The 67,993-nt window shown below is 50.1% G+C and overlaps 1 protein-coding gene across 1 annotated transcript; it reads right to left on the bottom strand.

Annotated features, from left to right (window-relative positions):
• Window positions 1-17,947: 17,947 nt before the first annotated feature.
• On the bottom strand, window positions 17,948-59,813 carry LOC139266102 (uncharacterized protein CXorf65 homolog). Its single transcript, XM_070883950.1, has 4 exons — window positions 59,789-59,813; window positions 55,245-55,331; window positions 27,980-28,102; window positions 17,948-18,039 (listed from the first exon to the last, which is right to left on the bottom strand). The coding sequence occupies exons 1-4, from the start codon at window positions 59,811-59,813 to the stop codon at window positions 17,948-17,950; spliced, it is 327 nt and encodes a 108-aa protein (XP_070740051.1).
• Window positions 59,814-67,993: the final 8,180 nt, after the last annotated feature.

A 67,993-nucleotide genomic window follows, 5' to 3' on the forward strand; every position in this document is an offset into this window, starting at 1 on the left:
TAACATGCAGTAATAATGTTATCATTTTTAATTTTCTTGCATGAATGCTGCAATGAATCTAAACCATGGACTGCACAAAGGCACAGTTATAAAATAGCTGCTTAGGTAGTCACTGCTAGCCTCACAAAACCAAACCAAAGTATGAACTCCCACCCCTTAAAATTATACACACACATGCACACACACGGATGCATATGGTCACCAGATATTAAACTTTAAGCATAGTGGGACACAATTTAACTTTGAGATAACCAGGAATTATGTTATCACTATCTGTGACCTGATTCACTGCCAGATGGTACAACTGGCAAAATCTGTGACCAACCACTTCAGGCAAATCATAGGGAGCTGAACATGGATTTACCTTTTTGTTGACATACTGCCTGTACTGCCTGCCTGTAGGTTGGTATTACTGTGAAAGAACTGCTTAACTATGGATTGGATTTCATGTGAAGTAGATGGCTGAGCATGGATTCGTATTAGTGTAGGAAGTTGCTTGGATCTAGATGGACTTTGGCTGGATTGATTTAGCACTAACTTGGGAGAAATCTGTATTTTGTGGATTGGAATTAGGATAAAGAAGAAGGTTGAACACAGATTGGCATTGGTGTGATATGAATTAATAATGGTTTGAGAGAACAGCTGTAGTTGGCTGACCTGACAAGCTGCAGTGGTGTTGGTTTAGTGTGGACAGGCAAGGCAATGGAGAATTTGACTGAGAGTAGATTGTTATTGATGTAGAATAAGAAAACAGTTGAGAGCATTTGTAATGGTTGGAAATTGCATGGGAGCATGGATTAATACTAACGTGTAGGAGTTGATTGATTGTAGATTAGCACTGGGGTGAATGAGTGTGGATTAGCATTAGTATAGACAAGACCTTGGGTTTATTTACAAACCCTCTGAGTTGAAAAACTTGATAAATTGTTTTTATCGGGACAGAAGAGATACAGAGTGATTTGATAAGTGTTTAAAGTTATGAAGGAATGGATCACAGAAGATAAAATCAAACTGTTCCACAACACCCCCCGCCCTCCCCCCCCCCCCCCATCCTCTCCCTCGAGATGCCTGTGCCCCTCTAATTCTGCCCTCGAGCATCCCTGATTATAATCGCTCAACCATTGGTGGCAGTGCCTTCAGCTGCCTGGGCCCCAAGCTCTGGAACTCCCTCCCTAAACCTTTCCACCTCTCTTTCCTCCTTCAAGATGCTCCTTAAAACCTACCTCTTTGACCAAGCTTTTGGTCACCTGCCCTATTTTCTCCTTATGCGGCTCGGTGTTAAATTCTTTATCTCATAATACTCCTGTGAAGCGCCTTGGGGCATTTCACTACATTAAAGGCACTATTTAAATACAAGTTGTTGTTGTTGATTGCAGGGTCTAGAACAATGGACATATATAAAAACCATGGACTGTAATTGGTGTAGAGAAGATGGTTAAGTATGTCTTCATTAGTGTGGGAATTGGTTGCGTGTGGATGGACTTTCACAGGAGTGATGCAGCACTCACTACTTTGAAGAAATCTGCACGCTTTGAATTGGTATCAAGATTCCAAAGTTGGTTGCCGTAGATTAGTATTGGTGTGAAGAAGTCACAAATATGGCTTTGAGATCATATGAAAGACAGAGAAGAATATCAAGAAGGAATCATGGAAGAAAAGCATATTAAAATAGCTAAGACCGATTTTGCAAAACTGCTTTCCGAGTCACCCATCGCGACCACACATTGGGAATTCAGGCAGCTGGTCCCTGCGGTTTTCCATCCATTAGGGCCAAGGTAATGAAATCGTGCTTCCAGGTGATGAGACTTGCTGCAAAGAGTACAATTAGATTTTCTGGGTTAGGATAGAAAAATCAGCCGGGTTCAGGCCTCTGATCATGATCCGGGGAACGCTGCTGTAAAGTGCGAGTAGAGACACGAGTTGAGGGTATGATTGGGCTTGTTTTCGTGGTACTGCAGCTTGCCAACACACACTATCAGGGCTCACACATACAGAATGGCCGCTTGGTTGCATAGTGAAGGATGGGCAGTGCCTGTGGTACTACACCCCAACATAACTAAGCACCTTCAGGAGAGGACAGAGAGAGAAAAAAAAACAATAAAATAGATTAGAAAAACTCCATATTACAGAAGGGTTCAGAGAGACGGTCTTTTTTGGGTGGTCTACAGCGTAGCATTGATTCTGAAGAGACTCTGTAAATAAAGGATAATACACAGTTAAAGAACGATCATCCAACATGGCACAGACATCAATCAAAGTTACCATGACCCCTTACAATTATCTGGTTGAACTGGCAATGGGCAAATATATTGCCTCACTGCATGTACACCTCTACCAATAACTCAATGCTGAAAACAACAGAAAAAAACAAGGTTTCTAAAATATGTGTATATGTGCTTAAAAATCTGATTTCTTTTTAGATAAAGAGCTTTGGATTCAATTGCATATAAAAATAGGGTGATTCCTCTTTAAGATCAATTTTTATGCTAAACAAATGTGCCCATGAACTGCCATAAGGACTCAAGTTATAATTGAACTCTCCAGCAGGAAACTGAACTATGGAGAATGAAGGTAACAGATTTAAATCCTGCTCTGTGCTGAGTGCACTGATCTCACTCAAGCCGCAATGGTGATGCCACAATTGCCCTCAGTACATCTGAGTGAGGGAGTGGGAGAAAGAAACCAGCTAGGATTCCTTCTCTTGGTCGCCATTCAATGAGTCCTGCTGGAAAGAGCTTTTTGCAAAAGCATCAGGTGAGAACTGGGCCAGGTTTGGCTGTGATGTCTCCTTATTAGTTAACATCCTGCTAACCTACAGTGTCTATGTTCGCACAAAAGGGTGACCACTTTAGTGAGGGTACGAGAGGGGTGATTAACACTTGTGGATCTGCATTCCAGCACATGTCATGAGAGAAAAGAGGGTGAGAAATATTTTTAAAACTAAGTAGGACTTTGATGGGCCATTGGAAATTAAGAAAAAAAAGCTAAAGTTGAACCTATGGCTTACAACTTGATGTTGCTAGGTTAATTAAAAAAAAAGGGGCAAGTGAAATTCGATGCCATAAAATGTGAGATGGTACATTCTGGTAAAAAAAACATAATTGTACTTTGAATGTGAGAAGACTGGGTGCTGTGAAAGAGCAGCAAGATTTGTGGGTTCAGGGTCACAAGGCATTAAAAGCAACTCCTCAGATGGGTAAGGCTACCAAAAAGCTCATGGATACTGGGTTTTATGGCAAGTAGTACAGAATACAAAAGTCCAGATGCAAGGGTGAATTTATATAAAACATATTAAGACCACAGTTGGAGTAGTGTCTGCAGTTTTGGGCTCTACACTATAGGGAGGATGTTGAGGCAATAGAGAGGGCACAGTGCAGATGTACTAGGATGCTGCCTGTACAAATACGAAGAAAGACTTGAAAAATCGGGGTTGCTTTTGTTAGACTCGAGGAGATTAAAGAGTGATTAGATAGTGGTGTTTACAATTATGAAGGGATACGACAGCATAAATAGAAACAGACTATTTGCAGTAATTCAGGAGTCTAGATCAAGGGGACATAGATACCAGCTTAAATGTAAGACAGGTAGGACCATGGTCCTGAACTTAAAGAAGGGTAACTTTGAAGGTATGAGGCGTGAATTGGCTAGGATAGATTGGCGAATGATACTTAAGGGATTGACTGTGGATGGGCAATCACAGACATTTAGAGACCGCATGGATGAACTACAACAATTGTACATCCCTGTCTGGCATAAAAATAAAAAAGGGAAGGTGGCTCAACCGTGGCTATCAAGGGAAATCAGAGATAGCATTAAAGCCAAGGAAGTGGCATACAAATTGGCCAGAAATAGCAGTGAACCCGGGGACTGGGAGAAATTTAGAACTCAGTAGAGGAGGACAAAGGGCTTGATTAGGGCAGGGAAAATAGAGTACGAGAGGAAGCTTGCAGGGAACATTAAGATGGACTGCAAAAGTTTCTATAGATATGTAAAGAGAAAAAGGTTAGTAAAGACAAACGTAGGTCCCCTGCAGTCAGAATCAGGGGAAGCCATAACGGGGAACAAAGAAATGGCAGACCAATTGAACAAGTACTTTGGTTCGGTATTCACTAAGGAGGACAGAAACAACCTTCCAGATATAAAAGGGGTCAGAGGGTCTAGTAAGAAGGAGGAACTGAGGGAAATCCTTATTAGTCGGGAAATTGTGTTGGGGAAATTGATGGGATTGAAGGCTGATAAATCCCCAGGGCCTGATGGACTGCATCCCAGAGTACTTAAGGAGGTGGCCTTGGAAATAGCGGATGCATTGACAGTCATTTTCCAACATTCCATAGACTCTAGATCAGTGTAACCAATGTAACCCCACTTTTTAAAAAAGGAGGGAGAGAGAAAACAGGGAATTATAGACCGGTCAGCCTGACATCAGTAGTGGGTAAAATGATGGAATCAATTATTAAGGATGTCATAGCAACGCATTTGGAAAGAGGTGACATGATAGGTCCAAGTCAGCATGGATTTGTGAAAGGGAAATCATGCTTGACAAATCTTCTGGAATTTTTTGAGGATGTTTCCAGTAGAGTGGACAAGGGGGAACCAGTTGATGTGGTATATTTGGACTTTCAGAAGGCTTTCGACAAGGTCCCACACAAGAGATTAATGTGCAAAGTTAAAGCACATGGGATTGGGGGTAGTGTGCTGACATGGATTGAGAACTGGTTGGCAGACAGGAAGCAAAGAGTAGGAGTAAATGGGTACTTTTCAGAATGGCAGGCAGTGACTAGTGGGGTACCGCAAGGTTCTGTGCTGGGGCTCCAGCTGTTTACATTGTACATTAATGATTTAGACGAGGGGATTAAATGTAGTATCTCCAAATTTGCAGATGACACTAAGTTGGGTGGCAGTGTGAGCTACGAGGAGGATGCTATGAGGCTGCAGAGTGACTTGGACAGGTTAGGTGAGTGGGCAAATGCACGGCAGATGAAGTATAATGTGGATAAATGTGAGGTTATCCACTTTGGTGGTAAAAACAGAGAGACAGACTATTATCTGAATGGTGACTGATTAGGAAAAGGGGGAGGTGCAACGAGACCTGGGTGTCATGGTACATCAGTCATTGAAAGTTGGCATGCAGGTACAGCAGGCGGTTAAGAAAGCAAATGGCATGTTGGCCTTCATAGCGAGGGGATTTGAGTACATAGGCAGGAAGGTGTTGCTACAGTTGTACAGGGCCTTGGTGAGGCCACACCTGGAGTATTGTGTACAGTTTTGGTCTTCTAACTTGAGGAAAGACATCCTTTCTATTGAGGGAGTGCAGCGAAGGTTCACCAGACTGATTCCCGGGATGGCGGGACTGACATATCAAGAAAGATTGGATCAACTGGGCTGTATTCACTGGAGTTCAGAAGAATGAGAGGGGACCTCATAGAAACGTTTAACATTCTGATGGGTTTAGACAGGTTAGATGCAGGAAGAATGTTCCCAATGTTGGGGAAGTCCAGAACCAGGGGTCACAGTCTAAGGATAAGGGGTAAGCCATTTAGGACCGAGATGAGGAGAAACTTCTTCACCCAGAGAGTGGTGAACCTGTGGAATTCTCTACCACAGAAAGTTGTTGAGGCCAATTCACTAAATATATTCAAAAAGGAGTTAGATGTAGTCCTTACTACTAGGGGGATCAAGGAGTATGGTGAGAAAGCAGGAATGGGGTACTGAAGTTGCATGTTCAGCCATGAACTCACTGAATGGCGGTGTAGGCTCGAAGGGCCGAATGGCCTACTCCTGCACCTATTTTCTATGTTTCTATGTTTCTATGTCTATGTTTCTATGACAGGGAACAGAAGAAACGTTTCGCACAGCGGGTTGTGAGGCTGTAGAATTTATTTTCAAGAGTTTGTGATTGAAGCAGAGACCAGGGTAACACTTATGCATAGGTTTGGTAGATGTTTGAAGGAAAGGTGGAATAAAGTGATAAGGGAACAGATGGGGTACCTGGGATTAGGACTACTGTAGGGTGATTATATTTTCTAAACCAAATCCGGGGGCACACAGGGTGCGAGCACGGAAAGTAGCCAGGATGGAAAATGGGGGTTGCACAATGTGGTGAGGCAAAATGTTTTAGCAGCCTATATTTTAACAGTTGCACATGTTCACTATAAATGCAAAACAAATGTGCGTATAATTAACGTGGAAGTGATGCCACACGAGTTGTTGTGTTCCGAACACAGATGACACTGCACACGGAGGTTAAAGTAACAGTGACCTCAGTCTTTATTAAGACACTCCGGAGTGAGTAACAGGCCTTAGGGGCCGGTTTATATACAGTGCTCCCAAGGGATACTGGAATCCCTTGGGACATCAGGGGATGCGCTCCCTGGTGGCGGAACATGGGAGTGCATGCTTTACAGATACACAACATCACTCCCCCGCAAAGTCAAAGTGAAAACTATTTACAAGGTGAGGCGGGCGGGAGCCTTTCTTTCCCTGGTGGACCGCCTCAGTACAAATGTCTGTTCTGGTGTGTTGGCTGTGCCCTCGCTGGGCTGGCATGTTGTTGGCCCTGCAGGGCTGCTGGGTGAGCCTGGCCTTGCTGGGCTGTTGGGCGTGATGGGTTCAAGTTCCTGGTCCGGCGTGGTATCGTTGATCCTTTGGGTGTGTGTTGTGGGCTCGAAAAAGGTGGTGTCTGCTGTGGGTTGTTCAGGGCTGTCTGTGAACCGCAGCCTCGTTTGGTCCAGGTGCTTTCTGCAAATTTGTCCATTGTCTAGTTTGACTACAAACACCCTACGACCTTCTTTAGCTATCACCGTGCCCGCGATCCACTTGGGACCATGTCCGTAGCACATACACAGGGTCATTCCGATCAATTTCCCGTGACACAGTGGCGCGACCATCGTTTACATTTTGTTGCTGCCGTCTGCTCTCTACCTGATCTTGCAGGTTGGGGTGAACCAGCGAGAGTCTGGTTTTAAGTGCCCTTTTCATGAGTAGCTCAGCTGGGGACACCCCTGTGAGCGAGTGGGGTCTCGTGTGGTAGCTGAGCAGTACTCGGGACAGGTGGGTTTGGAGCGAGCCTTCTGTGACTCGTTTGAGGCTCTGTTTGATTGTTTGTACTGCCCGCTCTGCCTGCCCATTTGAGGCTGGTTTAAACGGGGCTGAGGTGACATGTTTGATCCCATTGCGGGTCCTGAATTCTTTAAATTTGGCACTGGTGAAACATAGCCCATTGTCACTGACCAGTATGTCAGGCAGGCCGTGGGTGGCAAACATGGCCCTCAGGCTTTCAATGGTGGTGGTGGCGGTGCTTCCCAACAATATTTCACATTCAATGGATTTTGAAAAAGCATCCACTACCACCAGGAACATTTTATCGAGAAACGGGCCCGCATAGTCGACATGGATCCTTGACCATGGTCTGGAGGGCCAGGACCACAAACTTAGTGGTGCCTCTCTGGGCACATTGCTCAATTGAGCACACACGCTGCATTGCCGTACACAGAACTCTAAGTCAGAGTCGATACCGGGCCACCACACGTGGGATCTGGCTATCGCTTTCATCATTACTATACCTGGGTGTGTGTTGTGGAGATTCGAGATGAACATCTTCCTGTCCTTTTTGGGTAGCACTACGCGGTTACCCCACAACAGGCAGTCTGCCTGAATGGACAGCTCGTCCTTTCACCGCTGGGACGGCTTGATTAACTTTTGCATTTCAACGGAGGATGCTGGCCTAGCTCCCATACAGTACACAGTTTTTTACTTGGGACAGCAGAGGATCTTGGCTGGTCCAAGTCCTAATCTGGCGGGCCGTGACAGGTGGTTTATCATTTTCAAACGCATCCATGACCATCAACAAGTTTGCAGGCTGCGCCATTTCCACTCCCGTGGTGGGCAATGGTCGCCGACTGAGAGCATCCGCACAGTTCTCGGTGCCTGGCCTGTGGCAGATGGTCTAGTTATACGCTGATAGCACGAGTGCCCACCTTGCGGGCTGAGGCATTAGTATTTATCCCCTTGTTTTCAGTGAACAGGGATATGAGGGGCTTGTGATCAGTTTCCAGCTCAAATTTGAGGCCAAACAGGTACTGATGCATTTTCTTTACCCCGAACACACACAATGCCTCTTTCTCAATCATGCTGTAGGCATTCTCGGCCTTAGACAAGCTCCTGGAGGCATAGGCAACAGGTTGCAACTTCCCCGCAACTTTGGCTTGTAATACACACCCGACTCCGTACGACGACGCATCACATGCTAACACAAGTCTTTTACACGGGTTATACAATACAAGCAGCTTGTTGGAGCATAAGATGTTTCTGGATTTCTCAAAAGCAATTACTTGTTTTTTTCCCCATACCCAGTTCTCACCTTTACGCAATAATACATGTAGGGGTTCTAAGAGGGTGCTTAACCCCGGTAGGAAGTTACCAAAATAGTTGAGGAGTCCCAGGAAAGACCGCAGCTCCATGACGTTCTGTGGCCTGGGCGCGTTCCTGATCACCTCTGTCTTGGCATCTGTGGGCCGAATGCTGTCCGCCGCGATCTTTCGCCCCAAAAACTCCACTTCTGTTGCCATGAAGACACATTTCGACCTCTTCAGCCGCAGCCCTACACGATCCAGTCGCTGGAGGACCTCCGCCAGGTTTTGTCGGTGCTCAACGGTGTCCCGACCCATGACCAATATGTCGTCCTGAAAAACCATCGTGCGTTGTACTGACTTGAGTAGACTCTCCATGTTTCTCTGGAAGATCGCTGCAGCCGACCGAATTCCAAACGGGCATCTGTTGTAGATGAACAGTCCCTTGTGCGTGTTGATGCAGGTGAGGCCCTTCGAAGACTCCTCCAGCTGCTGCGTCATGTAGGCCGAAGTCAGGTCGAGCTTGGTGAACGTCTTGCCTCCTGCCAGCGTCGTAAGTAGGTCGTCTGCCTTAGGTAGCGGGTATTGGTCCTGTAGCGAGAAACGATTAATAGTTACTTTATAATTGCCGTAAATCCTGACCATGCCATCACTTTTGAGTACTGGAACAATCAGGCTGGCCCACTCGCTGAATTCCACTGGGGAGATGATGTCCTTGCGTAGCAGCCTGTCCAACTCGATTTCCACTCTCTCCCTCATCATGTAAGGTACCGCTCGCGCCTTGTGGTGAATGGGTTGTGTCTCTGGGACCAAGTGGATCCGCACCTTAGCCCCGAAAAGTTTCCAATGCCTGGCTCAAAAAAGGAAGGGAATTTGTTAAAAACCTGGATACATGAGGCCTCATCGACATGTGATAGCGCTTGGATTTCATCCCAGTTCCAGCAGATTTTGCCCAGCCAGCTCCTTCCAAGCAGTGTGGGGCCATCGCCCGGGACAATCCAGAGTGGCAGTTCGTGCACCATGCCCTCGTAGGTGACCTTGACCATGGCGCTGCCCAGGACAGTGATGAGCTCTTTGGTGTATGTTCTCAGTTTCGTGTGGATGGAGCTCAGGGCTGGTCTGAGTGCCTTGTTGCACCACAGTCTCTCAAACATCTTTTTACTCATGATGCATTGACTAGCACCAGTGTCTAGTTCCATGGCTACAGCTAAGCCATTCAATTTTACATTTAGCATTATAGGTGGACATTGTGTCGGAAATGTGTGCACCCCGTGTACTTCAGCATCTGCCTCCTCTCTCTGAGGCTCAAAATTGCTTTGATCCACCATGGACCGATCTTCCTCTGCCAAGTGGTGGTTAACAGGTTTTGCAGAGCTTGCAGCTCATCTGCAAGTTCGTTGGAGGTGCCCTATTGTTCCACAACTCTTGCAAACATACCCTTTGAAGCGGCGTGAATAGGCTGAATGGAAGCCTCCACAATGCCAACAAGGTGTGAATTGCCTTGCATTCATTCTTTGTTGGGGACTCTAAGTCATCTGGGTCACCTGAGGCCTGCTGGCAGTTGCAGACTCGTGGGTTCTGCCCTGTACATTTCTGCTCGCAAAGACAGTTCCAGTTAATTTATGAACATTGCTCGCACTTGTGTGCTGAGAGATTTGTTTGGTGTTATCACTGGTGGGCATAAACTCCTGTGCTATCGCAATGACCTTACTGAGGGTCGGTGTCTCTACAGTCAAAAGTTTTCGTAGGATGGTCTCGTGGCCAATGCCCAGTGCAAAAAAGTCTCTGAGCAGTTGCTCCAGGTAGCCATCAAACTCACATTGTCCTGCAAGTCGCCTTAGCTCGGCAACGTAGCTTGCCACTTCCTGACCTTCAGATCGATTGTACGTGTTGAACCGATACCTCGCCATCAGCTCTCCCTCAGGTTAAGATGCTCCCGAACCAGTGTACACAGCTCCTCATATGACTTATCTGTGGGTTTCACCGGAGCCAGAAGATTATTCATGAGGCTGTAGGTCGGTGTCCCACAGACTGTGAGGAGGACCGCTCTCCTTTTTGCAGTGCTTCCTTCTCCGTCCAGCTCGTTGGCTACAAAGTACTGGTCTAGCCATTCGACATAGGCTTCCCAGTCCTCACCGTCCGAGAACTTCTCCAGGATGCCCACAGTTTGCTGCATCTTCGCGTTGGATTCGTATACTCATCGCCAGTTGTTATGTTCCTAACACAAATGAGACTGCACACAGGAAGATTAAAGTAACAGTGACCTCAGTCTTTATTAAGACACTCCAGAGTGAGTAACAGGCCTTAGGGGCTGGCTTATATAAAGTGCTCCCAAGGGATGCTGAGATCCCTTGGGACTTCAGGGTATGCGCTCCCTGGTGGCAGAACATTGGAGTGCATACTTTACATACACACAACACTATTTAAGTGCATAAATAATACAAAACCTGAAATTGTGATGGCGTCTGTTATGTATGCAACCCTATGTAATCAGTATTATACCGCCACCAGAGCGTACCTGTTGGAGTTCCAAGGGATCCCAGCATTCCTTGGGAGCACTGTATATAAGCAGGCCTCCCACGCTGTACCAGCACTCTGGAGTTGGAATAAAGGAACTAAGGTCACACTTACTCACGTCTACAGTACTCAGTTACATTACTTTATTATGGACGTAATAACTGGCGACGAGATAACGAATCATCACGTGGAAATGAAGAGAACTGTTGGTATCCTGGAGAAATTCTTAGAAGGGGACGATTGGGAGGCCTTCCTGGAGAGACTCAGCCAATACTTTGTGGCCAACGAGCTGGAAGGGGACGAGAACGCTGCGAAATGAAGGGCATTCCTCCTCACCGTCTGAGGGGCAACATCCTATGGTCTCATGAAGAATCTTCTTGCTCCGGTGAAACCAACAACCAAATCGTATGAAGAACTATGTATGCTGGTCCGGGAGCACCTAAATCCGAAGGAGAGCTTTCTGATGGCAAGGTATTGATTTTACATATGTCAACGGTCTGAAGGCCAGGAAGTGGTGAGCTACGTCGCTGAACTAAGGCACCTTCCAGAACATTGCGAGTTCGATGGATTCCTGGAGCAAATGCTAAGACACTTTTTTGTGCTTGGCATTGGCCATGAGGTTATTCTTCGCAAACTATTGACTGTTGAAACACCGAACCTGAGCAAAGCCATAAAAATAGCCCAGGCATTTATGTCCACCAGTGATAACACCAAACAAATTTTGCAGCATAAGGAGGTTTCAGCAAGTACTGTGCACAAAGTAACATCGTTTTCAGGCAGGAATGCATGTGGCAGAATGTAGCACAACCTCAGATGACCCAGAGTCTGCCATCAAACGTTAATGCGAGGCAGTTAACACCTTGTTGGCGCTGCGGAGGTGATCATCGAGCCCCTCAATGTCACTTCAAACACTATGCGTGCAAAGACTGTGGAACAAAGGGACACCTCCAGCAAATGTGCAGATGAGCTGCAAACCCTGCAAACCACCACGTTGCAGAGGAAGATCGATCCATGGCGGATAAAACTGAACTAGAGACTCGAACCGAGGAGGCAGAAGTGTACAGGGTACACACCTTCACCACGAAATGTCCACCAATCATGTTAAAAGTCGAACTGGACGGAATTCCAGTATCCATGGAACTGGACACGGGTGCGAGTCAGTCTATCAAAAGCAAAAAGTCCTTCGACAGGCTGTGGTGCAACAAGACACACAGGCCCAAGCTTAGCCCCATTCATATCAAGCTGAAAACTTACACTCAACAGCTGATCCCTGTAATTGGCAGTGCAGCAGTAAAACTCTCCTATGATGGAGCAGTGCACGAACTCCCACTATGGATTGTACCAGGAGATGGCCACACACTGTTCGGCAGAAGCTGGCTGGGGAAAATCCGCTGGAACTGGGACGACATCCGAGTGTTCTCATCCGTCGATGACACCACATGTGTCCAGTTTCTGAGCAAGTTTGCGTTGTTGTTTGAGCCAGGCATCGGAAGTTTCTCGGGGGCGAGGGTGCAGATCCATTTAGTTCCCAGTACACAACCCATCCACCACAAGGCACGGGCAGTGCCATATATGATGTGAGAGAAAGCGGAGATCGAGCTGGACAGGCTGCAGTGAGAAGGCATCATCGCGCCGGGGGAGTTCAACGAGTTGGCCAGTCCAATTGTTCTGGTCCTCAAGGGCAATGGCACGGTCAGAATTTGTGGGGACTATAAAGTAACGATTAACTGTTTTTCGCTGCAGGACCAGTACCCGCTACCCAAGGCAGATGACCTATTTGCGACCCTGGCAGGAGGAAAGACGTTCACCAAGTTGGACCTGACCTCGGCCTACATGACGCAGGAGCTGGTGGAATCTTCGAAAGGCCTCACCTGCATTAACATGCACAAAGGTCTGTTCATCTACAATAGATGCCCGTCTGGGATTCAATCGGCCGCGGCTATTTTTTAAAGGAACATGGAGAATCTGCTAAAGTTGGTTCCGCGCACAATGGTTTTCCAGGACAACATATTGATCACAGGTCGGGACATCATCGAACACTTGAAGAACCTGGAAAAGGTTCTAATTCGGCTAGATCGTGTGGGACTCAGGTTGAAACGCTCGAAGTATGTTTTCCTGGCGCCAGAGGTCGAGTTCTTAGGGAGAAGAATTGCGGCAGACGGCATCAGACCCACTGACGCCAAGACGTAGGCCATCAAGAACGCGCCGAGACCACAGAACGTGACGGAGCTGCGGTCGTTCCTGGGACTCCTCAATTATTTTGGTAATTTCCTACCCGGGTTGAGCACCTTGGTAGGACCTCTACATGTGTTGCTACGCAAGGAAGATGATTGGGTATGGGGGAAATCACAAGAGGCTGCTTTTGAGAAAGCCAGAAATCTATTATATTCCAACAAACTGCTTGTTTTTATGACCCATGTAAACGTTTAGTGCTAGCTTGTGATGCGTCTTCGTATGGGGTCGGGTGTGTGTTACAACAAGCAAATGAATCGGGAAAAGTGCAACCGGTCGCATATGCATCTAGGAGTTTGTCCAAGGCCGAAAGGGCCTACAGCATGATTGAAAAAGAAGCTCTGGCATGCGTTTACGGGGTAAAAAAAATGCACAAGTATCTGTTTGGGCTTAAGTTCGAGTTAGAAACTGACCACAAGCCACTCATATCGCTATTGTCAGAGAGCAATGGTATTAATACCAATGCCTCTGCTTGCATCCAAAGATAGGTGCACACGCTGTCTGCATATAGCTATGTAATCCGCCACAGACCAGGCACAGAGAACTGCGCTGATGCTCTCAGTCGGCTACCACTGTCCACCATCGAGGTGGAAATGGCATAGCCTGCAGACTTGCTCTTGGTGATGGATGTATTTGAAAACGAAAAGTCACCCGTTACAGCCTGCCAGATCAGGATCTGGACCAGCCAGGATCCTTTACTGTCCCTTGTAAAAAATTGTGTCCTCCATGGAAACTGGTCCAGTGTCCCAGCGGAGATGCATGAAGGGATCAAGCCGTTCCAGTGGCGCAAAGATGAAATGTCCATACAGACGGACTGTCTTTTGTGGGGTAATTGCGTGGTTTTGCCTAAGAAAGCCAGGGATACATTCATACGCGATCTACACAGTACCCACCCAGGCATAGTAATGATGAAAGCTATAGCCAGATCCCATGTGTGGTGGCCTGGCATCAACTCAGATTTGGAGTCTTGCGTGCGCCAATGCAACACTTGCTCTCAACTGAGCAATGCACCCAGGGAGGCACCGTGAGGTTTGTGGTCTTGGCCCTCCAAACCGTGGTTTAGGATCCACATTGCCTTTGCTGGCCTGTTTCTAGGCAAAATGTTCTTGGTTGTTGTGGATGCTCATTCAAAATGGATTGAGTGTGCAATAATGTCTGTAAGCACGTCCACTGCCACCATCGAAAGCCTACGAGCCATGTTTGCCATGCACGGCCTGCCTGATGTCCTTGTCAGCGACAATGAGCCATGCTTCACCTGTGCTGAATTCAAGGAATTCATGACCAGCAATGGGATCAAGCACGTCACATCTGCCCCATTCAAGCCCGCATCCAGCGGCCAGGCAGAATGGGCAGTCCAAACCATCAACTAAAGCTTGAAACGCTTGTCAGAAAGCTCCCTGCAGATCCACTTGTCCCGAGTCCTGCTCAGCTACTGCACCAGACCCCACTCACTCACCGGGGACCCCCAGCCGAGCTGCTCATGAAAAGGGCGCTCAAAACAAGACTCTCTCTTGTGCACCCTGATCTCCATGATCACGTCGAGGACAGGCGGCAAGAATAAAGCATGTGCCATGATCGCGCAAACTTGTCACGCGATATTAAAGTCAATGACCCTGTATTTGTACTCAACTATGGACATGGTTCCAAATGGCTTGCTGGCACGGTCACAGCCAAAGAAGGGAGAAGGGTGTTTCAGGTCAAACTCGCAAATGGACTAACTTACAGAAAGCATTTGGACCAAACCAAACTGCGATTCACAGTCAGCCACGAGCAACCCGAAGAGGACCCTCCAACTTCGACCCTTCGACACACACACAAAATGGCAACTGACATCACGGTTGACCACGAAGCTGAACTCACCATCCCCAGCAGCCCAGCAAGGCCAGCTGCACAGCAGCCCAACGAAGAACTAACCCACTCACCTACACCTGCATTTGTACCGAGACGATCGAGCAGGGAGCGAAAGGTCCCAGATCATCTCACCCTGTAAATAAGTGTTCTATTGACTTTGGGAGGGAGTGATGTTATGTATGGTAGAATTCTTTATTAAGATGGAGAGTGACACAGTTCATTCAGAGACTAGGGTCCTGAACTTGGGAAAAGGTAACTTAGATGGTATGAGATATGAATTGGCTAGAATAGACTGGCAAATGATACTTAAAGGGTTAATGGTGGATAGGCAATGGCAAACATTTAAAGAACACATGGATGAACTTCAACAATTGTACATCCATGCCTGGAGTAAAAATAAAACAGGGAAGGTGGCTCAACCGTGGCTAACAAGGGAATTTAAGGATAGTGTTAAATCCAAGGAAGAGGCAAACCTGAGGACTGGGAGAATTTTGTAATAGAGCAGAGGTGGACAAAAGGTTTAATTAGGAGGGGGGAAATATGAAAGGAAGATGGGGAGAGTATGAAAGGAAGCTTGCTGGGAACATAAAAACTGACTGCAAAAGCTTCTATAGATATGTGAAGAGAAAAAGATTAGTGAAAACAAACATAGGTCCCTTGCAGTCAGATTCAGGTGAATTTATAATGGGGAACAAAGAAATGACAGACCAGTTAAACAAATACTTTGGTTCTGTTTTCACGAAGGAAGACACAAATAACCTTCCGGAAATACTAGGGGACCGAGGGTCTAGTGAGAAGGAGGAACTGAAGGAAATCCTTATAAAGAGGGAAATTGTGTTGGGGAAATTGATGGGATTGAAGGCCGATAAATCCCCAGGGCCTGATAATCTGCATCCCAGAGTACTTAAGGAAGTGGCCATAGAAATAATGGATGCATTGGTGATCATTTTCCAACAGTCTATCGACTCTGGATCAGTTTCTATGGACTGGAGGGTAGCTAATGTAACACCACTGTTTAAAAAAGGAGGGAGAGAGAGAACGGGTAATTATAGACTGGTTAGCCTGACATCAGTAGTGGGGAAAATGTTGGAATCAATTATTAAAGATGAAATAGCAGCGCATTGGGAAAGCAGTGACAGGATCGGTCCAAGTCAGCTTAGATTTGTGAAAGGGAAATCATGCTTGACAAATCTTCTGGAATTTTTTGAGGATGTAACGAGTAGAGGGGACAAGGGAGAACCAGTGGATGTGGTGTACTTGGACTTTCAAAAGGCTTTTGACAAGGCCCCACACAAGAGACTGGTGTGCAAAATCAAAGCACATGGTATTGGGGGTAATGTACTGACGTGGATAGAGAACTGGTTGGCGGACAGGAAGCAGAGAGTCGGGATAAATGGATCCTTTTCAGAATGGCAGGCAGTGACTAGTGGAGTGCCGCAGGGCTCAGTGCTGGGAACCCAGCTCTTTACAATATACATTAATGATTTAGATGAAGGAATTGAGTGTAATATCTCCAAGTTTGCAGATGACACTAAGCTGGGTGGCGGTGTGAGCTGTGAGGAGGACGCTAAAAGGCTGCAGGGTGACTTGGACAGGTGAGGGGAGTGGGCAAATTCATGGCAGATGCAGTATAATGTGGATAAATGTGAGGCTATCCACTTTGGGGGCAAAAAACACGAAGGCAGAATATTATTTGAATGGCAGCAGATTAGGAAAGGGGGAGGTGCAACGAGACCTGGGTGTCATGGTTCATCATTCATTGAAAGTTGGCATGCAGGTACAGCAGGCGGTGAAGAGGCAAATGGTATGTTGGCCTTCATAGCTAGGGGATTTGAGTATAGGAGCAGGGAGGTCTTACTGCAGTTGTACAGGGCCTTGGTGAGGCTTCACCTGGAATATTGTGTTCAGTTTTGGTCTCCTAATCTGAGGAAGGATGTTCTTGCTACTGAGGGAGTGCAGCGAAGATTCACCAGACTGATTCCCGGGCTGGCGGGACTGACATATGAGGAGAGACTGGATCAACTGGGCCGTTATACACTGGAGTTTAGAAGGATGAGAGGGGATCTCATAGAAACTTACAAGATTCTGACGGGACTGGACAGATTCGATGCGGGAAGAATGTTTCCGATGATGGGGAAGTTCAGAACCAGGGGACACAGTCTTAGGATAAGGGGTAGGCCATTTAGGACTGAGATGAGGAGAAACTTCTTCAATTAGAGAGTGGTTAACCTGTGGAATTCCCTGCCATAGAGAGTTGTTGATGCCAGTTCATTGGATATATTCAAGAAAGAGTTAGATATGGCCCTTACGGCTAAAGGGATCAAGGAGTATGGAGAGAAAGCAAGAAAGGGGTACTGAGCGAATGAGCAGCCATGATCTTATTGAATGGTGGTGCAGGCTCGAAGGGCCGAATGGCCTACTCCTGCACCTATTTTCTATGTTTCTATGTTTCTATATAACCCTATGTAACCAGTATTATACCACCACCAGAGGGCGTATCTGTTGGTGTCCCAAGGGATCCCAGCATGGTTTGGGAGCACTGTACATAAGCAGGCCTCCCATGCTGTACCAGCAGTCTGGAATTGGAGTAAAGGAACTAAGGTCACACTTACTCACGTCTACAGTACTCAGTTACATTACTTTATTATGGATGTAACAGCGTCTAACGGTATGATATGCATTTATTGCAATGAATATTGCTCCAGTATATTTGGGGGCGAGTTTCATGAACCAGGAACTCTTCCGGGATCCCTGTTTGCCCGGGGACACAGTACCTCATCCAGGGACTGTCCCCGGAAAACGGGGACATATGGTCACCATAGATTAAACACCAACACAGACTGGTTGGGCCAAACAGCCTGTTTCTGTGTTGTACTTTGTATGTAATTCTAAAAAAACAACCAAGACAACAGTGAGTCTTGGAGTAGAGAGCTTCCACACCTGGGCCTATTCAAAAAGGCTCGCTATATGTGTCAAGGGCCTGTGCTTTCTATCCTCTATTAGTAGTTAGTTGTGACTGTACCTAGCAATTCTTCGGATGGATTGTCTTCAAGTGGAAAGATCGATTTAAAGGAATTGTCTGATTGTTTTCCTGTAAAAAGACAGATAAAATTCAATTCTTTTGCTAATTTATTCTCCCAGTTTCTCCTCTCCTGAAGATGCTGAATTCCATTGAGGTACAAAACCACAAGTGCCAATATCAGTTGCAGTAATTAATTCTCCGCCCCACTCCCACTCTGACCTCTCTGTCATCGGCTTTCTACACTGTTCCAATGAATATCAACATAGCTCAAGGAACAGCACTTCATCTTTCGATTAAACACTTTACAGCCTTCTGGACTCAACATTAAGTTCAACCATTTCAAATTATAAACTCTGCCCCCATTTCTTTTCAGACGGCAGCTATTGCTGATGATTCTGCTATTCCCATTTACACCTCCTCTAGACCCATCTTTTGTTTCTTTACTTGTCCCATTACCCTCATTTCGCCTTGCACCATCATCCCTTTTGTCATTTCCACCATCTACAAGACACAAATTGTCATGTTTGTAACTACAATGTAACACCACTGTATTACTGTATACACTCAACTCAGATGCACACCTTGACCACTGGGGGTGAACTTGTGAGAGACACTCCTTACCTGATCACACAGGTATATAAAGGGAGGTCCCATGCAGGGTCATCACTTCTGGAGTCCTGTAATAAAGAGTTAAGGTCACAGAGTGGCCTTGTCCCTGGAATATGCCTCGTGTGATTTCATGCTGTAGAGTAAGGACTTTACTTTGGCGACAAGAAACGGGAATTCATGACCCACGAGAATGGCCACCGGTAGCACAGAGGAACGGTACTGTGTTGGGGAAGACTGGGATGATTTTGTCGAGAGGCTTCAGCAAAGCTTCATTATGAAAGACTGGCTGGGGGATGCAGCGGCTGACAAGCGACGGGCTCATCTCCTGACCAGCTGCGGGCCAAAGACTTATGCGCTCATGAAGGACTTACTGGCACCCGAAAAGCCGTCGGACAAAACCTTTGAAGAGTTTAGCAAATTAATCGGGGAGCACCTCAAACCGGCGAGCAGCATACACATGGCTCGACACAGATTCTACACCCACTGACGTCGTGAAGGACAGAGCATACTGGATTTTGTAGCGGATCTCCGGCGTTTGGCCAGCCTCTGTAAGTTCACAGATGCCTGCAGGGGGGAGATGCTCAGTGACTTCTTTATCGAGGGTATTGGTCATGTGGGAATTTTTCGCAAGTTAATTGAGACCAAGAACTTGACCTTGGAAGCGGCAGCGTTGTTAGCTCAAACTTTCATAGCGGGGGAGGAAGAGACGAAAATGATTTACGCATGCAATTCTGCCTCTAACGCGGCGATGGATCTTGGAGTCAACACCATCAATGCTACTCAGAGCCCTGCAGGCAGGCAGGGGCAGTCCGACATTTACCAGGCAGCAATAGACCCCAGAGCAGGACCTTAACAGAGACAATGGCAGGCTGAACGGACGTTCACGCCATCACAGTGGACAATATGGGGCCATTGACACCCACTAATAGGGTACTTAAGAGCAGTCAAAGGGACAGTCAGCGCAGAATTCATGGCCATAGTTCCTTTGTCCCCAACAATGGAAACTTTAACTCATGCTGGAGGTGTGGGGGAAAACATTCAGCCAGATCTTGCAGATTCCAACAGTTTGTCTGCAGAAACTGCAATCTCAGTGGCCATTTAGCTTGAATGTGCAGAACACCAGACTAATATATGAGGCAGATGGACCAGAAGAGGGTTCTGTGAGGTAGGATGACTTTTGGGGCAAATCAATGGATGCCGAGGTTCAGCGGGTCCATGCGGCGAATATTCATAGTTCATACACCAAAACGCCACCAATGATGATGAGGGTTTTGTTGAATGATATCCCAGTATGCATGGAGCTGGACACTGGGGCCAGCCAGTCACTCATGGGCATTCAGCAATTTGAGAAGCTATGGCCACTCAAAGCCAGTAGATCCAAATTAGAACGTATTGAGACACAATTACGGACTTACGCCAAAGAAATCTTTCCGGTGCTAGACAGTGCAATGATGGATGTCACACACAATGGGTTAGTGAACCGGCTGCCACTCTGGATTGTCCCAGGCAATGGTCCCACACTGTTGGGGAGGAGCTGGTTAGCTGAGATAAACTGGAAATGGGGGAATGTTCATGCAATGTCCTTGATGGAGCAAAGTTCGTGCTCACAAGTGCTACAACAATTCGAGTCACTATTCCAACCGGGCGTCGGGACTTTCAAAGGCACTAAAGTATTGATACACATCACCCCCAGACACCAGGCCAGTGCACCACAAAGCCAGAGTGGTGCCATATGTAATGCGGGAAAAAATCGAGAGCGAATTGGACCGGCTGTTGCGAGAGGGCATCATCTCGCCTGTTCAATTCAGCGACTGGGCGAGCCCCATCGTTCCTGTTCTAAAACCGAATGGCTCTGTCAGGATCTGTGGTGACTACAAGGCCACCATCAATCAGGTGTCCCTACAAAACCAATACCCGCTCCCAAGAGCGGAGGACCTCTTCGTTGCGCTGGCAGGCGGCAAGCTGTTTGCCAAGTTGGACCTCACTTCAGCCGATATGACCCAGGAACTGGCCGATTAATCCAAACTACTGACCGCCATCACCACGCACAAGGGACTGTTTGCGTATAACAGGTGCCCGTTTGGCATTCGATCAGCGACCACGATTTTTCAACGTAACATGGAAAGCCTGCTTAAATCCATTCCAGGAATGATCGTATTCCAGGACGACATCCTCATCGCGGGTCGAGACACCGAGGAACACCTCCACAACCTGGAGGAGGTGCTACGCCGACTGGACCGGGTAGCCCTGCGACTCAAGAAGTCTAAATGCATGTTCTTAGCTCCTGAGGTTGAGTTTCTGGGCAGGAGGGTTGCTACAGATGGGATTCGGCCCACCGAATCCAAAACAGAGGCGATTCGACGAGCACCCAGGCCCTGCGTTCATTCCTGGGACTGTTGAAATATTTCGGGAACTTTCTGCCGAATTTGAGCACATTGTTGGAGCTGCTACACGTGCTTCTGCGTAAGGGTTGCGATTGGTTTTGGGGGGACTGTCAGGAACGGGCTTTTAATTGGGCGTGGAACCTACTTTGTTCAAACGAGTTGTTGACCCTGTACGACCCCTGTAAATGTTTAGTTCTGACATGTGATGCATCGTCCTATGGGGTTGGGTGCGTGTTGCAGCAGGGCAATGCTGAGGGTCAGCTACAACCTGTGGCTTATGCCTCCAGGTCGCTCTCTCAAGCAGAACGGAGATATGGGATGGTCGAGAAGGAAGCGCTTGCATGTGTCTGTGGTGTAAAAAAAATGCATCAGTACCTCTTCGGTAGGAAGTTTGAATTAGAGACGGACCACAAGCCACTCACATCCCTGTTGTCAGACAGCAAGGCTGTCAATGCCAATGCATCAGCTCGTATACAGCGGTGGGCTCTCACGCTAGCTGCTTATGACTAATCTATCTGGCACCGGCCCGGCACTGAAAACTGTGCTGACGCGCTCAGCAGGCTCCCACTGGCCACCACCGAGGGGGCAGTTGATCAAAGCGCTGAGATGGTCATGGCTGTCGATGCCTTTGACAGTGCAGGCTCCCCCATCACAGCCCGCCGGATCAAAATCTGGACAAACAGAGATCCCTTCCTATCCTTGATTAAGAAATGTGTCCTGACTGGGGATTGGGCGCCCGCACACGGAGCATGCCCTGAGGAGGTCAGACCGTTCCACAGGCGGATGGATGAGCTCTCCATCCAAGCCGACTGCCGACTATGGGGCAGCCGGGTAGTTATGCCCCAGAAGGGCAGGGAGGCATTCATCAGAGAACTCCACAGCGAGCACCCAGGCATTGTGATGATGAAGGCCATTGCCCGGTCACACGTTTGGTGGCCTGGAATTGATTCAGACCTGGAACACTGTGTTCGCAGGTGCACGACCTGTGCCCAGCTGGGTAATGACCCCAGGGCAGCCCCACTCAGCCCGTGGCCCTGGCCCACCAAGCCATGGTCACGCATTCACGTTGACTACACGGGCCCGTTCATGGGGAAGATGTTCCTCATTGCAGTAGATGCGTATTCGAAATGGATCGAGTGCATCATCCCCCACCATGGAAAGCCTTCATGCGATCTTTGCAACCCATGGCCTGCCGGACATCCTGGTTAGTGACAATGGCCCATGTTTCACGAGCTATGAATTCCGGGAGTTTATGTCGGGCAATGGCATCAACCACGTCAGGACTGCGCCGTTCAAGCCAGCCTCCAATGGCCAGGCGGAACGGGCAGTCCAAATCATTAAGCAAGGTATGCTCAGGATTCAAGGACCCTCCTTACAATGGCCTATCGCGCCTCTTGCTGGCCTTTAGATCCCGCCCGCACTCACTCACGGGGGTCTCACCCGCAGAACTACTCATGAAATGGACACTCAAAACTCGGTTGTCCCTCATCCACCCAGTCCTGACCGACATAGTTGAGGGCAAGCGCAAGTCACAAAATGAGTACCATGACCGTAATTCAAGGGGGAGATGTATAGAAATAAATGATCCTGTATTCATCCTCAATCATGCCATGGGGCCCAAATGGCTTGAGGGTACTGTAATTGGCAAAGAGGGGAATAGGGTCATCGTGGTAAAACTCAACAATGGCTAGATATGCCGTAAGCATCTGGACCAAGTAAAAAAAAAGGTTCAGCATGGACATGGAGGAACCCGAAGAAGACGATGAGATGGAGCTCACACTACCACCAGCGAACGTGCAACAAGAGCAATCAGAAGAATGCACAGTCCCTGAGGTCAGCCCGGACAGGCCGGAATCACCACAGGTGACAGACACTCACGTCAGTGTCCAACAACCAGAGCCCCAACTGCGGCGCTCCACGAGGGAGCGTAGACCACCTGAAAGACTAAATCTATGATCCCAGTAAGATTTTGGGGGGGGGGGGGGAAGGTGATGTCATGTTTGTAACGACAATTTAACACCACTGAATACACTCAATTCAGATGCACACCTTGACCACTGGGGGTGAACTTGTGGGAGACACTCCTTACCTGATCACACAGGTATATAAAGGGAGGTCCCACGTAGGGTCATCACTTCTGGAGTCCTGTAATAAAGAGTTAAGGTCACAGAGTGGCCTTGTCCCTGGAATGTGCCTCGTGTGGTTTCATACTGTAGAGTAAGGACTTTACACAAATCAGGAGTGTGATGGAATCCTCCCCATTTGCCTGGATGAGTGCAGTTCCAACAACATTCAAGAAGTTCGACCTGATCCGACTCGACATCGACACCAGCATCTTCTCAAGGGCAATGAGGGATGGGCAATAAATGCTGGCCTTGCCAGGAACAACAACATTTTTTTTATTCATTCATGCGATGTGGGCGTTGCTGGCAAGGCCAGAATTAATTGCCCTCGAGAAAGTGGTGGTGAGCCACCTTAGTCCATGTGGTGAAGCTAATCCTACAGTCCTGTTAGGGAAGGAGTTCCAGGATTTTCACCCAAACGACGATGAAGGAACGGCAATATAGTTCCAAGTCAGGATGGTGTGTAACTTGAAGGAGAACTTGCAGGTGGTGGTGCTCCCACGCGCCTGCTGTCCTTGTCCTTCTAGGTGGTAGAGGTCGCAGGTTTGGGAGGTGCTGCCGAAGAAGTCTTGGCAAGCTGCTGCAGTGCATCTTATAGATGGTACACACTGCAGCCATGGTACACTGGTGGTGGTGGAAGTGAATGTTTAAGGTGGTGGATGGGGCACCAATCAAGTGGGCTGCTTTGTCCTGGATGGTGTCGAGCTTCTCGAGTGTTGTCGGAGCTGCACTCATTCCATCATACTTCTGACTTGTGCCTTGTAGATGGCGGAAAGGCTTTGGAGAGTCAGGGCATGCGACAATTGCTGCAGAATACTCAGTCTCTGACCTGCTCTTGTTGCCACTGTATTTACGTGGCTGGTCCAGTTAAGTTTTTGACCCCCAGGATCTTGATGGTGGGGGATTCGGCAGTGGTAATGCCATGGAATGTCAAGGGGCGGTGGTTAGACTGTCACTTGTTGGAGATAGTCATTGTCTGGCACTTGTGTGACGCGAATGTTACTTGCCACTTATCAGCTCAAGCCTGAATGTCGTCCAGGTCTTGATGCTTGCGGGAATGGACTGCTCCATTATCTGAGGAGTTGCGAATGGCACTGAACACTGTGCAATCATCAGTGAACATCCCCACTTCTGACCTTATGATGGAAGGAGGGTCATTGATGAAGCAGCTAAAGATGGTTGGGTCTAGGACACAACTCTGAGGAATTCCTGCAGTGATGTCCTGGGGCTGAGATGATTGACCTCCAACCACCACAACCATCTTCCTTTGTGCTAGGTATGACTCCAGCCAGTGGAGAGTTTTACCCCTAATTCCCACTGACTTCAGTTTTACTCGGGCTCCTTGATGCCACACTCGGTCAAATGCTGCCTTGATGTCAAGGGCAGTCACTCTCACCTCACCTCTGGAATTCAGCTCTTTTGCCCATGTTTGGACCAAGGCTGTAATGAGGTCTGGAGCCGAGTGGCCCTGGCGGAACCCAAAATGTGAATCTGTGAGCAGGTTATTGGTGAGTAAATGCTGCTTGATAGCACTATTGATGACACCTTCCATCATTTGCTGATGATTGAGAGTTGGGGTGGTAATTGGCCGGATTGGATCCTGCTTTTTGTGGACTGGACATACCCGGGCAGTTTTCCACATTGTCAGTGGGGCTGAAATCAGAGGCCGGGGCTCGGCATTGGTGGCCTGGGGGGTGGGGGGGGGGTGGGAATCAGAGGCCACGGGATAGAGGGGCAGAGGTCTCGTGGGGAGGTCTCCGATTGCAGTGGGTGGGTGAGGCAGGGTCCCTGAATCCAGGAGGTTGGTGTAAAGACACCTGCCTCCTTTTTGCAGCAGTCCTTCCTTGCCTTGCTGTAGCTGTCAGGTTTGACGAAGTTAATAAAACCCAACCAGCTACAGTTAAACACAAATAGACTGCCCGTCTCCTGGCAGCGGGTTGGCTGCCCGTCCCAATCCCATCTCTTTTAAAACTGGAAATGGGCAGGTTGGAAGCGGGTTCAGGTCAGGATTCACATTGTAACACTTTAACTACCCCCGCACTTGTAACCCAAGCATTCTTTTAAAGTTAAAATTCTCCCCAACATTAATTCTGTTTCTCTTGCCACAGATGCTGCCTGGCCTGCTGAGTATTCCCAGCATTCTCTGTTTTTATTCCAATATGTAGTCACTATTCTCATGTGCGAGCCGAGGAAATGTGTCACCAGGATATTTGACTTTGGGAGACAGCATAGGCAAGCACCATTTTGTCATTTTTTAAAAATTCGTTCTGGGATGTGGGCATCGCTGGCAAGGCCAGTATTTATTACCCGTCCCTAATTGCCCTTGAGAAGGAGGCGCCTTCTTGAACCATTGCAGTCACTGGACACAAATGTGCATGGCAGTACTGAATATTGAGCGGCAGTGGGAACACTGGCTGATTTTTATGTTCTCTACCACTGATTCCAATTGTAATACCATCATTCTGGGATTGAATGTGAGTCTTTCCTAATCTCTGTGGTTTCATACCACATTGAGCACTGTATCTATTTACCAAGCCATCATGGGAGCTGGATGTGTTTCAGTCTCTGTAAATTGAGACAATTTTCCAAAGAACCAAGAGAAATTAATATTTACAGTTGTTTTCAGAAGCAATGATAATAAGAACACAAAAACATAAGAAATAGGAACAGGAGTAGGCCATACGGCCCCTCGAGCCTGCCCCGCCATTTAATATGTTCATGGCTGATCCGATCATGGACTCAGGTCCACTTCCCTGCCCGCTCTCCATAACCCCTTATTCCCTTATTGTTTAAGAAACTGTCTATTTCTGTCTTAAATGTATTCAATGTCCCAGCTTCCACAGCTCTCTGGGGCAGCGAAATCCACAGATTTACAACCCTCTGAGAAGAAATTTCTCCTCATCTGTTTTAAATGGGCGGCCCCTTATTCTGAGACTGTGCCCCCTAGTTCTAGTCGCCCCTATCAGTGGAAACATCCTCTCTGCATCCACCTTGTCAAGCCCCCTCATTATCTTATATGATTCGATAAGATCACCTCTCATTCTTCACAATTCCAATGTGTATTAGCCCAACCTACTCATTCTACCCTCATAAGTCAACCTCTCAGCTCCGGAATCAACCTAGTGAACCTTCTCTGAACAGCCTTCAATGCAAGTATATCCTTCCTTAAATAATGGTTTGACATGATGGAGCAGATGTCCATTATGGCACACATTGGCCCCAAGTTTCCACACACGGCAAAACAGGTGCCCCTCCAAGCTGGGCGCCCGTTTTTCGCGCCGAAAACGGCGCCTGAAAAAAAACGCGCTATTCTCGAGCGCTTTGCAGCTCGATGTCTGCTTGGCGCGGTGCACAGGATGCGGAGCCTACCACTCGCGCCGATTTTGTAAGTAGGAGGGGGCGGTTACAATTTAAATGAGTTTTTTTCGTGCCGGCAACCCTGCGCGTGCGCGTTGGAGCGTTCGCACATGCGCAGTCTGAAGGAAACATTGGCACTCGGCCATGCAGAAAAAGTGAAAATTTGTTTATTGAACCCTTGCAAAGGCTTGTATTTTAATTTTCTTGATATTTCTGTGTGTGAGGGTGAGGGAGTGCATTCTATAATTAAAGATAGACTGTGATAAACGGGACACATGCACTTGTTTGAGACTATTCAAATTCTTTGTAGCTGTTCAATTTTTAACATTTTTTAATAAAACCACATTGCCCTTCCATGATCAGCACTGAGGCTTCTTGCAGCTTTCTCCCCCTGCCATCGGTCGGTCCCGACGGCAAACCGCTGCTTGAAAGGCCTGCCTGAAGCACTTTCACACAGGTAGGAACATGGTTTATTTAATCTTTTCTTTGCTTATAAATTTTTATTCAGGTTGGATTTATTTGTATAATATTTGTATAAGTATAACTAAGGATTTATTGTAGAATTTAATGACTTCCCTTCCCCCCCCCCCCCCCCACCTCGTTCCCGACACCTAATTTGTAACCTGCGCCTGATTTTTTAATGTGTAGACAAGGTTTTTTTCAAGCCTACAAAAATCTTCACTTGCTCCATTCTAAGTTAGTTTGGAGTACGTTTTCACTGTGGAAACTTTCAAATCAGGCGTCAGTGGCCGGACACGCCCCCTTTTGAAAAAAAAATTCTGTTCAAAAGTGAAACTGTTCTACCTGACTAGAACTGCAGAAAACATAAATGTGGAGAATTCCGATTTCTAAGATACTCCGTTCTCCACCAGTTGCTCCTAAAAATCAGGAGCAAATCATGTGGAAACTTGGGGCCATTGGGTGGGCAGTGGACAGAGAGATCATGCCTCGTGCCCGATGTCTTCGATGAGAGTCCCATAGCCATTTTGATGGTCGGGTCTCCTCAACACCTGATTGATGAGCAGCGAGTGTTGAACCAGTGCTCATGGGCATCTTGCTGTTCAGGGCGAGCTTGGGTGGGGAGGAATACAGTTGCTGGAGCCAAGCTGAAGTCAAGGCTTGAAGCGGGGGTGGGGGGGGCGGGAGGGGGAAGGTAATTGGGGTTGGGGGAACGAAGGGACCAGCAGTGGCCAGAGGATTTTTGTGGGGCCAGGAGAAGTATTCGCCAAAAATTGTTCTGAAATCTTACCTGTGCTGTTTCCAGAGTGGCCTATAGTGGTCGCTCTACACCTGATATCAATGGGCAGATGCAATGCACACTCTTCCCATTGGGGCTTGAAAGTTCCATTGGCGTCCTATGTATACCATGAGACTCTGATTTAGTGAGGTGCCCGCCTGAAACAGGCGGACACTCTGGCCGCGCATTTCTAGGACCGGTTGGAAATGGAGGCGGGCGGATCAGCAGTCATCTATCACCTCAATGAATAAAATAATTCTCTCAAAATAAAAGCAGCAATGAAATGTTGGAATGCTTACGTTTAATTTTGCACGCATAGTAGATCCCTCTTGGTTCAAATAGGTTTTCAATATTTTCAAGTGGATCTTTGATTCGGTACAAGAACTTCAGATTCATCTGCTCATCATACAAGTCTGCTGTGTCTGCAGAGAAAGAAGGTTTGCATTATGGACCTGCTTTAAACAAATCACCATGTCTGTCTCTCTCTTTTTGTCCCGAAGGTGCTGGCTCACGCAGAGGCACAGTTCCAAAGGTTCCAGCTGTTTAGGTAAGAAGAAAGACTTGTATTCATATAGCGTCTTTCATGGCCTCAGGGCTTCCGAAAGCACTTTACAGCCAATTAAGTACTTTTGAAGTGACCACTGTTGTCACTGTTGTAATGTAGGGGAATGTGGCAGTCAATCTGCTCACAGCAAGGTCCCACAAAGAGCAACGCGATAATGACCAAATAATTTGTTTTAGTCATGTTGGTTGAGGGGCAAATATTGGCCAGGACACCAGGGACAACTCTTCTGCTCTGCTTCACAAAGTGCCACGTGATCTTTTACTACCACTTGAGAGGGCAGATGGGGCCTTGGTTTAATGTCCCATCAGAAATTGGTCATTCTTTATCTGTGAGCCTTGAATGTCAGCACGCTATTAGAAAATGGGGGCATTCACAGCCAAGCCTGACCATGCCCTCAGCTGACGTCCATACATAAGCACGGTTTTTAAAAATGTGTTAATTCCTGGGATGTGAGCATTACTGGCAAGGCCAGCATTTATTGCCCATCCCTAATTGCCCTTGAGAAGGTAGTGGTGAGCTGCCTTCTTGAACCGTTGCAGTCCGTATGATGACGGTACTCCCACAGTGCTGTTAGGGAGGAAGTTCCAGGATTTTGATGGTGTGTGACTTGGAGGGTAACTTGGAGGTGATGGTGTTCCCATGCGCCTGCTACCCTTGTCCATCTTGGTGGTAGAGGTCACGGATTTGGGAGATGCTGCCAAAGAAGCCTTGGCGGGTTGCTGCAGTGCATCTTGTAGATGGTACACACTGTAGCCACAGTACGCCGGTGATGGAGGGAGTGAATGTTTAAGTTGGTGGATGGGGTGCCAATCAACCGGGCTGCTTTGTCCTAGATGGTGCCGAGCTTCTTGCCTGTTGTTGGAGCTGCATTCATCCAGGCAAGTGGAGAGTATTCCATCATGCTCCTGACTTGTGCCTTGTAGATGGTGGAAAGGCTATGGGGAGTCAAGAGGTGAGACACTCGCCGCAGAATGCTCAGCCTCTGACCTACTTTTGTAGCCACAGTATTTAAATGGCTGATCCAGTTAAGTTTCTGGTCAATGGTGACTCCCAGGATGTTGATGGTGGGCGATGGTAATGCCGTTGAATGTCAAGGGGTGGTGCATAGACTCTCGCATGTTCGAGATAGTCATTGCCTAGCACTTGTATGGTGCGAATTTTACTTGCCACTTTTCAGCCCAAGCCTGAATGTCGTCTAGGTCTTGCTGTTTTCAGGCTTAGACTGCTTCATTATCTGAGGAATTGCGAATGGAACTGAACACTGTGCAATCATCAGCGAACATCCCCACTTCTGACCTTATGATGGAGGGAAGGTCATTGATGAAGCAGCTGAAATATGGTTGGGCCTAGGACACTGCCTTAAGGAACTCCTGCAGCAATGTCCTGGGGCTGAGATGATTGTCCTCCAACAATCACAACCATCTTCCTTTGTGCTAGGTATGAATCCAGCCAGTAGAGAGTTTGCCCCTGATTCCCAATGACTTCAATTTTACTAGGGTTCCTCGATGCCACACTTGTTCAATTGCTGCTTTGATGTCAAGGGCAGTCACTCTCACCTCAGCTCTGTAATTCAGCTCTTTTATCCGTGTTTGAACCAAGGCTGTAATGAGGTCTGGAGCCAAGAGGTCCTGGCAGAACCCAAACTGGGCATCGGTGAGCAGGTTATTGGTGAGTAAGTGCTGCTTGATAGCACTGTCGACGACACCTTCCATCACTTTGCTGATGTTTGGGAGCAGACTGATGGGGCAGTAATTGGTCGGATTGGATTTGTCCTGATTTTTGTAGACAGGATATACCTGGGCAATTTTCTTCATTGTCAGAGAGATGCCAGTGTTGTAACTGTAATGGAACAGCTTTACTGGGCACGTCTAGTTCTGGAGCACAAGTCTTCAGCACGGCAGCTGGGATGTTGTCGGGGCTAATATCCTTTGTTGTATCCAGTGCGCTCAGCCACTTCTTGGTATCACGTGCAATGAATCAAATTGGTTGAAGACTGGCTTCTGTGATGGTAGTTACCTCAGGAGGTGGCTGATATGGGTCATCCACTCGGCACTTCTGGCTGGATAGTTGCAAATACTTCAGCCTTGTCTTTTACACACATGTGCTGGGTTCCACCATCAGTGAGGATGGGGATATTCATGGAGCCTCCTCCTCTTGTTAGTTGTTTAATTGTCTACCAAATTTCACGACTGGAATTGATAATCAGCAGGAGGTTTTCTGCAACAATTGTACATCCCTGTCTGGCTTAAAAATAAAAACGGGGAAGGTAGCTCAACCGTGGCTAACAAGGGAAATTAGGAATAGTGTTAAATCCAAGGAAGAGGCATATAAATTGGCCAGAAAAAGCAGCAAACTGAGGACTGGGAGAAATTTAGAATTCAGCAGAGGAGGACAAAGGGTTTAGTTAAAAGGGGGAAAATAGAGTATGAGAGTAAGCTTGCAGGGAACATAAAAACTGACTGCAAAAGCTTCTATAGATATGTGAAGAGAAAAAGATTAGTGAAAACAAATGTAGATCCCTTGCAGTCAGAATCAGGTGAATTTATAATGGGGAACAAAGAAATGGTAGACCAATTGAACAAATACTTTGGTTCTGCCTTCACTAAGGAAGACACAAATAATCTTCCGGAAATACTAGGGGGCCGAGGGTCCAGCGAGAAGGAGGAACTGAAGGAAATCCTTATTAGTCAGGAAATTGTGTTAGGGAAATTGATGGGATTGAAGACTGATAAATCCCCAGGGCCTGATAGTCTGCATCCCAGAGTACTTAAGGAAGTGGCCCTAGAAATAGTGGATGCATTGGTGGACATTTTCCAACATTCTATAGACTTTGGATCAGTTCCTATGGATTGGAGGGTAGCTAATGTAACCCCACTTTTTTAAAAAGGAGGGAGAGAGAAAGCAGGGAATTATAGACCAGTTAGCCTGACATCGGTAGTGGGGAAAATGTTGCAATCAATTATTAAAGATGTAATAGCAGCGCATTTGGAAAGCAGTGACAGGATTGGTCCAAGTCAGCATGGATTTCTGAAAGGGAAATCATGCTTGACAAATCTTCTAGAATTTTTTGAGGATGTAGAGTGGACAAGGGAGAATCAGTGGATATGGTGTATTTGGACTTTCAAAAGGCTTTTGAAAAGGTCCCACACAAGAGATTAGTGTGTAAAATTAAAGCACATGGTATTGGGGGTAATGTATTGATGTGGATAGAGAACTGGTGGGCAGACAGGAAGCAGAGAGAAGGAATAAACGGGTCCTTTTCAGAATGGCAGGCAGTGACTAGTGGGGTGCCGCAAGGTTCAGTGCTGGTACCCCAGCTATATACAATATATATTAATGATTTGGACGAAGGAATTGAGGGTAATATCTCCAAGTTTGCAGATGACACTAAGTTGGGTGGCAGTGTGAGCTGTGAGGAGGATGCTAAGAGGCTGAAGGGTGACTTGGACAGGTTAGGCGAGTGGGTAAATGCATGGCAGATGCAGTATAATGTAGATAAATGTGAGGTTATCCACTTCGGTGGAAAAAAACAGGAAGGCAGAATATTATCTGAATGCTGACAAAAGGGGAGGTGCAATGAGACCTGGGTGTCATTGAAAGTTGGCATGCAGGTACAGCAGGAGGTGAAGAAGGCAAATGGCATGTTGGTCTTCATAGCGAGAGGAATTGAGTATAGGAGCAGGGAGGTCTTATTGCAGTTGTACAGGGCCTTGGTGAGGCCACACCTTGAATATTGTGTACAGTTTTGGTCTCCTAATCTGAGGAAGGACATTCTTGCTATTGAGGGAGTGCAGCAAAGGTTCACCAGACTGATTCCCGGGATGACAGGACTGACATATGAAGAAAGACTGGATCGACTAGGCTTATATTCACTGGAATTTAGAAGAATGAGAGGGGATCTCATAGAAACATATAAAATTCTGATGGGATTGGACAGGTTAGATGCAAGAAGAATGTTCCCGATGTTGGGGAAGTGCAGAACCAGGGGACACAGTCTAAGGATAAGGGGTAAGCCATTTAGGACCGAGATGAGGAGGAATTTCTAGGGGGATCAAGGGGTATGGTGAGAAAGCAGGAATGGGGTACTGAAGTTGCATGATCAGCCATAATCATATTGAATGGTGGTGCAGGCTTGAAGGACCGAATGGCCTACTCCTGCACCTATTTTCTATGTTTCTATGTTTCTTGCCCATACTTGACCTGAAACCATGAGACTTCAGTAGTAGTGATGTTGGGGAGGGCATCAAACATGAAATTAGGGGTGCGTGCAATAAAGGTGCAGCAGTTATAATGGGTGACTTTAATATGCACATCGATTGGGTTAACCAAACTGGAAGCAATACGGTGGAGGAGGATTTCCTGGAGTGCATAAGGGATGGTTTTTTAGACCAATATGTCGAGGAACCAACTAGGGGGGAGGCCATCTTAGACTGGGTGTTGTGTAATGAGAGAGGATTAATTAGCAATCTCATTGTGCGAGGCCCCGTGGGGAAGAGTGACCATAATATGGTGAAATTCTGCATTAGGATGGAGAATGAAACAGTTAATTCAGAGACCATGGTCCAGAACTTAAAGAAGGGTAACTTTGAAGGTATGAGGCGTGAATTGGCTGGGATAGATTGGCGAATGATACTGAAGGGGTTGACTGTGGATGGGCAATGGCAGACATGGATGAACTACAACAATTGTACATTCCTGTCTGGCGTGAAAATAAAAAAGGGAAGGTGGCTCAACCGTGGCTATCAAGGGAAATCAGGGATAGTATTAAAGCCAAGGAAGTGGCATACAAATTGGCCAGAAATAGCAGCGAGCCCAGGGACTGGGAGAAATTTAGAACTCAGCAGAGGAGGACAAAGGGTTTGATTAGGGCAGGGAAAATGGAGTGCGAGAAGAAGCTTGCAGGGAACATTAAGACGGATTGCAAAAGTTTCTATAGATATGTAAAGAGAAAAAGGTTAGTAAAGACAAACGTAGGTCCCCTGCAGTCAGAATCAGGGGAAGTCATAACGGGGAACAAAGAAATGGCGGACCAATTGAACAAGTACTTTGGTTCGGTATTCACTGAGGAGGACACAAACAACCTTCCAGATATAAAAGGGGTCGGATGGTCTAGTAAGGAGGAGGAACTGAGGGAAATTCTTATTAGTCGGGAAATTGTATTGGGGAAACTGATGGGATTGAAGGCCGATAAATCCCCAGGGCCTGATGGACTGCATCCCAGAGTACTTAAGGAGGTGGCCTTGGAAATAGTGGATGCATTGACAGTCATTTTCCAACATTCCATTGACTCTGGATCAGTTCTTATGGAGTGGAGGGTAGCCAATGTAACCCCACTTTTTAAAAAAGGAGGGAGAGAGAAAACAGGGAATTATAGACCGGTCAGCCTGACATCGGTAGTGGGTAAAATGATGGAATCAATTATTAAGGATGTCATAGCAGTGCATTTGGAAAGAGGTGATATGATAGGTCCAAGTCAGCATGGATTTGTGAAAGGGAAATCATGCTTGACAAATCTTCTGGAATTTTTTGAGGATGTTTCCAGTAGAGTGGACAAGGGAGAACCAGTTGATGTGGTATATTTGGACTTTCAGTAGGCTTTCGACAAGGTCCCACACAAGAGATTAATGTGCAAAGTTAAAGCACATGGGATTGGGGGTAGTGTGCTGACATGGATTGAGAACTGGTTGTCAGACAGGAAGCAAAGAGTAGGAGTAAATGGGGACTTTTCAGAATGGCAGGCAGTGACTAGTGGGGTACCGCAAGGTTCTGTGCTGGGGCCCCAGCTGTTTACACTGTACATTAATGATTTAGACGAGGGGATTAAATGTAGTGTCTCCAAATTTGCGGATGACACTAAGTTGGGTGGCAGTGTGAGCTGCGAGGAGGATGCTATGAGGCTGCAGAGCGACTTGGATAGGTTAGGTGAGTGGGCAAATGCATGGCAGATGAAGTATAATGTGGATAAATGTGAGGTTATCCACTTTGGTGGTAAAAACAGAGAGACAGACTATTATCTGAATGGTGACAGATTAGGAAAAGGGGAGGTGCAAAGAGACCTGGGTGTCATGGTACATCAGTCATTGAAGGTTGGCATGCAGGTACAGCAGGCGGTTAAGAAAGCAAATGGCATGTTGGCCTTCATAGCGAGGGGATTTGAGTACAGGGGCAGGGAGGTGTTGCTACAATTGTACAGGGCCTTGGTGAGGCCACACCTGGAGTATTGTGTACAGTTTTGGTCTCCTAACCTGAGGAAGGACATTCTTGCTATTGAGGGAGTGCAGCAAAGGTTCACCAGACTGATTCCCGGGATGGTGGGACTGACCTATCAAGAAAGACTGGATCAACTGGACTTGTATTCACTGGAGTTCAGAAGAATGAGAGGGGACCTCATAGAAACGTTTAAAATTCTGACGGGGTTAGACAGGTTAGATGCAGGAAGAATGTTCCCAATGTTGGGGAAGTCCAGAACCAGGGGACACAGTCTAAGGATAAGGGGGAAGCCATTTAGGACCGAGATGAGGAGGAATTTCTTCACCCAGAGAGTAGTGAACCTGTGGAATTCTCTACCACAGAAATTTGTTGAGGCCAATTCACGAAATATATTCAAAAAGGAGTTAGATGAAGTCCTTACTACTAGGGGAATCAAGGGGCATGGTGAGAAAGTGGGAATGGGGTACTGAAGTTGCATGTTCAGCCATGAACTCATTGAATGGCGGTGCAGGCTAGAAGGGCCGAATGGCCTACTCCTGCACCTATTTTCTATGTTTCTATGTTTCTATGTTTCATGGGGTCCGGACTCAATGTTGAGGACTCTCAGGCCATGCTCCCTCCTGACTGTATTCCTCTGTGTCGCCGCCTCTGGTGGGTCTGACCTGCCGATAGGACAGGACATACCCAGGTATAGTGATGGAGGAATCTAGGACAATGGCTGAAAAGTATGATTCTGTGAGTATGACTATGTCAGGCTGTTGCTTGACTAGTCTATGGGACAGCTCTCCCAATTTTGGCATGTCCCCATATGTTGGTGAGAAGGACTTTGCAGGGTCGGCTGGGCTGAACATAAGAACATAAGAACATAAGAATTAGGAACAGGAGTAGGCCATCTAGCCCCTCGAGCCTGCTCCGCCATTCAATAAGATCATGGCTGATCTGGTCGTGGACTCAGCTCCACTTACCCGCCCTCTCCCCATAACCCTTAATTCCCTTATTAGTTAAAAATCTATTTATCTTTGACTTGAAAACATTCAATGAGCTAGCCTCAACTGCTTCCTTGGGCAGAGAATTCCGCAGATTCACAACCCTCTGGGAGAAGAAATTCTTTCTCAACCCGGTTTTAAATTGGCTCCTCCATATTTTGAGGCTGTGCCCCCTAGTTCTAGTCTCCCCTACCAATGGAAACAACCTCTCTGCCTCTATCTTGTCTATCCCTTTCATGATTTTAAATGTTTCTATAAGATCACCCCTCATCCTTCTGAACTCCAAGGAGTAAAGACCCAGTCTACTCAATCTATCATCATAAGGTAACCCCCTCATTTCTGGAATCAGCTGAGTGAATCGTTTCTGTACCCCTTCCAAAGCTAGTATATCCTTCCTTAAGTAAGGTGACCAAAACTGCACGCAGTACTCCAGGTGCGGCCTTACCAATACCTTATACAGTTGCAGCAAGACCTCCCTGCTTTTGTACTCCATCCCTCTCGCAATGAAGGCCAACATTCCATTTGCCTTCCTGATTACCTGCTGCACCTGCAAACTAACTTTTTGTGATTCATGCACAAGGAACCAATCGTGGAGCAGTGGAGGCGTGTCCTGCTCAGTTGGCTGAGTGAGCAGTGAGAGAAGGAGCTATCAACTTTTGCTCCTGTCTGGAGAGCCCTGAGACCAGCCCAGGAAGAGAAGGAAGGAAGGGGTTTCAACACCAACTTTCACCCAGAGGGAGAGGAGGAGAAAAGAAAACTTTGTACATCTTTTTACCATTCTGCAAAGAGTTGGAGAGAGGGGGAAAAACCAACAACAAACCAGTGTGGAAGGAGGGAGACTCTACATCTTCTACAGGTGGGTGTAGGTGCATTTCCCAAACAGACTTTGTTGTATCGGTGGGGGGAGGAAAGAAGACCACTGAGGGCCGGAACATCGCGGGGGGTGTGTGTGTGTGTGGAAGTGTGCGTGGGGGCCGTGCTTACAACTAGGCCCCCCCCACAATTGGAACCCCCCCCACCCCCCCACATTTGCCTAGCCTGGGATAGCTGGAGCTACCAGGCTGAAGATTTTTTCTCATTAACCCAATTAACATCGTTAGGAGTGTGTGCCTGGTGGCTCTAGCTACCCCAGGTGAAGACATCTTCTCCCCCCACCTGAAGACCAAGCCAAAGACTGTGCTTGTGTGTTTTGCCATCTGGGGAGTGCACCCACCCACAGCTGCGAGGGGAGACCTGCCCTCGCAGCCCCCCCCCCCTTCCCACCCCCCTCTCTCTTTCTCCGTTACCCTCTGTTTCTCCCCTCTCTCTCTGAGAGCCCTTTCTTCCTAATTTAAAAAAAAAACAATTAAGACAACTGAGCAGAGGGAGCAAGGCCCCTCCCCAATTACCAACTAGGGGAGAGGTGCCTCATTAAGAGCTCCTCTGCTCAGTCAAACCAAACGAGGCCAATCAAGACCATTAAGGCCTGTGACTTTGGGGTGGGTGTAGCCCTTAAAGGGACCCCGTGATGGCGACCCCATCCACGCCGGTGGCAGGGCCAGCGAAGACATATGCGCAGGTGGCAACCGCTTCCACGGCACCTCCTGCGCCACCCGCTGCCCTGCCACCTTTCAGACTTATAACCAGGAAACACGGGGTCAAGAGCTACACTCACCCCACAATGAGCATTGAGGAGTGCGTGCGGGCGATGGCTGGGGTAGTCGGCCCCTCGGCCATTGTCGCGGCCTCCAAGATGTCTGGGAAGGCTGTTTTCTTCCTGGGGTCGGAGCGGGCGGTGTCCCTGGCCCTTGAAAAGGGGCTCACGGTGGGCGGGACGTTCCTGCCGGTGGACCCTCTCGAGGCCACCGCGCAGAGGGTCATCATATCGAACGTCCCGCCCTTTGTTCCCGCTGGGCTCCTCCTCCCTCACCTACAACAACTGGGGGAGGTAAGGTCGGGGATCAACTCCATACCGCTCGGCCTCAGGGAGAGCAGCCTGCGCCACGTGTTCTCCTTCCGCCGCCAGCTCTTTGTCCGGCTGGCGCGGGAGGAGACGACGGAGGGGTCTTTTAACGTGGTGCACGAGGGGACTGCCTACCGCGTCTTCTGGACGTCGGACGGCGTGCGGTGCCATGCCTGCAGAGAGGTGGGGCACATTTGCAAGAACTGCCCCGCCTCCAAGGCCACCAAACCACCAAAGGCGGCCAAGGCTGGCGCCGCTGCCACCCCTCCCCCTAGTTGCGTCCGCGTGCCGGGAGCCATAGGTGCGCGGGCATCGTCGGAGGCCTTTGTTTTCGGGGCCTCCGGCGGGGGGGAGGGAGAGCGTCCGAACGGAAGGAAGGCGCGGAAGAAGACGAGACATCTAGAGGCGGGTCCCCTCAGTGCGCCGGAAAGTTTGATCACCGCGCTCAGCCCAACCCAGTCACCGGCGAGCGCGTGGTGCCCCGAGCCCGTGCACTAGCCCTTGAATAACACCACAGAGGGGCCCGGGCGCGGGAAAGGAAAGGAAAAGGGGGGGGCGGAGCGAGAGGCCTCGGCAGACATGGGGGTCTCCCTGCCTCCGCGCGTCCCCAGGAACAAAAGGAGGCGCGGCTCCGATGAGGCGGAGGGGGAACAACATCCCTCCGCGGAGGAGTCGGTGCCCGCCGCGTGTCCCGCGTCCCCCACCAGCGCTCCCAAGTTGCGCTGCAGGCGCGAAGAGTTTGTCCCCGGGGAGGGTGAGGCAGTCGAGGCTGCCCAGCCGCTGCCTCCTGGGGATGGAGTGGAAGATCTGCCTGTCGTGGGGGGCGTGGGGCCAGCGGAAGAATGCATTGCCGCCGGGCCAGGCGTCCTGGGGACTGAGGCGGGCGGGGCCGAAAAGGCCGAACCTGAGCCCGCCCAGCCAATACCCAACTTCCCCCGGGAGTCGCTCGACCCGGCAGAAACACAATTTACTGATTTTAATGAAACTGTAGATGCTGGGCCGGGGGGTGGCAGCGGGGAGGGGGAGGAACACCCACCCTCGCCCCTTACTTTGGAGCTGGTGCACTTGGGGAGCCTGGGGATTTCCTATGGCCGGGTCTCTCCTTGTTCCCCGGTTCCTGGGGCGGAGGAGGAACCCCTTCCGCAGTCATTTCCCGACCCAGCACCATTTTTAAAAGAGCCCAGTGGGGACTCCTCTGCCGACGATCCTGGGGGTGGGATCGGGGCAGTGCCGGGGCCGGTTGGAGCGGCCGGTTCATTTGCCGTACCTTGTGCGGTCGATGGGCCGGCTGCTGGCGGCCACCTCCCGGAGGAGGACGGGGACTCGGTGGGGGACGCGGGTGAAGACCTAGAGACCACCGCCAGCGAGGCGGTGGATCTGCTCGCGGCCGCCGCCGAGACCATCCTCATTCCTGCAAGGGAACTCCGGGACTTTTTGGCCCAGAGCCGGGGTCGCTGCAACCAAGCCCGACTGGCCCTGGAAAAATGGTCCGAGCCAGAGCTGATCAAGGGGTCCGTCCGCGCCGCCGTCAAAACCTTGGCCGCGGGCGGGCCCTTGACAAAGGCGTAACACCTTGAGCTGCGCGAGCTCGAGGGACTCCTCGCTGGGCTGCGGAGGGAGCGGAGTTCAACAAAAGACTCCGCTCCCTCCCCCACAATAGGTTAAGGTAGAGGTTGCACTATGCTTTTGCCATGAAGATAACCATAGCCAGCCTCAACATCAACGGCGGCAGAGGGGCACGCCGTAGATTTGACAATTTTTCGCTCCTGCGCGAGGGGAAATATGCGGTGTGCTTCCTGCAAGAAACCCACACCGTTCCGGGAGACGAAGCCACGTGGCTCCTGGAAGGGCAAGGAGAGGTCCGCATGAGCCACCTCACCGCCATTTCTAGTGGGGTGGCCATCTTGCTGGGCCCGCATTTTCAGCCGGAGATCTTGGGGGTCGAGGAGCCCGTGCCAGGCCGCTTGCTGCACGTAACGGTTCGCCTGGGGGACGTGCCGCTCCATCTCGTGAACGTGTACGCCCCTCAGCCCAGCCCGCAGCAAACGCGCTTCTTTGAAGAGGTGTCCGCTCTTCTTGGCTCCGTCGACGTCGGCGACTGCATTGTCCTCGGGGGGGATTTTAACTGCACCCTCGAGGCGAGGGACCGCTCCGGTGCCCCGCAGTGCATGACGGCGATGGAGAAGTTGAGGGACCTGGTCGGGTCCTTCGACTTGGTGGACGTCTGGCGAAATCTCCACCCCGACTCCAGCGCCTTTACTTGGGTGAGGCTTGGAGTTGGATGGTCTAGAGTCGACCGCCTTTACGTGTCTCGGGCGTACGTTTCCTGCGTCCCGGCGGCCTCCATGCGGCCGGTGCCGTGTTCGGACCACCACCTGGTGTGGGCGGAGCTCGCTTCGCTCCGCGCGAGGACGGGGTCCGCGTACTGGCACTTTAACAACCGGCTGCTGGAGGACGTGCGGTTCCAGGACTCGTTCCGTCGATTCTGGTCCGACTGGAGAAGGAAGCAGGGGGGCTTCCCCTCCTTGAGGCTATGGTGGGACGTGGGCAAGGCTCACGTCCGCGTCTTCTGTCAAGAGTATGCGAGGGGGTCGACCAAGAGGCGGGCGGCCAGAGTCGGGCGCCTAGAAAAAGAGGTGCTCGACCTGGAAGCCCGTCTCGGTCAAGTCGTCCAGGACCCGGCCCTGCGGACGGTGTACCAAGCGAAGAAGGCCGCGCTGAAGGACCTGCAGCTCGTCGGGTCCCGAGGCGCGTTCGTGAGGTCGCGGATCCGGTTCCTGCGGGATCTGGACCGCGGCTCCCCCTTCTTCTACTCGCTGGAAAAAAGGCAGAGTGTCCGTAAGCAGCTCTTGACGCTGCTGGCCGACGACGGCTCTCTCGTCTCGGATCCGGAGGGCGTCAACAACAGGGCCCGTGAATATTACGGGGCTCTGTTCTCTCCGGATCCGTCCAGCGAGGAAGCGCGTAGAGTTTTGTGGGAGGACCTGCCGAAGGTCAGCCCGGAGGGCGCCGAAAATCTGGAAGCTCCGCTAAGCCTAGCGGAGCTGACCGGTGCCCTCGCCCGGCTCTCGAGGGGAAAATCCCCGGGGCTGGACGGGCTGACCGTGGAGTTCCACAGGGCGTTCTGGGACATCCTGGGGAGCGACTACGCGCGGGTCCTGGGGGAAAGTCTGGCGACCGGGGAGATGCCCCTCTCTTGGCGCAGGGCAGTCATCGTCCTGCTGCCTAAGAAGGGCGATCTCCGCCTCCTTAAGAACTGGCGCCCGGTCTTCCTCCTCAGCACGGACTACAAAATCTTCGCCAGGGCGATGTCTGCTCGCCTTGGTGCCGTGCTGGACCACATGATCCACCCCGACCAGTCCTACACGGTCCCGGGCCGGACAATCCACGATAACATCCATCTGGTCCGGGACCTCATCCATTGTTCCCAGGAGGCTGGTCTGTCGGTCGCCTTCCTATCCCTCGACCAAGAGAAGGCGTTCGACAGGGTGGATCACGACTATCTGCTCGGAACTCTGCGCGCTTTCGGGTTCGGGACGCATTTCGTCGCCCGGATCCGACTTTTGTACGCCGCCGCGGAGTGTCTGATTAAGGTTAACGGGTCCTTGACGGCGCCCCTTCACTTTAGGAGAGGGGTGCGCCAGTGATGCCCCATGTCCGGCCAGTTATACGCCGTTTGCGTGGAGCCTTTCCTGCGCCTCTTGCGGACGAGGTTGACGGGACTGGCTCTGCAAGGGCCGGGCGTGGAGGTCGTCCTCTCGGCTTACGCTGATGATGTGCTCCTCGCGATAGAGGATCCCGCTGACCTGCGGAGGATGCGTGAGTGCCAGGAGATTTACTCGGCCGCGTCCTCCGCCAGGATCAACTGGGAGAAATGTTCCGGACTCCTGGTGGGTCAGTGGCGGGTGGACTCCCTGCCGGAGGAGCTCAGGCCTTTTGCCTGGAGCACGACCCATCTCCTCTATCTGGGAGTCTACCTTAGCCCCGACGAGGGAGCCTGGCCGGCGAACTGGCAGGAGCTGGAGGCCAAGGTCGCCGCTCGCCTAGGGCGCTGGACAGGACTGCTCCGAGTGCTGTCCTACAGGGGTCGAGCGCTAGTCATAAACCAGCTGGTGGCCGCAATGCTGTGGTACCGGCTGGTCACTTTGACCCCTCCCCCTGCGTTTGTCGCCAAGATACAGAAGAAGCTGGTGGACTTCTTCTGGAACAACAGGAAGCACTGGGTCTCTGCTGCGGTCTTGAGTCTCCCGCTTGAGGAGGGCGGTCAGTCGTTGGTGTGCGTCAGCGCCCAGCTCGCGACTTTCCGTCTTCAGACCCTTCAGAGATACCTTTACGTCGAGCCCCCTCCTAGGTGGTGTGCTCTGGCGAGGTATTTCTTCCGCCAGCAGCGCGACCTCAATTATGACACGCAGCTCCTGTTTGTGAACTTGGGGGGTGCCAGGACCGCCCTCCGGGAGCTGCCTGTCTTTTACAGGGAACTCATCAGGGTCTGGAACAAAGTCTCCACCAAGCGCAGCTCTCCGCCGGCTGGAGTGGCGGCCGTCCTGCAGGAACCGCTGCTCGGGAATCCGTACCTCCACGGCCGAGGTTTTATGTGGCGGTCGGAAGAGAGGGCTGTGGCTGGTGAGGTGACCAGGGTCAGGGACCTGCTTGATGGCGGAGGAGCGGGCTGGATGGCGCCAGACACGCTGGCGCGGCGCCTAAATTCTGCCAACGTCCGCCACGCGGCCGATGCCATCGAGTCGCTAAAAACAGCTCTGGGCCCTGACTCCGTTAGGTGCATCGAGGAGGCTCAAGCACGTGGGGAGATCCCGTCCGAACTGACCCCCGTCCGGACGGAATTCCTCATCGGCGCCAAACCCCGGAACCTCCCTTGGGGGCCGGCGCCTCACAACTTGAGCCGCCTCGGGGAAATCCCCTCCGCGCCTTTCAGTTCCTCGCGGAGGGGTTTCCTGTACGGGCTGCTCCTGCACACCCTCAACTTTGCCATCCTCGCCGGCCGTCCGGACACGCCATGGCGTACCATCTTGCCGTCCGGAGGAGGCGGGGGTCCCCGATGGAGGGCACTCTACGCAGGGGTCCTCCCACTATTCATCGGGGACTTGGCCTGGAGGGTGGTGCACGGAGCAGTGCCGTGCAACAAATTTTTAAGCCGGTTCACGGACTCCCAGGCCGCCTGCAATTTCTGCGGTCTGGAGGAGTCCGTGTTCCATGTTTTTATTGAGTGCACGAGGTTGCAGCCCCTGTTCCATTATTTGAAGGAGCTGCTCCTGAAATTCTGGCTGCACTTCAGTCCCACTCTCCTGATCTTTGGGCACCCTGTGCGGAGGGGAGTGGGTAGGTCCGAAGGCCTCCTCGTAGGACTGCTCCTGGGCACGGCCAAGGGTGCCATCAGCCGGTCCAGGCAGTGGGCGGTCGAGGGGGTCGTTCAACCTGACTGCCTGCCTCTCTTCCGCTCTTACATCCGGTCCAGGGTGTCATTGGAGATGGAGCACGCGGTGTCCACCGGTATGCTCGCGGCCTTCCGCGAGAGGTGGGCACCGGAGGGACTGGAGTGCATCATCACGCCCGGCAACCAAATTTTAATTTGATTTTACGTTTTTAAGTTTAATTTGTTTTAATTGCCGGTGCTTTTAGTGTCCCCCTTCCCTTTTATAGGGGGCACTGGGGAAAATTGTGATTTTAGTGCCCAAAAAAAAAACAAAAAAAGAAAAACACAGGGCCTTGTAAATGTCTGGAGTGTCACCCAGGTCGGGTGGCACCGTTTTATGTTTTATGTTTTTGCAGGTAAACTCAAAAGAGTTTCATGCACAAGGAACCAATCGTGGAGCAGTGGAGGCGTGTCCTGCTCAGTTGGCTGAGTGAGCAGTGAGAGAAGGAGCTATCAACTTTTGCTCCTGTCTGGAGAGCCCTGAGACCAGCCCAGGAAGAGAAGGAAGGAAGGGGTTTCAACACCAACTTTCACCCAGAGGGAGAGGAGGAGAAAAGAAAACTTTGTACATCTTTTTACCATTCTGCAAAGAGTTGGAGAGAGGGGGAAAAACCAACAACAAACCAGTGTGGAAGGAGGGAGACTCTGTATCTTCTACAGGTGGGTGTAGGTGCATTTCCCAAACAGACTTTGTTGTATCGGTGGGGGGAGGAAAGAAGACCACTGAGGGCCGGAACATCGCGGGGGGTGTGTGTGTGTGTGGAAGTGTGCGTGGGGGCCGTGCTTACAACTAGCCCCCCCCCCACAATTGGAACCCCCCCACCCCCCATATTTGCCTAGCCTGGGATAGCTGGAGCTACCAGGCTGAAGATTTTTCTCATTTACCCAATTAACATTGTTAGGAGTGTGTGCCTGGTGGCTCTAGCTACCCCAGGTGAAGACATCTTCTCCCCCCACCTGAAGACCAACCCAAAGACTGTGCTTGTGTGTTTTGCCATCTGGGGAGTGCACCCACCCACAGCTGCGAGGGGAGACCTGCACTCGCAGTTCCCCCCCCCTTCCCAACCCCCTCTCTCTTTCCCTGTTACTCTGATTCACCCCTCTCTCTCTGAGAGCCCTTTTCCTCCCAAATCAATTAAAAAAAACAACAAACAAACAATTGAGACAACTGAGCAGAGGGAGCAAGGCCCCTCCCCAATTGCCAACTAGGGGAGAGGTACCTCATTAAGGGCTCCTCTGCTCAGTCTAATCAAACGAGGCCAATTAAGACCATTAAGGCCTGTGACTTTGGGGTGGGTGTAGCCCTTAAAGGGACCCCGTGATGGCGACCCCATCCACGCCGGTGGCAGGGCCAGCGAGGACATATGCGCAGGTGGCAACCGCTTCCACGGCACCTCCTGCGCCACCCGCTGCCCTGCCACCTTTCAGATTAATCACCAAAAAACACGGGGTCAAGAGCTACACTCACCCCACAATGAGCATTGAGGAGTGCGTGCGGGCGATGGCTGGGGTAGTCGGCCCCTCGGCCATTGTAGCAGCCTCCAAGATGTCTGGGAAGGCCGTGTTCTTCCTGGGGTCGGAGCGGGCGGTGTCCCTGGCCCTCGAAAAGGGGCTCACGGTGGGCGGGACGTTCCTGCCAGTGGACCCTCTCGAGGCCACCGCGCAGAGGGTCATCATATCGAACGTCCCGCCCTTTGTTCCCGCTGAGCTCCTCCTCCCTCACCTACACCAACTGGGGGAGGTAAGGTCGGGGATCAACCCCATACCGCTCGGCCTCAGGGAGAACAGCCTGCGCCACGTGTTCTCCTTCCGCCGCCAGCTCTTTGTCCGGCTGGCGCGGGAGGAGACGACGGAGGGGAACTTTAATGTGGTGCACGAGGGGACTGCCTACCGCGTCTTTTGGACGTCGGACGGCGTGCGGTGCCATGCCTGCAGGGAGGTGGGGCACGTTCGCAAGAACTGCCCCGCCTCCAAGGCCGCCAAACCACCGAAGGCGGCCAAGGCTGGCGCCGCCGCCACCCCTCCCTCTAGTTGCATCCGCGTGCCGGGAGCCGTAGGTGCGCGGGTATCATCGGAGGTCTTTGTTTTCGGGGCCTCCGGCGGGGGGGAGGGAGAGCGTCCGAACGGAAAGAAGGCGCGGAACAAGAAGAAACATCTAGAGGCGGGTCCCCTCAGTGCGCCAGAAAGATTGAGCACCGCGCTCAGCCCAACCCCGTCACCGGCGAGCGTGGGGTGCCCCGAGCCCGTGCCTGAGCCCTTGACCAATACCGCAGAGGGGCCCGGGCGCGGGCAAGAAAAGGAAAAGGGGGGCGCGGAGCGGGAGGCCTCGGCAGACATGGGGGTCTCCCTGCCTTCGCGCGCCCCCAGGAACAAAAAGAGGCACCGCCCCAATGAGGCGGAGGGGGAACAACATCCCTCCGCGAAGGAGGCGGTGCCCGCCGCGTGTCCCGCGTCCCCCACCAGCGCTCCCAAATTGCGCTGCAGGCGCGAGGAGTCTGTCCCCGGGGAGGGTGAGGCAGTCGAGGCTGCCCAGCCGCTGCCTCCTGGGGATGGAGTGGAAGATCTGCCTGTCGTGGGGGGCGTGGGGACCGCAGAGGAATGCATTGCCACCGGGCCGGGCGTCTCGGGGACTGAGGCGGGCGGGGCCGAAAAGGCCGAACCTGAGCCCGCCCAGCTATTAATCAACTGCCCCCGGGAGTCGCTCGACCCGGCAAAAACACAAATGAGTGATTTTAATGAAACTGTAGATGCTGGGCTGGGGGGTGGCAGCGGGGAGGGGGAGGAACACCCACCCTCGCCTCTTGCTGTAGAGCTGGAGCACTTGGAGAGCCTGGGGATTTCCTATGGCCGGGTCTCTCCTTGTTCCCCGGTTCCTGGGGCGGAGGGGGAATCCCTTCCGCTGTCATTTCCCGACCCAGCACCATTTTTAAAAGAGCCCAGTGGGGACTCCTCTGCCGACGATCCTGGGGGTGGGATCGGGGCAGAGCCAGGGCCGGTTGGAGCGGCCGGGTCATTTGCCGTACCTTGTGCGGTCGATGGGCCGGCTGCTGGCGGCCACCTCCCGGAGGAGGACGGGGACTCGGTGGGGGACGCGGGTGAAGACCTAGAGACCACCGCCAGCGAGGCGGTGGATCTGCTCGCGGCCGCCGCCGAGACCATCCTCATTCCTGCAAAGGAACTCCGGGACTTTTTGGCCCAGAGCCGGGGTCACTGCAACCAAGCCCGACTGGCCCTGGAAAAATGGTCCGAGCCAGAGCTGATCAAGGGGTCCGTCCGCGCCGCCGTTAAAACCTTGGCCGCGGGCGGGCCCTTGACAAAGGCGTAACACCTTGAGCTGCGCGAGCTCGAGGGACTCCTCGCTGGGCTGCGGAGGGAGCGGAGTTCAACAAAAGACTCCGCTCCCTCCCCCACAATAGGTTAAGGTAGAGGTTGCACTATGCTCTTGCTATGAAGATAACCATAGCCAGCCTCAACATCAACGGCGGCAGAGGGGCACGCCGTAGATTTGACAATTTTTCGCTCCTGCGGGAGGGGAAATATGCGGTGTGCTTCCTGCAAGAAACCCACACCGTTCCGGGAGACGAAGCCACGTGTCACCTGGAATGGCAAGGAGAGGTCCGCATGAGCCACCTCACCGCCATTTCTAGTGGGGTGGCCATCTTGCTGGGCCCGCATTTTCAGCCGGAGATCTTGGGGGTCGAGGAGCCCATGCCAGGCCGCTTGCTGCACGTAACGGTTCGCCTGGGGGACGTGCCGCTCCATCTCGTGAACGTGTACGCCCCTCAGCCCGGCCCGCAGCAAACGCGCTTCTTTGAAGAGATGTCCGCTCTTCTTGGCTCCGTCGACGTCGGCGACTGCATTGTCCTAGGGGGGGATTTTAACTGCACCCTCGAGGCGAGGGACCGCTCCGGTGCCCCGCAGTGCATGACGGCGATGGAGAAGTTGAGGGACCTGGTCGGGTCCTTCGACTTGGTGGACGTCTGGCGAAATCTCCACCCCGACTCCAGCGCCTTTACTTGGGTGAGGCCTGGAGTTGGATGGTCTAGAGTCGACCGCCTTTACGTGTCTCGGGCGTACGTTTCCTGCGTCCCGGCGGCCTCCATGCGGCCGGTGCCGTGTTCGGACCACCACCTGGTGTGGGCGGAGCTCGCTTCGCTCCGCGCGAGGACGGGGTCCGCGTACTGGCACTTTAACAACCGGCTGCTGGAGGACGTGCGGTTCCAGGACTCGTTCCGTCGATTCTGGTCCGACTGGAGAAGGAAGCAGGGGGGCTTCCCCTCCTTGAGGCTATGGTGGGACGTGGGCAAGGCTCATGTCCGCGTCTTCTGTCAAGAGTACGCGAGGGGGTCGACCAAGAGGCGGGCGGCCAGAGTCGGGCGCCTAGAAAAAGAGGTGCTCGACCTGGAAGCCCGTCTCGGTCAAGTCGTCCAGGACCCGGCCCTGCGGACGGTGTACGAAGCGAAGAAGGCCGCGCTGAAGGACCTGCAGCTCGTCGGGTCCCGAGGCGCGTTCGTGAGGTCGCGGATCCGGTTCCTGCGGGATCTGGACCGCGGCTCCCCCTTCTTCTACTCGCTGGAAAAAAGGCAGAGTGTCCGTAAGCAGCTCTTGACGCTGCTGGCCGACGACGGCTCTCTCGTCTCGGATCCGGAGGGCGTCAACAACAGGGCCCGTGAATATTACGGGGCCCTGTTCTCTCCGGATCCGTCCAGCGAGGAAGCGCGTAGAGTTTTGTGGGAGGACCTGCCGAAGGTCAGCCCGGAGGGTGCCGAAAATCTGGAAGCTCCGCTAAGCCTGGCGGAGCTGACCGGTGCCCTCGCCCGGCTCTCGAGGGGAAAATCCCCGGGGCTGGACGGGCTGACCGTGGAGTTCCACAGGGCGTTCTGGGACGTCCTGGGGAGCGACTACGCGCGGGTCCTGGGGGAAAGTCTGGCGACCGGGGAGATGCCTCTCTCTTGGCGCAGGGCAGTCATCGTCCTGCTGCCTAAGAAGGGCGATCTCCGCCTCCTTAAGAACTGGCGCCCGGTCTCCCTCCTCAGCACGGACTACAAAATCTTCGCCAGGGCGATGTCTGCTCGCCTTGGTGCCGTGCTGGACCACATGATCCACCCCGACCAGTCCTACACGGTCCCGGGCCGGACAATCCACGATAACATCCATCTGGTCCGGGACCTCATCCATTGTTCCCAGGAGGCTGGTCTGTCGGTCGCCTTCCTATCCCTCGACCAAGAGAAGGCGTTCGACAGGGTGGATCACGACTATCTGCTCGGAACTCTGCGCGCTTTCGGGTTCGGGACGCATTTCGTCGCCCGGATCCGACTTTTGTACGCCGCCGCGGAGTGTCTGATTAAGGTTAACGGGTCCTTGACGGCGCCCCTTCACTTTAGGAGAGGGGTGCGCCAGGGATGCCCCATGTCCGGCCAGTTATACGCCGTTTGCGTGGAGCCTTTCCTGCGCCTCTTGCGGACGAGGTTGACGGGACTGGCTCTGCAAGGGCCGGGCGTGGAGGTCGTCCTCTCGGCTTACGCCGATGACGTGCTCCTCGCGGTAGAGGATCCCGCTGACCTGCGGAGGATGCGTGAGTGCCAGGAGATTTACTCGGCCGCGTCCTCCGCCAGGATCAACTGGGAGAAATGTTCCGGACTCCTGGTGGGTCAGTGGCGGGTGTACTCCCTGCCGGAGGAGCTCAGGCCTTTTGCCTGGAGCACGACCCATCTCCTCTATCTGGGAGTCTACCTTAGCCCCGACGAGGGAGCCTGGCCGGCGAACTGGCAGGAGCTGGAGGCCAAGGTCGCCGCTCGCCTAGGGCGCTGGACAGGACTGCTCCGAGTGCTGTCCTACAGGGGTCGAGCGCTAGTCATAAACCAGCTGGTGGCCGCAATGCTGTGGTACCGGCTGGTCACTTTGACCCCTCCCCCTGCGTTTGTCGCCAAGATACAGAAGAAGCTGGTGGACTTCTTCTGGAACAACAGGAAGCACTGGGTCTCTGCTGCGGTCTTGAGTCTCCCGCTTGAGGAGGGCGGTCAGTCGTTGGTGTGCGTCAGCGCCCAGCTCGCGACTTTCCGTCTTCAGACCCTGCAGAGATACCTTTACGTCGAGCCCCCTCCTAGGTGGTGTGCTCTGGCGAGGTATTTCTTCCGCCAGCAGCGCGACCTCAATTATGACACGCAGCTCCTGTTTGTGAACTTGGGGGGTGCCAGGACCGCCCTCCGGGAGCTGCCTGTCTTTTACAGGGAACTCATCAGGGTCTGGAACAAAGTCTCCACCAAGCGCAGCTCTCCGCCGGCTGGAGTGGCGGCCGTCCTGCAGGAGCCGCTGCTCGGGAATCCGTACCTCCACGGCCGAGGTTTTATGTGGCGGTCGGAAGAGAGGGCTGTGGCTGGTGAGGTGACCAGGGTCAGGGACCTGCTCGATGGCGGAGGAGCGGGCTGGATGGCGCCAGACACGCTGGCGCGGCGCCTAAATTCTGCCAACGTCCGCCACGCGGCCGATGCCATCGAGTCGCTAAAAACAGCTCTGGGCCCTGACTCCGTTAGGTGCATCGAGGAGGCTCAAGCACGTGGGGAGATCCCGTCCGAACTGACCCCCGTCCGGACGGAATTCCTCATCGGCGCCAAACCCCGGAACCTCCCTCGGGGGCCGGCGCCTCACAACTTGAGCCGCCTCGGGGAAATCCCCTCCGTGCCTTTCAGTTCCGCGCGGAGGGGTTTCCTGTACGGGCTGCTCCTGCACACCCTCAACTTTGCCATCCTCGCCGGCCGTCCGGACACGCCATGGCGTACCATCTTGCCGTCCGGAGGAGGCGGGGGTCCCCGATGGAGGGCACTCTACGCAGGGGTCCTCCCACTATTCGTCGGGGACTTGGCCTGGAGGCTGGTGCACGGAGCAGCGCCGTGCAACAAATTTTTAAGCCGGTTCACGGACTCCCAGGCCGCCTGCAATTTCTGCGGTCTGGAGGAGTCCGTGTTCCATGTTTTTATTGAGTGCACAAGGTTGCAGCCCCTGTTCCATTATTTGAAGGGGCTGCTCCTGAAATTCTGGCTGCACTTCAGTCCCACTCTCCTGATCTTTGGGCACCCTGTGCGGAGGGGAGCGCGTAGGTCCGAGGGCCTCCTCGTAGGATTGCTCCTGGGCACGGCCAAGGGTGCCATCAGCCGGTCCAGGCAGTGGGCGGTCGAGGGGATCGTTCAACCTGACTGCCTGCCTCTCTTCCGCTCTTACATCCGGTCCAGGGTGTCCTTGGAGATGGAGCACGCGGTGTCCACCGGTACGCTCGCGGCCTTCCGCGAGAGGTGGGCACCGGAGGGACTGGAGTGCATCATCACGCCCGGCAACCAAATTTTAATTTGATTTTACGTTTTAAAGTTTAATTTGTTTTCATTGCCGGTGCTTTTAGTGTCCCCCTCCCCTTTTATAGGGGGCACTGGAAAAATTTGATTTTAGCGCCCCAAAAAAAAACCAAAAAAAAGAAAAAAAAAAGGGGGCTTTGAAAATGTCTGCTGTGTCACCCAGGCGGGTGGCATGGTTTTAATGTTTATGTTTATTTTCAGGTAAACTCAAAAGAGTTTCATGCACAAGGACCCCCAGGTCCCTCTGCACCACAGCATGTTGTAATTTCTCCCCATTCAAATAATATTCCCTTTTACTGTTTTTTTTCCCAAGGTGGATGACCTCACACTTTCCGACATTGTATTCCATCTGCCAAACTTTAGCCCATTCGCTTAACCTATCCAAATCTCCTTGCAGCCTCTCTGAGTCCTCTACACAACCCGCTTTCCCACTAATCTTCGTATCATCTGCAAATTTTGTTGCACTACACTCTGTCCCCTCTTCTAGGTTATCTATGTATATTGTAAACAGTTGTGGTCCCAGCACTGATCACTAACCACTGATTTCCAACCGGAAAAGGACCCATTTATCCCGACTCTCTGCTTTCTGTTCGCCAGCCAATTCTCGATCCATGCTAATACATTTCCTCTGACTCCGCGTACCTTTATCTTCTGCAGTAACCTTTAGTGTGGCACCTTATCGGATGCCTTTTGGAAATCTAAATACACCACATCCATTGGTACACTTCTATCCACCATGCTCGTTATATCCTCAAAGAATTCCAGTAAGTTAGTTAAACATGATTTCCCTTTCATGAATCCATGCTGCGTCTGCTTGATTGCACAATTCCTATCTAGATGTCCCGCTATTTCTTCCTTAATGATAGTTGCAAGCATTTTCCCCACTACTGATGTTAAACTAACCGGCCTATAGTTACCTGCCTTTTGTCTGCCCCCTTTTTTAAACAGAGGCGTTACATTAGCTGCTTTCCAATCCGCTGGTACCTCCCCAGAGTCCAGAGAATTTTGATAGATTATAACGAATGCCCCTGCCATATTAGTTTAACTCCTCCCCAACAGCACTAGCAAACACTCCCCCTAGGACATTGGTTCCGGTCCTGCCCAAGTGCAGACCGTCCAATTTGTACTGATCCCACCTCCCCCAGAACCTGTTCCAATGCCCCACGAATTTGAATCCCTCCCTGCTGCACCACTGCTCAAGCCACGTATTCATTTGTGCTATCCTGCGATTCCTACTCTGGCTAGCACGTGGCACTGGTAGCAATCCCGAGATTACTACTTTTGAGGTCCTACTTTTTCATTTAGCTCCTAGCTCCTTGAATTCGTTTTGTAGGACCTCATCCCTTTTTTTACCTATGTCGTTGGTACCAATGTGCACCACGACAACTGGCTGTTCTCCCTCCCTTTTTAGAATGTCCTGCACTCGCTCGGAGACATCCTTGACCCTTGCACCAGGGAGGCAACATACCATCCTGGAGTCTCGATTGCGGCTGCAGAAACGCCTATCTATTCCCCTTATGATTGAATCCCCTATCACTATCGCTCTCCCACTCTTTTTTATGCCCTCCTGTACAACAGAGCCAGCCACGGTGCCATGAACTTGGCTGCTGATGCTCTCCCGTGATGAGTCATCTCCCTCAACAGCACTCAAAGCAGTGTATCTGTTTTGCAGGGGATGACCAGATGGGACCCCTGCACTACCTTCTTTGTACTACTCTTCCTGCTGGTCTTCCATTCCCTAGCTGGTTGTGGATCCTTCTCATGCAGTAAGACCAACTCACTACACGTGCCACTTATGTCATTCTCAGCATCGTGGATGCTCCAGAGTGAATCCACCCTCAGTTCCAATTCCGCAACGCGGTCCATCAGGAGATGGAGGCGGATGCACTTCTCACACACGTAGTCGTCAGGGACACCGGAAGTGTCCCTGAGTTCCCACATGGTACAGGAGGAGCATATCACGTGACCGAGCTCTCCTGCCATGCCTTAACCCTTAGATACACTTAAATTGGTAATAACAATGTTACAGTTTACTTACTGATATAAAAATAAAAAGAAAAGCTACTCACCAATCACCGGCTGGGTGTGCCGGTGTCGTGTCCGATGCCAGTGCCGAGGTTGATGCCGGGTGGTCTGTCAGTTAACAATCAGGAGTGGGACTCCTGACTAATTATTCCCCTGTCTAGCCCAAAGACACATTGGTTGAAAATCCTTGGCTCTTCCGCACCCTCCCCATTCCGATAAGTAAAGCATTTTTAAGTTACCTTTTTGTTGGCTGCCTCCTGTGTTCACCATCTGGTTATTGATCAGCCTTGCAGAGTTGGCTTCACAAAGGGCTTCACCAAGGTTGCCCTACATATTCTTGTGGCAGGAGTCAGAGCATGCAGGGATGTCTTCTTCCCAGATGGCCCTGCGCTGATGCCTTCTGTCCAGTGGAGCACTAGGTCATTGAGGAGAAGGCTGTTGCTGCTGTTGCTGCTGTGCCTGCTGGTGTTGGGGTACATCCTAGTCAGATTTTGAAGACCAAGGTGAGACAGTATAAATGGCACCCATGCTGATGTAATACATGGCAGGTCAAGTAGAGATCAGAGCCCAGCAATCTTTCAGCGGTGTGATAGTTGGTAGTAATAAGATGAGAGTGGCTTCCAAAGTTTCAGAAAAGACTTGCAAACTGCAGACACCTAACTCTGTGCTCAAAATGCACTCAGCAAGAGCCTTTCCCTCAGGCAAGTATACAGGTGCCATGTGGCACTATTTAATGTGCTTTCCATGCTCTGCAGTAATTATCTCATTGAATGGTCACTGAGCTACCACCTCAGCTTGACAGGCATGGTTCTCGTGGTCATCCAGTGAAAGTCGAAAGGTCTGCTTATAAACACTGTTAAGGGTCTGACAAAAATGTATTAATAAGCTAAATTATGTCGCCCGCCTCTGCTGCTCAGGTCTGTGCCATGCTGGAAAACGTGCCCGAGTTAAAGGCGTGAGGGGGCAGGATGTCGGCAGGTTTCTGACCACTCCCTTTTTTTGCGGACTTTTACTCCCGAGCTGCCTCCAATCCCATACGCACGGCAGCATGAACATTCAAGCCAAGGTCTGTGCTTTGATCTCTGCCCACAAGGACTTCCCTACAGATGCCCTTGGAGTTGCCACTCGCTCAAGGGTGGACTACCAGTTTCTGAAGCCCTCACACACTGTGGCAGGAATATCAAGGCTACATTGTTGCAGAGTCTCCGACATACTATGCAGGGGGCACTGAATATTTTCAGACAACCGCAAGAAGCACTTGTGACCATTAATAAGCTCCACTCTATCTCTCTACTTGAAGTCAATGAAAGTGGAGTGTATAAACGTACAGTTGATCTACTACTGCTGGTAAAAGTGAAAATTCACCCCTATAGGTTGGCATTAAATTGCCAAGCTGCCCTTTAACCTCAAGTGCCTCTACTCGAAATTGTCTCGGGTCTATGTCCTCATATCCAGACAGTCTGCTCCAGTCGGAAGTGCCACCATCAATCCGTGTCATCCACCTATAATTCTGGATAGGTTCCTTCTTTAAAGCCAGACAAGCATACAGCTATTAGTATTTTGAAGAGCAGAGAGAGTCTCCCAGTGACCTGTCTCTTCCTTGAGGCACAGAACTTTATTCTCATCTGCTACCACAAGCCTATGTACGAGAGAAACAGGGTTAACTTGATAAGCCATCCCCTGGGGGAGTCCCTGGCCAGAGACCGTCCTAAGTGGAGGAAGTGCATCCGGGGGGGCGCTTAGCACCACGAGTCTCGTCACCGAGGATATGCAGAAAACAAGCGCAGGCAGCAGAGGGAGCGTGCGGCAAACCTGTCCCACTCACCCTTTCCTTCAACCAGTGTCTGTCCCACCTGTGACAGAGACTGTAATTCCCATATTGGACTGTTCAGTCACCTGAGAACTCTCTTTTGGAATGGAAGCAAGTCTTCCTCAATTTCGAGGAACTGGCTATGATGATTGTAGTGCAGAGGTGGTGTTTCACTCAGACACGTATAGCTATCCTCCTCTGCCAAAGCTCTTCCAACAAAACATCCAAGTTTTCTTCATCAAAGGGGGCAGGTCTGGACAACTCATTGTCCATCTTCCACTGTTGACTTCGTCAACTCCCTGCAGCCAATAAAAAGCTGTTGTTTTGAAATGGGAGCAGCAGCCCTTAACAGCTGATATTGTCTGAATATCTTTACAATAAACACACGGGGAATTTATTCCAATGATAGATCTGAGCCGATCTCTACAGTTAAGCCTCCCATTCCAGAACACAAAATCCCTGGCATCCTTTCAGCCAGATCACTGTACTCCCACCTCCCCCTCATATCAGCCTTTCTTTCCTTCTGTGGAGTGGGACTGAGAGTTGATGGGGTGAAGCGGTTCTCTTGTAGAGGCCGCCAAGAGTTTGGTCCAGATCGCTTGATGCTTTCCAAGTGTTGGGTGGAAGCTGTATATCATTTGTTCCCACTGACACATGTCCCATAGCTGCTTTCCCAACATAAATGTGACGGGTTTTAACCGTAGCAGAACACCTTCTCACTGAGAGCCGTTAAAATTGTTCTGGTCTTTAGCTTCCGGGGTGAATGACACCGGGGCTAAAAGAGTTCAATTATAGGGACAGGTTTCATGGACTAGACTTATGTTCCCTGGAATATTGAAGATTAAAGTGTGATATGGAACCAGGGTAATTTTGAATGGCGGACCAGGTTTGAGGAGCTGAATGGTCGACTCCTATTCCTATGTTCCTAGGCTATATGTTGCGGGGTTGGGGGCGGGGGGTTCAGGGGGGGGGAAGAGGCTCAATTCAGGAAAGGAGATTACGAAGGATATTTTTAATTTTTAGAGATAGACTGACTTTGCTTTCCACCGGCATTTAAGGGAAGATTTTCTGTCCCAGTAATTCTGTCACATCCCAGTGTGCATCAGGACCAGCAATATTACCACTTACATTATCCCCTTAATTTATTGTGAGGAAATGTGGGCAATACTCTAGTGCTAAATACTGGTTATTATTACTAGTTATAATTAATCAGAAGGTCTTAAATATATGATTAATTTTTATCCACTACCTGGATGCTGAATATTCAGTTTTTCCTCCATGTATTTCATGAAATTTATGAGACTGCAGTTAGGGTTAGCAAGAAAATGTTGGCCATCTGGAATCAGAAAAATAAAAAGTCAAAATAAATGCATGATTATGCAGCAGCAATAAAAATAGAACCCTTTAGTAAATTAAAACTCACTCACAAAAGCCCCAATGTAACTCAGGGCAGAAATTGGGCAGGCTGCAAGCCATCATCACGGTTCCGGTATGGGCTCCAGACAATTTTAACTCCTGGGCCTCATCGCAACTTGATGGACAGCAGAATCGGGCAGCCCCCCCCCCCCCCCCCACATGAGGAAATTTCTGCCGCGACTCCTTAGGCCTACTTAAAGCGGATATGCACCTTTTAAAGCAAGGTTGCATCCCCTGCTTGGATTTATCAGTGGAAGACCTTTCGGAAAGAGCTGCCTCCTTATTCTCTGAATGTCCGAGTCGAGGAAGTGAGGGCTGGGAAGGTTCAGCTCTTCCCCAAAACCCGCAAGGGCATGCCCAAGGCAAGGAAGAAGCAGGCCTGAACAGAGGTGGCTGTCGGGTTTCGTGTTACCAGCATCAGCCTCGGAACCTGGATTCAATGCAGGAAATGGTTCAATGATCTCATTTGAGCAAGGATGAGTACAGCCGCTCAGCTCGCCACCTCTCCCTCAACAGCACCTCACAACACTCCTGTCACTCACTGCCTCACCACTGTCAGCAGCACTCCACTATACCCTTCAATATGCAATCACACTAAAACACCTCACTTTCTCATTCCAAACACGCTCGCCTCTCTTCACACCACACACTAACACCATTCTCTTCTCACACACAATCACTTGCACAACCACCAACTGCTCCCATCACTACTTCTTCCCTTCACATTACACATACTTCCCTTTATGTTAATCAACCCCCATCCTCATTCCAACATTTTCTTGCTCACACTGACTGTGGACTCACAATTTTCCACACATCACGTACCTTCTTAACAACCAATCACTAACTCTCATCATCTCTGTTGTTTCTTGACTTTCCCATTTAATTTATTAACGTTTCTTTCTCCTACCATTGGAATTAGGCTAATTATTTGTATTTTCACCTGTGCACCTTAAAATTTGCGGGTGTCCTCTTGCACCTTCTGTAACCACTCCCGCATCGAGTTTAAACAGTCTCTACCATTATATCTATGCTGCCTGCCTGCTAACGCCTCCTCCTTATTTAGGTGGAGCCCAACAGATTTATAAAGCCCAGTCTTTCCAAAAGGTGCTCCACTCTTTGAGGAACCGAAAACCTGATTCCCTACAGCAAATACTCAGCCACGCATTGGTTTGGCCAATTAGCCTTAGTGGACTAGTAATCCAGAGATCTGGATTAGTGATCCAGAGATATAAGTTCAACTCCCACCATGGCAGCTGGGGAATTTAAATTCAGTAAAGTAAATCTAGAATTTAAAAAAAAGAGAGTCAGTAATGGTGACCATGAAACTACCAGATTGTCGTAAAAACCCATCTGATCACTAATGTCCTTTAGGGAAGGAAATCTGCCGCCCTTACCTGGTCTGGCCGATATGTGACTCCAGACCAACAGCAATGTGGTTGACTCTTTCCCACTGACATAGCCGAGTAAGCCAATTATTTCATGAAGGCGGCTCACCATGACCTTCTCAAGGGCAATTAGGGATGGGCAATAAATGCTGGTCTTTCCAGCGACACCCACATCCCGTGACTGAATTTTAAAAAACCTCTGGCTCTCCTCACTAGCACATGGCACGGGTTGTATTTCAGAAAATACTGCACTTGACAGGCCCTTTCCTTAAGCTTTCTTCTTAATCGCTTAAATTGGGCCTCTGGTCTACTTCTACCTGTGTTATTCATTCTCACACAGACAACGATTATTGGTTCCTCTGCTCCCTCCAGCACTTTGTCAAGGATGTCAGATCCTCAACCCATGCAAAACAGAGACAAAACGGCACTCGTTTTCTGGGTCTGGTTTGCACAGAATTCTATCTGTAAACCACAGAAAAAAATCAAAACCCCTAAAACCACAACTTTTCTGTTCCTCTTTCTCCTTTTTCCTCCTTCCCCGACTGGATTGCCTCAGTACGTGGCACATCCTCATCTGACACAGTTGTGTCTCGAGTCACCACATTATCTGTTGGAGAGCACCAGTGATAACTGCTAATGTCCCACAACCTGACCACGACTTCCAGCCACCTTGCTAACAAAGACCCACCCTCCTCCTCCATGTACCGAGGACTCCATTCCTACTCTGAGCCCCAAGTGTGGTCCTCGCATCTATAAGAACCTCTCCCTCACTAATACTTTGATGCACAGCCAATCGCTCACCAAAACCGACCACTTGAGCCTTGAGTGCATCATCCAGCTTGAAGTTTGGGCGGATTGGGCAGTGGGGAGTGGAGGATTGGGCAATGGGGAGGGGAGGGTGGGGAGTGGCTAAGGGGATCAAAGGGTATGGAGAGAAAGCAGGAAAGGGGTACTGAGGGAATGATCAGCCATGATCTTATTGAATGGTGGTGCAGGCTCGAAGGGCCGAATGGCTTACTCCTGCACCTATTTTCTATGTTTCTATGTTTCTATGATTTTATTGAATGGTGGTGCAGGTTCGAAGGGCTGAATGGCCTACTCCCGCATCTATTTTCTATGTTTCTATGTTTCTAAGTTGCTGCCGATGAATCCCTCACTAACCTGGGCCTGGATGGCAAACATCTCACAACCATTGCAACGCACAAAAGTCTTCCTTCCTCTGGCAACTTTGCATTTTTTTTAAACTTGATAAAAGTTTCTCCAAGTCGTATCACAGTTTCTCTTTTTATCCATCAAGGGTCCTCCAGCTGATTCACCTGAAGCTGTTAGCATTTTCGGGAGGTGGCCGGCTTACTGAACTGCCACCCAGGACTGGGCTTTGACCAGTCACAGGTAGCACTGTCTACTGTCATTATGGTAGCAGGTTTCAACATCAGATCTGACCCTATTTCTCAGGCAATGAAGCAATATAATGCCCCAATTATACTGTGCTTCTTGTTTTGCTGTTATAATCTTTCACACTATACTAACTCAAGATGTGCAGTATGTGCTGTGTATCCTGTGTAACCCTATGTATAACTTTACTGAACTGATATTTTTGCACAGCTTTGGCATTGGTTGCAGCACTCTTTGATAAAGGCAGGGCTGTATTGTCAGCACTGCATGCAAGTTATATCGTAACGCTAGCTGGAGTGCGGCTCAGTTTTTAAACATTCCCATGAACTGAATTGAATTGTTACAATAGGAAAGAGCTTTCTTCTATCATTAGAAGCCTCACTGGCATTAGGTGGGAGCCTCATTAATCTATGCAAATTGGGGATCCTCTGATGTAAACCAATGTAATTCTGATGGCCTAGTGGGGAACGCACGCTTGGTTAAAATCTGGTGGTCAAGAGGAAGAGGCGACAACAAGGCAAGTCTATAGAGATTTGTTGTGGGCCCAGGAGGTACAGGAGTGCTCCACCGGGCTCCATACTACTGTCCACTGCCACCAGCTCCGCCACCCTGCCCCCCCCCCCCTACCCTGGTCTACAAATCTCTGATCTAGTTTTCTGTCAGCTGGGTTGGTCTCTGGGCCACCCGGTATTGCATTGGCCCCAGGATGGCGAGCTGCAGTGGGACGCCCATTCTCAAAATGGACTTGGCCTCTCACCCGCTGGCCCGGTTCATGGTCAAAATCACCTCAAGAGATTTCAGTATCTTTTATTCCTAAGTTTATTTACAATAATTTTGATCTTTCAGCGCAACACAGTACACGAACTTCTGTTTGCAATCTTCCGAGAGGTCCCGGGTCCTTCTGCCCAGTTGGTCCACCAGCTCCCTTCTCCCTCGACCTGCCCAACCTGTCATGCCATGCCTGGCCTGCTGCTGGCTCCTCTTGTCCGCGACAGAAATTTCGTCTTTGAACTTTGGTGAGCCTCTTGTTTACATCTCGGGGGAATATTTTACCCGACTGAAGCTGTTCTCTTTGCAAACTTTCCTCCCCCATTCCACAACACTCTACTTATTTAGAGGAATGCTTGTGCATCGATGTGTACTTGCCAATTGCGTTGTCTTGCTTAAGAGCAAGACATTACCTCATACATGGTCAGCATGTGGTCAGATTACTCGGTACTTTTGCGTGCTATGCATTATTTCCAAAGTTTAATTTTTTTTTAATACAGTGACACATTTTATTTCACATGTTGTTAACAGCAGTAAATCGTTATACACAAAAGTCCAGTAATTTCAACAAACGATTGTTACTCAATACCCAACACTATAACAGTTTTGTGCTCACCTTTCAAAATCAGCCTACAAAGGTGACCTGGTGGACCTCTGCTATTACTTATTGATTTACCCTAAGCTTCAGAGCACTTGTCAAAGCTTTTCTTTTCCCCCAGCTTCTGCAGTGCCTGCTTATTCGTCACGTTAAATTGTGTGCCTGTCATTTGAAATGTAAAAGATACCTTTTCTCTCCACAGACACGCACAATGCAAGATCGGCTCACCTCCATACTTGATGTAGATGAACATATCCTTTTGCCAAGTCTCCTCTGCTGGGTTAAGTTTCCATTTCCTTCTCTGTGTCAATCTGACATCAGAAGCTTTGTGACATCAAGCAGGCTAATGAAGTCACCAGCAGGGTTTTAGCAAGTTGGAGAAGAAACAGGTGCAAGGCCATGTAACAGTTCTCTCAAACGCTTTATGCGGGGTTCCTCCAAAGATATAGAATGAAAGAATTAAGCATTCATTGAGTAATATAGGCCAGAAAGATCTTACTCACTGCTGGGTTAGCCAGTGGCAGTAGCTGTGTTACAATTGGAATAAAGACAGAAAATGCTGGAAGTACTCAGCAGGTCAGCGAGAAGTCAATGCCTCAGGTATTGAGCCCTTTCTTGGAGTTGAATTGGCCTCACTGCCCTTAGCGTTAGTTCCTTCTATTGAGTATTATCTGCTGGAGAGCAGTGTTATTTTAATCAATTGCAATCAAGAGGAAATTCGTCATTTAATAAAATTATTGCATTTTTGGCAACCAAATTCAAATTAGGAAATTTCTGAAGACTAAAACGAAAGTTGAAATTCAGGATGGCGACAAGGCATAAACTAAAATTAAAATTACTTAGAATCATAGGGGTCAAGTTTCGAGCAGCGCCTAGAACGGCGTAGCCCCGCGCCAGATATCCGCGCTCAAAACCGCGCCGAAAACTTACCTCGGTATTCTCCCCTCCCTCAGGTCGATCCAGGCCCTCGGCGCAGCGCAGCACAAGCTGTGGAGGGAGGAGCCAGGTCCCGGCGCTGAAAACAGTGCCGGGACCTCTGCACACGCGCGCTACAGTGTGCGTGCAGTAGCTCCAGGCGCCCGAAACTGTGTGGGAGGGGCCCGAAGCATACCGCCCCTAGCCCTGGCTGAATGGGCTCACTGGGGCGGCGAAGATTGGACTGCACCTCCCTCCTCCAGCTCCTGCTCTGGCTCCCCCCTGTTCAGCTCCCGCTCCCTCTGGCTCTCTCCCGCCCCCCCCCCCCTCCAACCCCAGATCCCTCTCCCAGTCCTGCTCTCTCCCGCAACCCCACCCCCCTCCGTTCAGCTCCCACTCCACTGCCTGCTGCTCCCTCCCCCCCCAGCTCCCGCTCCGCTCCGGCTCCCCGCCCCCCCCACCCCCAGCTCCTGCTCCGCTCCGCTCCGGCTCCCCGCCCCCCCCCAGCTCCCGCTCCGCTCCGGCTCTCCCACCCCTTCAGGTATGGTCCACTCCCTCTTCACATCTTCGGCGGGGCCCGCCCGCCCAGCTGCTTCTCATCGACCGGGCCCGCTCAGCCTCTCCCCGCTCCTTCGACTCCCTCTCCCTCCCTCCCTCCCCCCTCCCCTTTCCTCTCCCTCTTCTCTCCCTCCCTCCCTCTCCTTCCATCCCTCTCCTCTCTCTCCCCTCCCTCTCTTCTCCTCTCCCCTCCCTCTCCTCTCCCCTCCCTCTCCTCCCTTTCCCTCTCCTCTCCCTCCTCTCCCTCCCTCCCTCTCCTCTCCCCTCCCTCACCTCTCCCTCCCTCCCTCTCCTCTTCTCTCCACTCCCTCTCCTCTCCCTCCCTCCCCTCTCCCTCCCTTCCAGAGAGACAGACACTGACAGACAGAGAGAGACAGACACTGACAGAGACAGAGAGAGACACACTGGGTGGGGGAGGGAGGGGGCCCGTCCCAGCATGCTGTTGGAGGACGCCCGGAAACTTAATTTTTTATTTATTGATTTATTATTTCAATTATTTTTTATTAATTTTTTTGATTGATTTATTGGTTGATGTATTGATTTATTTATCATTTATTATTGATGATGACTCTTTATTTGTAAAAGTGATGTGTTTCATGTTTGTAAACTTCCCCCCCCCCACCCCCCTCCCCATCATCTCTCTTCCCTACGCCTGATTTTCAAAGTGTAGGCAAGGTTTTTCTGAGCGTACAAAAATCTACACTTACTCCATTCTAAGTTAGTTTGGAGTAAGTTTTGACTGCCTAAACTTACAAAACAGGCGTAAGTGGCTGGACAAGCCCCCTTTTGAAAAAAAAAAATCTGTTCTAAAATGAAACTGTTCTAACTGACTAGAACTGGAGCAAACTAAATGCCGAGAATTGCAATTTCTAAGATACTCCATTCTAAACTAGTTGCTCCAAAAAAATAGGAGAAACTCAGGCCGAAACTTGACCCCAGAGAAATAGAATCATAGAAATTTACGGCACCAAAGGAGGCCATTCATCCCATCGTGTCTGTGCCGGACGAATGGCCTCACTTTCCACTTCTTAGTCCATCGCCTTGAGGGTTGCAGCACTTCAAGTGCACATCCAAGTACTTTTTAAATGTGATGAATGTTTCTGCCTCTACCACCCTTTCAGGCAGTGAATTCCAGACCCCCACCACACTCTGGGTGAAAAGTTTTCTCCTCCCCTCTAATAATACCAATTATTTAAAATCTATGCCTCCTGGTTATTGACCTTGCTGATAAGGGAAATAGGTCCTTCCTATTCATTCTATCTAGGCCCCACATAATTTTATACACCTCAATCGAGTCTCCCATCAGCCTCCACTGTTCCAAAGAATCTAACCCTAGCCTATCCAATCTTTCCTCATAGCTAAAATTCTCCAGTCTAGGCAACATCCTCATAAAGCTCCTCTGTACCTTCTCTAGTGCAATCGCATCTTTCCTGTAATGTGGTGGCCACAATTGTACGCAGTACTCTAGCTGTAGCCTAACTAGTGTTCAAGCATAATCTCCTTGCTCTTAATTCTCAGCTAATAAATTAAAGTATCCCAGATGCCTTCTTAATCACCTTATCTACCTGGCCTGCTACCTTCAGGGATCTGTGGACACACACTCCAAGGTCTCTCTGTTCCTCCACACTTCTTGGCATACTACCATTTATTGTGTATTGCCTTGACTTATTAGCCCACCCCAAATGCATGACCTCACACTTCTCCAGATTGAATTCCACTTTTCTGCCCACTTGACCAGTCCATTGATATCTTCCTGCAGTCTATAGCTTTCTTCTTCATTATCAACCACATAGCCAATTTTTGTATTGGTTGCAAACTTCTTAATTATGCCCCCTACATTGAAGTCTAAATCGTTGATATATACCACAAAAACCAAGGGACCTAGCACTGAGCCCTGCAGAACCCTACTGGAAACAGCATTCCAGTCTCAAAAACACCCATTGACCATTACCCTTTACTTCCTGGCACTGAGCCAATTTTGGATCCAACTTGCCACTGTGCCTTGGATCCCATGGGCTTTTACTTTCATGACCAGTCTGCCATGTGGGACCTTATCAAAAGCCTTGCAAAGATCCATATAAACTACATCAAATGCACTGCCCTCATCAACCCTCCTTGTTACCTCCTCAGAAAATTCGATCAAGTTAGTCAGACATGACCTTAGTGGCTGATCGTCTTTGGTAAATAGATAAACAAACATGAAAAATAAAATTAGGAAAAGGCAAGCACCTTAACAGATAAAATTACACACAGATAACCGATGAAGGATTACACCCAGAGTGTTATTGAACAGCCGTTGTGTATTTCCAGCCTTTTGATGCGACATTATACAGAGGGCCCTGTCCGCCCTCTCAGAAGCACGTTACAGATTCCATGACACTGTTTGAGGAAAGCAGGCTAGTTTCCCAGTGCCCTGGCCAATGTTTAGCCCTCAACCAACATCACTAAAAAACAGAAACAGATTATCTCAGTCATCTCATTGCTGATTGGGAGACCCAGCTATGCTTACATTAGCTGTCGTGTTTCACTACATGACAATAATTACTACATTTAAAACGTACTTCATTAGTTATAAAGTGCTTTGGAAAGTCCGGAGGCTGGGAAAGGCACTAAAGAAATTCAAAATCTTTATTTTTTCTATATTTATTCCACTGGAATTGCATTGTTTTACTTGTATTGTTTTACTAATCTGAAAATGGATTAAAAGAGGGACAAATTATATTAACAACAGTAACTTGTATTTTTATAGCGTCTTTAATGTAATGAGATGTCCCAGGAGTATTATGAGATTTTAAAAAATTTGACACTGAGCTGCATAAGTAGAAATTAGCGCAGTGGCCAAAAGCTTGGTCAAAGAGGTAGGGTTTAAGGAGTGTCTTGAAGGAGGAAAGAGAGGTAGAGAGGCGGAGAGGTTTAGGCAGGGAATTCCAGAGCTTGGGGCCTAGGCAACTGAAGGCACGGCCACCAATAGTTGATTATAATCAGGGATGCTGAAGAGGGCAGAATTAGAGGAGCGCAGACATCTCAAGGGGCTGTGCGACTGAAGGAGATTACAGAGATAGGGAGGGTTGAGGCCATGGAGGGATTTGAAAATAAGGATGGACCTGTCCTCCAGTTGACAAAACATGTCCACAGCATGGCAGTTGACTAGTGTCATCATCATCATAGGCAATCCCTCAGAATCGAGGAAGACTTGCTTCCACTCTTAGAATGAATCCTTAGGTGGCTGAACAGTCCAATACGAGAGCCACAGTCCCTGTCACAGGTGGGACAGACAGTCGTTGAGGGAAGGGGTGAGTGGGTCAGGTTTGCTGCATGCTCTTTCTGCTGCCTGCGCTTGATTTCGGCATGCTCTCGGCGATGAGACTCGAGGTGCTCAGCGCCCTCCCGGATGCACTTCCTTCACTTAGAGCAGTCTTTGGCCAGGGTCTCCCAGGTGTTGGTGGGGATGGTGCACTTTATCAGGGAGGCTTTGAGGGTGTCCTTGTAACGTTTCCTCTGCCCACCTTTGGCTTGTTTGCCGTGAAGGAGTTCCGAGTAGAGCGCTTGCTTTGGGAGTCTCATGTCTGGCATGCGAACAATGTGGCCTGCCCAGCGGAGCTGATCAAGTGTGGTCGGTGCTTCAGTGCTGGGGATGTTGGCCTGGTCGAGGACGCTAATGTTGGTGCATCTGTCCTCCCAGGGGCTTTGTAGAATCTTGCGGAGACATCGTTGATGGTATTTCTCCAGTGACTTAAGGTGTCTACTGTATATGGTCCATGTCTCTGAGCCATACAGGAGGGCGGATATTACTGCAGCCCTGTGGACCATGAGCTTGGTGGTAGATTTGAGGGCCTGGTCTTCGAACACTCTTTTCCTCAGGTGGCCAAAGGCTGCACTGGCGCACTGGAGGCGGTGTTGAATCTCCTCATCAATGTCTGCTCTTGTTGATAAGAGGCTCCCAAAGTATGGGAAATGGTCCACGTTGTCCAGGGCCGTGTCATGAATCTTGATGACTGGGGGGCAGTGCTGTGCAGCGAGGACAGGCTGGTGGAGGACCTTTATCTTACGGATGTTTAGCGTAAGGCCCATTCTTTCGTACGCCTCGGTAAATGCGTCGACTATGTCCTGGAGTTCAACCCCTGTATGTGCGCAGACGCAGGCGTCATCCACGTACTGTAGTTCGACAACAGAGGTTGGGGTGGTCTTGGACCTGGCCTGGAGACGGTGAAGGTTGAACAGCTTCCCACTGGTTCTGTAGTTTAGTTCCACTTGTTGACTGTGAGGTGGAGCATGGCAGCGAGGAAGTTTGAGAAGAAGGTTGGGGCGATGACGCAACCCTGTTTGGCCCCGGTCCGGACGTGGATTGGATCTGTAATGCATCCTGTAGTGTATGGAGAAAGAATCAGACTGAACACTGTGAGCTCAAAGTAAAGTGTGACCTTAGTCTTTTATTGCAGGTCTCCAGAGTGCCTCTCCAACCTGTGAAGCCTCCTTAAATACCTGTGCTCCCAAGGGATTATGGGATCCCTTGGGACTCCAGGGATGAGCCCTCTGGTGGCTGTACATAGTAAATACAAGTTTACATATATAACAGATCCGTTGCCTGCATGTCGTCGTGGAGCAGGCGGGGGATGTTAACGAACTTTTGGCGGCATCCGAAACGGAGGAGGACGCTCCATAGACCCTCGCGGTTGACAGTGTCAAAGGCCGAAGAAGGCCATGTATAAGGGCTGGCACTGTTCCCTGCATTTTTCCTGCAGCTGACGCGCTGCAAAAATCATTACGAGTGTAATTTTAGCTAAATCCCCATTAAAGAGTGAATGGACCTCCACAGTTTAGCCTTGAAATAAGACTATCAGATACAATCTTAACAGAGTTCTGACAAAGGGTTATCAACCTGAAACATTAACTCTGTTTCTCTTGCCACAGATGCTGCCTGACCTGCTGAGTATTTCCAGCATTTTCTGTTTTTACAACCTTTAGAGTGCTATTTTCTCTTTGTGTGTTAGCACAGCAGAGTGCACACACTTTTGCTCAACAGCTATGGGAAATTGTGTTTGACACAACAAATCTCCCTTAATGATCACAGTGACACCAATGAATAGATGACCTTAACCAACAAATAGCTCATGCATTCACAGCCACGGCAGCTTGAAAATACTTTTTATCTTCAATTAATTCACAAAATCAATTTGTGCCACATCACCTTAATGCTCAGTAAGTACATCAACTATTCTTGTCCATTTTCTCTTCTTTCTTACCTCCACTTTTGAGGTTGATTTGGAATGATGCTATGGTACTGGCAGCCCTCCAGTTCATTGCCTAAATGAACGTTCTAAATTTGTGAGCGTAGACAGTGAATGTTGCATGTTATTCAACCATGAAGGGCATCGCAGCTAGCTTACGTCACTGGCATTCACCTGTCGTGAGGTGAACCGCAATGTGGAAGCAGGTTAGTTTGGAGTCCTAGAATACCATCACCTGGTGGTCATGCTGCACAACTACCTAATGCAAGGAGTATCTGTAATAAGGTGGATGAATTAACTGTGCAAATAGATGTTAACAGATATGATGTGATTGGGATTACAGAGACGTGGCTCCAGGATGATCAGGGCTGGGAACTCAACATCCATGGGTATTCAACATTCAGGAAGGATAGAATAAAAGGAAAAGGAGGTGGGGTAGCATTGCTGGTTAAAGAGGAGATTAATGCAATAGTTAGGAAGGACATTAGCTTGGATGATGTGGAATCTATATGGGTAGAGCTGCAGAACACCAAAGGGCAAAAAACGTTAGTGGGTGTTGTGTACAGACCTCCAAACAGTAGTAGTGATGTTGGGGAGGGCATTAAACAGGAAATTAGGTGTGCATGCAATAAAGGTGCAGCAGTTATAATGGGTGACTTTAATATGCACATAGATTGGGCTAACCAAACTGGAAGCAATACGGTGGAGGAGGATTTCCTGGAGTGCATAAGGGATGGTTTTCTCGACCAATATGTCTTGGAACCAACTAGGGGGGAGGCCATCTTGGACTGGGTGTTGTATAATGAGAGGAGATTAATTAGCAATCTCATTGTGCGACGCCCCTTGGGGAAGAGTGACCATAATATGGTGGAATTCTACATTAGGATGGAGAATGAAACAGTTAATTCAGAGACCACGGTCCAGAACTTAAAGAAGGGTAACTTTGAAGGTATGGGGCGTGAATTGGCTAGGATAGATTGGCGAATGATATTTAAGGGGTTGGCTGTGAATGGGCAATGGCAGACATTTAGAGACCGCATGGATGAACTACAACAATTGTACATCCCTGTCTGGCGTAAAAATAAAAAAGGGAAGGTGGCTCAACCGTGGCTATCAAGGGAAATCAGGGATAGTATTAAAGCCAAGGAAGTGGCATACAAATTGGCCAGAAATAGCAGTGAACCTGGGGACTGGGAGAAATTTAGAACTCAGCAAAGGAGGACAAAGGGTTTGATTAGGGCAGGGAAAATAGAGTACGAGAGGAAGCTTGCAGGGAACATTAAGATGGACTGCAAAAGTTTCCGTAGATACGTAAAGAGAAAAAGGTTAGTAAAGACAAACATAGGTCCCCTGCAGTCAGAATCAGGGGAAGTCATAACGGGGAACAAATAAATGGCAGACCAATTGAATAAGTACTTTGGTTTGGTATTCACTAAGGAGGACACAAACAACCTTCCGGATATAAAAGGGGTCAGAGGGTCTAGTAAGAAGAAGGAACTGAGGGAAATCCTTATTAGTCGGGAAATTGTGTTGGGGAAATTGATGGGATTGAAGGCCGACAAATCCCCAGAGCCTGATGGACTGCATCCCAGAGTACTTAAGGAGATGGCCTTGGAAATAGCGGATGCATTGACAGTCATTTTCCAACATTCCATAGACTCTGGATCAGTTCCTATGGAGTGGAGGGTAGCCAATGTAACACCACTTTTTAAAAAAGGAGGGAGAGAGATAA

Source organism: Pristiophorus japonicus, chromosome 6 (genome assembly GCF_044704955.1).
Source record: "Pristiophorus japonicus isolate sPriJap1 chromosome 6, sPriJap1.hap1, whole genome shotgun sequence".
Taxonomy (NCBI): domain Eukaryota; kingdom Metazoa; phylum Chordata; class Chondrichthyes; family Pristiophoridae; genus Pristiophorus; species Pristiophorus japonicus.

Bases quoted from the DNA above. Each gene is read 5' to 3' on its own strand.
- LOC139266102 (XM_070883950.1), bottom strand. From the start codon at position 59,813: ATGTTCATCTACATCAAGTATGGAG. The intron at 28,103-55,244 runs GTAGTGGATAAA...CTTTCTCTGCAG, and splicing joins ACTGAATATTCAGCATCCAG to ACACAGCAGACTTGTATGAT. The intron at 18,040-27,979 runs GTAAGCATTCCA...GTCTTTTTACAG, and splicing joins CTATGCGTGCAAAATTAAAC to GAAAACAATCAGACAATTCC.